This window comes from Marmota monax, unplaced genomic scaffold (assembly GCF_021218885.2).
Source record: "Marmota monax isolate L192 unplaced genomic scaffold, Marmota_monax_Labrador192_F-V1.1 WCK01_AAM20220418_F8-fsc00335, whole genome shotgun sequence".
In the NCBI taxonomy this organism is placed as follows: Eukaryota; Metazoa; Chordata; class Mammalia; order Rodentia; family Sciuridae; genus Marmota; species Marmota monax.
In genome coordinates, this window is record NW_026692368.1 from 43,389 (window position 1) to 98,137 (window position 54,749).

General features: G+C 39.3%; 1 protein-coding gene and 2 pseudogenes across 1 annotated transcript; 2 read left to right on the forward strand and 1 right to left on the reverse strand.

Annotated features, from left to right (window-relative positions):
* Positions 1–24,290: 24,290 nt before the first annotated feature.
* On the forward strand, positions 24,291–39,982 carry LOC124091426 (rho GTPase-activating protein 29-like). The gene is given in 5 exon segments (XM_046442442.1): positions 24,291–24,478; positions 24,790–25,107; positions 26,061–26,335; positions 39,130–39,449; positions 39,452–39,982. Coding segments are annotated over 5 exon segments (1,632 nt in total).
* Positions 39,983–40,784: 802 nt separating this feature from the next.
* Positions 40,785–42,768, forward strand: LOC124091427 (endoplasmic reticulum chaperone BiP-like; annotated as a pseudogene).
* A 9,514-nt stretch (positions 42,769–52,282) lies between these two features.
* On the reverse strand, positions 52,283–52,832 carry LOC124091429 (large ribosomal subunit protein eL19-like; annotated as a pseudogene).
* Positions 52,833–54,749: the final 1,917 nt, after the last annotated feature.

A 54,749-nucleotide genomic window follows, 5' to 3' on the forward strand; every position in this document is an offset into this window, starting at 1 on the left:
GTGAAGGCCGGACTGTTGTCTGACTGGATGGAGGCAGGAAGTCTGAACCTGGGAATGAGCTACTGGATGAGGGTGGAGGTGAAGGTGTTAGCAATTTCCCTGGAGGTAGGGAAGGCTTTTATCCAACCTGAAAAAGTGTCAACCAAAGTAAGTAGGTAGCGAAGCTTTTTGTGCCTCAGCATGTGAGTGAAGTTGATCTACCAGTCTTTGCCTGGCTGGTGGCTGCTCATCTGATGTGTGGGGAGTTTAGGTTTGATGCTTCCTTGTGGGGATACTGTAGAGCAGAGAGAACAAGCAGAGTGGACCTGCTGGGGAGTAGTTCTCATTCCTAGAAAGTGAAAGAGCAATTGTAAAATCTGGGAAAGGGGTTAGGGAGGGTTTTAAGTGGGGGCAGAGTCTCTGGAGCCAGAGGAGTTTGTCATGAGTTGTAGGTCTCCATCTTGGTCATCAGGGGCTGGTAGTCTTAAAGAAGTAGGTGATTGACTGACTGGTTGGTGAATTTGTATATCTGATCTTGCAAGAACTTCTGTAGGCAATTTAGTAGACATGGTCCTATTAAGAGAAACATAAAGAGGACTAATAGGGGTTCTGTGAGTGGGAGAAGCCAAGGCCATACTTGACTGAACATTCCCCATGGAGCCTGTTGACCTAGTTGCTGTTTCCTCTTTGCTAGCTCTTCTTGTCCTTCATTACTTTCAGGAATGACTGTGTTTTGTCTTAACTGTTTTTGTTAGGTGTTTAAGATCAACCTGGTCAAAATTGACTTTTTTTCTATCTATTGTTAAAGTCAGCCAAGTTCCCATAGGGTTCACTCCTGGAGGAACTTGAGATCAGCTTCTTAGTTCTGCTAGTGCCATTTGTGCTAGGATGGGTCCAGGTCTTGCTTGACCATGTGGCTTCCCTTTTGAAGCATCAGCGATGTCTCCTGTCTCCAGTGACCCTCGTATTCACAGCAAGTACACTGATTGGCTTTTCATTCTCCAGTGGTCTCATTAATCTCCCTGATCAAGAGGTTATGTGGCCCAGAGTTGTAAAGCTTTTTACAGAAATTCCCTTTTCCCTGCATTCACAATGACTCAGAGGGCCAGAGCCAAATATTGGTTTTCTTGGCCATTTTAATTTAACTTTAAGTCTTGATCTTAAACAACCAGCAAAGTCATTCTGACATGTAGTAAGATGAGAGGCAGAGCCTTATCTCTGGTAAGGCGGGGCTCTTTATAAATCTTAGGTAAAGTGTTCTAGTATTGAAGCTGATCTTTGTTTTTAAATATCATTTTATAAAGTTTACATATATTGTTGTTTGAAGTCACAATAATACTAGCTAACAAAATATGATATTACATTTATATTGTACCCAGTGTATGGAACTTTATATTTATCTTATTGATAACAGGTCCAGTTATAGAACATTAAATGATATAAATAAATCTCCAATATGTTATTTTTATGAGCCTAAAATTTCCATGCAACCTTTTGAAAACACCAGCTTGATGTAATTTTTTAAAGCTTCCCTCTTAAAGACTTATATACCTGGAAAATATGAACACATTTAATATACAAAGAAGAGTAATAGTAACACAATTACATTAATGTTTTTATATTAATCAAGTTTAGCTCTTAAAGAAATAACATAGTTCAATATTGAAAAATTACAGTTGTTGTTTAACCATAGTTGTATAATCCTTAATTCCTTCAAGATTACTTGCTCTAAAAACTTACACACATATAATCAACTTACACAGACCTTCTTTATCACTTGCTTAAACCCTCTTATTTACTTAATCATATAGACTCTCTTATCCAGAAACATATTTTTCTTCTATTAAATCCATACATAGAACCTTCTAATTTCTCTTTCCCATCTGTTAACCCCTTCTTTATTCACACTTTGAAACAATCTTTTTAAATTTCTGAATTTAGGCAAATTATTTTATTTTAATAAGAGATAGTTTTTATTTGCAGTACACAATTAATCATATCTGTTTACCATTTCATGAAAGCATAAACAATGGTTAAGTGTATAGAATTATACTGCTGTATGGACAGACAAGGCAAGGCACCTAAGATAGCACTGAAGACTGGAAACAGTTTTATTTGGTTGCAGCCAGATTCAGAGGGCACAGCTTCTGCTGTAATCAATTAATCCCCTGAACCCTGAGTTTAGGTAGTTTCAGAATTTTGAACCCAGCATGTAAGGGGAGGGGCTCAGAATTTCACAGTCTGCAGAAGTTCACAAAAAGCACTTTTTTTCTCTGTTCTGGGAAAGTTAACCCTTCAAGGACACCTGGGAAGGGGAGAGATTTTTCTTCCCTTTCTTTCCTCCTCCTGCCAGCTGTTACCATGGAGTCCTGTTGGTAATTCCCTTATCTTAGAAATGTAGTCATCACTGTGAAGCCTTAGCTCAAGGCCAGAAGCCTTGTTTACATATTTTGTGAAAAACTAGTAAGGGGGTGTCCAGCACCTAGAGTGTTGATTTTTCCAGCCAGTGACCAAGTAAAATAGGGCAACACGAAAAGAGGAAGTTTACCTACATTAAATTTTTGTAGAGATTCTTTTGCTGAAAGTCCTAAAATCAGCCATGGTGAAGATTTCTGGAGAAGGTCAGCTAATACTTTTCTATGGGCCGGGTAGGGAGGGGAAGATGGGAAGGTGGGGCTGAGAGCAGCTCTGGTGGATCTGAGTATGAGGAAGGAGATGTGAAAGAATAATGGGAAAGGGGTTTGGGATTTTCCCTAGCAAGGAAAACTTGAGCAGTAGAACAAGTAGAGCAGAGGGGAAGACAGAGAGGACAGTGAATATCCCAAAAAGCCTGTAAGGGACTTTAATTCTTAGTAACCTGTTTTCAGTGATGACAAAGCAATTTTAAAGGCCATTTTCTTCAGATCTTGGATAGGGGTCGGAGGGCTCTCCTCAGATAGTTTGAGCTTTGGGTTAGCTGGTAAGAGGACCTGTGGGCACTGCCAGGAGAAGAGAGGAGTGAGTGCGGGGAGGAATACCTCAGTACCTGCTACCGCATGCAAGGGGCCAATGGTTTGAGGAAGGGTGGTGGTTTGTGTTTTTCATCTTGTAATTGGAGGCAAGAAAGCAGGTTGTTCAGGTGGGGGTGATGGTGAAAGAGCTGGGGCAGAAGATTGAGGGTGAGGATCTATTCCAGCCAGGTGATAGGGTGGAGGTTCATCAGCAGGGTCAAAAGTAGTGGATGAGTCTGGAGGAGGAGAGGATTGGGGACCAGTGGTTGTGGGGGTTGGTCTGCAAGCTAGAAAAATTTGTAGAGGTTTTCAAGAGGTGCAGAGAGCTGAAGCAAGAAGACACAGCAGTTCTTTATCCATTTTTTCAAATGTTCCCAGTAGTTGTAGAGACCCCTTAGAGTGGAGGGATCCAGGCACCCAAAAGGAGACCATTTGTTTTGGTTACCTATAGGATAAGTAGGTCAGGCCTGGGTGCTATATTTGATAAATTTGGGGGGTTTGATGTCTGGTGTCAAGGAGAGGAATTTGAGGTTATCCAAGAGGCATTTTAGGGGAGAGTCGACCAGTAGAGAGGACTCATTACCCATGTCACAAATGCAGTATAAGGGAGAGGGAAGGGGACACAACTGTAGTATAGGGGAGAGGAAAGGACATGCAAAGATAGTATAAGGGAGAAGGAAGAAATTGATTTATTGACAAAAGGGGCATCACCTCTAGAGCCAAAAATCAGGAGTGCCTAAGTGGCAGGTACCAGCTGCAGAGACTGGTTGTCACCGAATCTTGAGAGTCGAGGCTCTTGTCCTAGACTGGGCCAGAACCATTGTACACCTTGGCCAAGGCTTTTTGTGATGCCTCCTGGAGAGGCCAGAGACTCCCAGGGCAGGAAAGAGGTGAGAGAGAGAGAGAGAGAGACAGGGCAAGAGAGAGGAAGGGGAGGGTAAGCATCTCTCTAGCAGCCTAGTCTTGAAGGTGCGAGGACTAGGACTTTATGAGAGCCACGGAGACCATGAAGGTCTGGGTGGTGAGTGATGCCTAGTTCTCTGTTACGTGTCTCCAGAGGCTACACAGTCCTTTGAGGGATAACTACAAAACCTATGCTCGTAAACCAGCAGCTGGGAAGGGAAAGGGAAATAATTTTTTTTATTGGTTGTTCAAAACATTATAAAGCTCTTGATATATCATATTTCATACATTAGATTGAAGTTGGTTATGAACTCCCAATTTTACCCCAAATACAGATTGCAGAATCACATTGGTTACACATGCACATTTTTACATAATGCCCTATTAGTAATTGTTGTATTCTGCTACCTTTCCTATCCTCTACTATCCCCCCTCCCCTCCCCTCCCATCTTCCCTCTCTACCCCATCTACTGTAATTCATTTCTCTCCTTGTTTATTTTCCCATTCCCTTCACAACCTCTTATATGTAATTTTGTGTAACAATGCGGGTCTCCCTCCATTACCATGCAATTTCCCTTTTGTCTCCCTTTCTCTCCCACCTCATGTCTCTGTTTAATGTTAATCTTTTCGTCCTGCTCTTCCTCCCTGCTCTGTTCTTAGTTGCTCTCATTATATCAAAGAAGATATTTGGTATTTGTTTTTTAGGGATTGGCTAGTTCACTAAGCATAATCTGCTCTAGTGCCATCCATTTCCCTGCAAATTCCATGATTTTGTCATTTTTTAGTGCAGAGTAATACTCCATTGTGTATAAATGCCACATTTTTTTTATCCATTCATCTATTGAAGGGCATCTGGTTTGGTTCCACAGTCTAGCAATTGTGAATTGTGCTGCTAAGAACATCGATGTGGCAGTATCCTGTAGTACGCTCTTTTAAGGTCTTCAGGGAATAGTCTGAGAAGGGCAATAGCTGGGTCAAATGGTGGTTCCATTCCCAGCTTTCCCAGGAATCTCCATACTGCTTTCCAAATTGGCCACACCAGTTTGCAGTCCCACCAGCAATGTACAAGAGTACCCTTTTCCCCACATCCTCTCCAGCACTTGTTGTTGTTTGACTTCATAATGGCTGCCAATCTTACTGGAGTGAGATGGTATCTTAGGGTGGTTTTGATTTGCATTTCTCTGACTGCTAGAGATGGTGAGCATTTTTTCATGTATTTGTTGATTGATTTGTATGTCCTCCTCTGAGAAGTGTCTGTTCAGGTCCTTGGCCCATTTGTTGATTGGGTTATTTGTTATCTTATTGTCTAATTTTTTGAGTTCTTTGTATACTCTGGATATTAGGGCTCTATCTGAAGTGTGAGGAGTAAAAATTTGTTCCCATGATGTAGGCTCCCTATTTACCTCTCTTATTGTTTCTCTTGCTGAGAAAAAACTTTTCAGTTTAAGTAAGTCCCATTTGTTGACTCTTGTTATTAACTCTTGTGCTATGGGTATCCTATTAAGGAATTTGGAGCCCGACCCCACAATATGTAGATCGGAGCCAACTTTTTCTTCTATCAGATGCAGAGTCTCTGATTTGATATCTGGCTCCTTGATCCACTTTGAGATAACTTTTGTGCGTGGCGAGAGGAGGGGATTCAGTTTCATTTTGTTGCATATGGATTTCCAGTTTTCCCAACACCATTTGTTGAAGATGCTATCCTTCCTCCATTGCATGCTTTTAGCTCCTTTATCAAATATAAGTTAGTTGTAGCTTTGTGGATAAGTCTCTGTGTCCTCTATTCTGTACCATTGGTCCACCCACCTGTTTTGGTACCAGTACCATGCTGTTTTTGTTAATATTGCTCTGTAACATAGTTTGAAATCTGGTATCGCTCTACCGCCTGATTCACACTTCCTGCTTAGAATTGCTTTTGTTATTCTGGGTCTTTTATTTTTCCATATGAATTTCATGATTGCTTTATCTATTTCTAAAAGAAATGCCATTGGGATTTTGATTGGCATTGCATTAAACCTATAGGGAACTTTTGGTAATATCACAATTTTGATGATGTTAGTTCTGCCTATCCATGAACAGGGTATATTTTTCCATTTTCTAAGATCTTCTTCTACTTATCTTTTTAGGGTTCTGTAGATTTCATTGTATAAATCTTTCACCTCTTTTTTAGGTTGATTCCCAAGTATTTTTTTTTTTTTGAGGATATTGTGAATGGAGTGTTTTTCCTCATTTCTGTTTCAGAAGTTTTGTCGCTGATATACAGAAATGCCTTTGATTTATGCGTGTTGATTTTATATCCTGCCACTTTGCTGAATTCATTTATTAGTTCTAGTAGTTTTTTTGTAGACCCTTTTGGGTCTTCTAGGTATACAATCATGTCATTCGCAAATAGTGATAATTTAAGTTCTTCTTTTCCAAATTTTATGTCTTTAATTTCTTTCATCTGTCTAATTGCTCTGGCCAGTGTTTCAAGAACTATATTGAATAGAAGTGGTGATAGAGGGCATCCCTGTCTTTTTCCAGATTTTAGAGGGAATGCCTTCAATTTTTCTCCATTCAGAATGATGCTAGCCTGAGGATTAGCATAGATAGCTTTTACAATGTTGAGGTAAGTTTCTGTTATCCCTAGTTTTTCTAATATTTTGAACATAAAGGGATGCTGTACTTTGTCGAATGCTTTTTCTGCGTCTATCGAGATGATCATATGTTTCTTATCTTTACGTCTATTGATGTGGTGAATATCATTTATTGATTTCCATATATTGAACCATCCTTGCATCCCAGGGATGAATCCTACATGATCATGGTGCACAAATTTTTTGATGTGCCTTTGTATCCGATTTGCCAGAATTTTATTGAGGATTTTTGCATCTAGGTTCATCAGAGATATTGGTCTCTAGTTTTCTTTCTTTGAGGTGTCTTTGTCTGGTTTCAGAATCAGGGTGATGTTGGCCTCATAGAATGAATTTGGCAGAGCTCCTTCTTTTTCTATTTCCTGAAATAACTTGAAAAGTATTGGTATTAATTCTTCCTTAAAGGTTTTGTAAATCTCTGCTGTATACCCATCCGGTCCTGGGCTTTTCTTGGCTGGTAGTCTTTTGATTGATATTGGTCTGTTTAAGTTTTGAGTATCCTCCTGACTCAGTCTGGGCAAATCATATGACTTAAGAAATTTATCGATGTCTTCACTATCTTCTATTTTATTGGAATATAGTTTTTCAAAATAATTTCTAATTGTCTTCTGTATTTCTGTAGCATCTGTTGTGATATTGCCTTTTTCATCCCGTATGTTAGTAATTTGAGTTTTCTCTCTTCTTGTCTTCATTAGCATGCCTAAGGGTCTGTTGATCTTATATATTTTTTCGAAGAACCAACTTTTAGTATTGTTAATTGTTTTCAATAGTTTCTTTTGTTTCAATTTTGTTGATTTCCGCTCTGATTTTAATTATTTCTTGCCTTCTGCTACATTTGCTGTTGTTTTGCTCTTCCTTTTCTAGGGCTTTGAGATGAAGTGTGAGCTCATTTATTTGTTGGTTTTTCCTTTTTTTGAGAAATGACCTCCAGGTGATGAATTTCCCTCTTAAAACTGCTTTCATTGTGTCCCATAGATTCCGATATGTTGTGTCTGTATTTTCATTTATCTCTAAGAATTTTTTTTGATTTCCTCCTTTATGTCTTCTGTAACCCATTGATCATTCAGTAAGATATTGTTCATTTTCCATGTGATGTAGGATTTTTCCTTCCTTCTTTTATCATTGATTTCCAGTTTCATTTCATTATGATCAGATAAAATGCATGGTATTATCTCCACCCCTTTATATTTACTGAGGGTTGCCCTATGGCATAATATATGGTCTATTTTTGAGAAGGATCCATGTACTGCTGAGAAAAAAGTATATCCACTTGATGATGGTTGATATATTCTATATATGTCAGTTAAGTCTAGGTTATTGATTGTGATATTGAGTTCTATAGTTTCTTTATTCAACTTTTGTTTGTAGGATCTGTCCAATGGTGAGAGAGGTGTGTTGAAGTCACCCATAATTATTGTGTTGTGGTCTATTTGATTCTTGAACTTGAGGAGAATTTGTTTTATGAACATCGCAGCACCATTATTTGGTGCATAAATATTGATAATTGTTATGTCTTGTTGGTGAATGGTTCCTTTTAACAGTATATAATGTCCTTCCTTATCCCTTTTGATTAACTTAGTCTTGAAGTCGATTTTATTCAATATGAGGATGGCCACCCCTGCTTGCTTACGAGGACCGTGTGCGTGGTATATTTTTTCCCAACCTTTCACCTTCAGCCTGTGTATGTCTTTTCCAATCAAATGTGTCTCCTGGAGGCAGCATACTGTTGGATTTGTTTTTTTAATCCATGTTAACGGCCTATGTCGCTTTATTGGAGAGTTTAAGCCATTAACATTTAGAGTTACTATTGATATATGGTTTGTATTTCCAGCCATGTTTGATTATTTATCTTCTTCTTTTTTTAAAATTTAGTTTGCTTCTCCATGATTAGCTTTCCACCCGCCCTCTGTCTTTACTGAGGCACTTCCCACTGATGGTTTTGGTTATTGTTTATCATTTCTTCCTCGTGTTGTGTTTTGCTCAAGATGCTTTGCAATGCTGGTTTTCTGACTACAAATTATTTTAGCTTTTTTTATCATGAAAGATTTTTATTTCGTTGTCGTACCTGAAGCTTAATTTTGCTGGATACAGATTTCTTGGTTGGCATCCATTGTCTTTCAGTATTTGAAATACGTTGTTCCAGGATCTTCTCTCTTTCAGTGTCTGTGATGAAAAATCCGTTGTTAACCTTTTTGGTTTACCCCTGAATGTAATCTGCCTCCTTTCTCTTGTAGCTTTTAATATTTTCTCTTTGTTCTGTATATTGGATATCTTCATAACAATGTGTCTTGGCATTGGTCTTCTGTGATTTCGTGTGCTTGGTGTCCTGTATGCATCTACAATTTATATATCGGTTTCCTTTTTTATTTCTGGAAAGTTTTCTGTAATTATTTCATTCAGCAGGTTACTCATTCCCTTGGTTTGAATCTGTGTACCTTCGTCTATCCTGATGACTTGTAAGTTTGTTTTTTTTATGTTATTCCATATCTCTTGGATGTTTTTCTAGTGATTTTTTTACCAGCCTTTCTGAGTTGGCTAGACTCTTTTCAAGATGATATATTTTGTCTTCATTATCTGACGTTCTGGCTTCTACTTGCTCCACTCTGTTAGTGATACTCTCAATTGATTTTTTAATTTGGTTTATTGTTTTCTTCATTTCTAGAATTATTGTTTGATTTTTTTTATAATCTCTATCTCCTGATAAAGATGCTTAACTTCTTCTTTTATCTGTTTATGTAATTCATTTTCAATGTGTTCTTTCACTGTTTGGATTTGCTTTCTCATATCCTCTTTAAGGTTCCATTCCATCTGTCTAAGGTATTCCTTGAGTTCTTTATATAACCATTTTTCTGATGACTCTAGGTCCTCCTGAATATTTAGGCTGTCCTTCATTGTTTGTACTCCTTTTCTTCCTTGCTTTTTTATGCTGCTCATGTTACTTCTTGTTCTGTTTGACACCACCTGCTTGCTTACGAGGACTGTGTTACTGTTTACTCTTATAAATTTATTTGATGCTTGGGAGGAAAGATATTAGAAGGGAAGGGAAAAAGTCACTAAAGAGAATGAGAGTATGCAGGTAGAATTCAAGGAAAGGGGAATAAGAAAATTGAAAAGAAATGAAAAGACAAAAGAAAAAAAATAGAAAATAAAGAAAGAAAAAAAATTTTAAATAACAATGATAATAAAAAATGAAAATAAAAATTTAAAATAATAATAATAATAATAAAATAAAATAAATTAAAAAATTAAAAACATTTAAAAAAGTTAAAGAACAACAACAACAACAAAATGAAATGAAAGAAAAAGAAAAGAAAAAAATAATAATAAATGCAATCATAGTGTTCGATCAACTTCTCTTCCAGTAGGTGGAGCTGTGTCCACTGGGCCAAGCTTCTCCTCTCAATAGGTGGGAACCAATCACCATGCAACAGCTCTTCCTCCCAGACTGGGCGGGTCTCCAATCCTGAGTGCCTAGGGCCTTCTCTTGTGTTTCCTCAAGCCAGGCCCTGCTCACCTGTGACGCTCACCACAATACTGGCTACACGCCAGGTCTGCTGCTCCTGGGAGCCCTGTTTTCATGAATGCCTGGGCACAGTCTCCCTGTTTGCCTCCCTCAGACCCTAAGTTTGTTGAGCTTGGGGCTGAGAACCCCCAGCAAATTTGCTTGCCCTCTGGTAGCCACACCCCCGGTAGCTGGTGCAAGAGACCTCAGTTGTCAGCACTGGTGGGAGCGGTAGCTGGGAGTTCCACACCGCGAGTCCTGCACCACTCCTGATTCCCTCGGTATGGCTATCGTGCTCACAGGAGAGCTGAGAGGGGTCCTTAAGTTTTCCCCCCTGTGTGGAGAGAGATGGCTAGGAGATTACACACCTGTCGCGCTGGTTTCAATGAACTTATCTCCTCCGCTCGTGACGTCAGTTCTCTGCCATGGTGGTATCCCATGCAAATGGTGACCGTTCGTTCCCTTTGCCAGGTGACCAATGCAACAGGTGGGTCCTGACTCTCTCTCCCAAGCCCCCTTTCAATCCTGTGGCCACTGCCTATGAAGGCTCGGTTGGCTTTTACCTCTGTAAGTTCAGAAGCGCTGACCAGTTATTTCAGTGGGATCCTTAGTGCTGAGTCACAAGAAGCAGGCGAACCGGAGCTTGAATGCAGCTGATCCAGGCTTTGTGTGTGTTCTGAGGGGCCAAGACTGTTCGCCTCAGATCCACATCAGCTCAGCATTGCCTAGTGATCCTGAGCAAACAGAATTTAGACAGTTTTTCAACTCCCTATGCCCGCACAGCTGAAGAGGTCAGAGACTTGATCTCTCCGCGCCCACCACCATGTTTTACATCCCAAAGGGAAATAATTTTGAACCAATAGTCTAATCTGCCTGAGGAAGGAGTCTCTGAGAGCCACCATGGCCTTGAAGGCTGTGGTGGGGTGCTTTCCTCCCCTCAGGTGGGCGAAGAGGTTTGCTGGATGATCAATGGTCAGACTCCTGACACTACCATTGGGTTTAGGGCTCCAGGAAGGGGAAACTCACCAATCGAAGGCTGGGGGTAGATGGAGTTCTGGTGGTCGAGAAAATGGATTCAGGCCTTCTGGTGAGTGGCACTTCTGAGGGAAGAGGGACCCAAAAGTGGCTCTTAACCCTCTTCCTGGATTTCGGCACCAATGAAAGGAAAGTGACCACAACACTCGGAGCGACCAAGAAACATTTATTGCAGCAGTGCAACAGAGGAGAAACAAGAGAGAGAGAAGAAAAAGAGAGCAAGAGAGACAAAAAGTTATAGAAGAAAGAGAGTAAGTGCGTGAGAGAGAGACAGAGAGAGCAAGAGATAGGGGCCCAGCAGAAGGGAGTTTTTATAGCCCAAATCTAATGGGGTCTCTGGGTCTGCAAGCTGCCTTGTTGGTACAAGGGGGTTGAGTGTTCAGCCTTGAGCAGGGGGTGAAGTGTTCAGCCTTGAGTAGGGGCTTAGGCATTTGGGCTTGAAGCAAACAGGTGATAAAGAACCAGACAGAGGGTTTGAGTGGCCAGGTCACCCTGCAGCTAACTTTATTTGGCATGCCCTGCAGACAACTTATTCAGCCTGTCCTGCACCTAACATGTTTTAAACCCTTTCAACCCAGGAAGGAAAGCATGGGGACTATAAAAGAAATAATTGCCAATGGCCTAGGAATAGGAATGCTGATCCTGCTTGCTTGCTTAATTGTTTATTTTTAGTATCGAAGATTGATTCCAGGGGAGCTATACCACTGGTTGCTAAAAGCTCAGTCTCTCTGATGCCAACCTGATAAGGAGTACACAGTTTTCAGAAAAAGAAAAAGAATGTTTGTTAATTTGCTAGCAAAAGAGGAAATGATGGAACTCCTCTTCCAAAGGCTGTGTTTCTGCTCATCAGCAGAAACAGGATTTTTAAAAGAGCTGTTCCAGAGAAAATGGCATTAGAAAGGAGAAACCAGGAAGGAGAAGATCATGGAGGAGAGGTTATGAAGAAGATTTGGAGGAAAAAAATGTAATTTTCAAAGCTACAAGATATATGTAAAAGAACATAAAGTGAGTCCCTATTACACATTGAACCAATTCCTAACCTGCTTTTTTTTTTTTTTTAATTTTGAGTCAGGGTCTCACTAACTTGCCTGGGTTGTTCTTGAACTTGCAATCCTCCTGCCTCAGCTCCTGAGTTGGTGGAATTACAGGTGTGTGCCACTGTGTCCACTACAATCTATTTTTTTAAAAAACACCTGTCCCCAAGTTTTATTCGGTAAAAAAACAAGGTAACACCAAGTCACTTTTTCTTTCTTTTTCCTTTCCTTTCTTTTTTCTTTCTTTATTTCTTTTTTTTGGTACCAGGGTGAACCCACAGACAGGCCACCACTGAACCAAATCTCCAGTCTTTTTTTCCAGTCAGTAAATATAACCTAATTGAAAAGAATTGAAGTGTAAGTGAGAAATGAGAGACAGAGACCAGACAGAGAGAGATACATAGGAGACTTTATTTGTTAGAGCTGAGAAATAAGGCAATCTCTCTATGGAGAGAGAGGCAATCAGGCTTCAGTTCTGGGACTTTTATGGGGGAGGCTCAGGAATCAGAGCCTGGTAGGTCCTAATCACCTGGTAGGTGATTATGTGTTGCTTTGGTATGAGGGGGTTGTGAGCCTTTCTCAGAAAGACCTTTGAGTGGGAAAGTGAAGCTTTTTCCTGAAATGGCAGCTTTCAGTTAAGATGGCCAACCAGGTGCTACGTAAGAACATTATATTCCCCTCATTTTTGTTTTTTGTTGGTCCCCTTCGGAAACAGGGATGTAGGTCAATCTTCTCTAACTGCTTCCTGTTGGGAAGGAGCAGTGTTTGAATAATTGGGACAATGAGGGAGGTTGAGTGGTGGTGGAATGCTGTCCCAGGTGGCCTAGTTTTGGTGAATGATTAGTATTCCTTCAGCAGAGGAGAGCTATGTTTTCCTATGTTCAAGGTCTTGATGGAGTAGTTTTATCTTGTCCTTTACTATACCAGATTGATTGACATGTTAGTAGCATTCCTTCTGTAGGTTCAGACAAATCCACCTTTCTTGGCCATAAAAAGGTCAAGGCCCCTTGGATTCTGCAGAGCCACAGCAGCTAAAGAATCAAGCTGCCATTGTATGGCTAGTATGGTTTGAGCAAGTTGCTGTAAGTCTCCTGGATATTGTAATCATAATCCCTGGTGGTGAAACCCCTGGGAGGTGAATGAGGTGAGGGAGGAGGGCAAAAATGAAAAAGGGAATGATGGCACTCATGGTTCTGCAGTGTTCTTGTGGTCCTCAGAGACCAAAGGAAGATTGGGGGTTCTGGCCTTGGAGAGATGCAGCTTGAGAGGGCCTGTGGGTCTCACTGTATAAGAGGGCAGAGAGGACTGTTTTAAATGGGGGTTAGGAATTTTGATATGGAATTCCCTCAAGGTGGGCCACCAAACAAGTGGTAAGAATGACCTGATAGGGTCCAGTCCATTTTTCAGAGAATTGAGAGGAGGAGAGGAGCTTATTGGGGGTGGTAAAAGTACCAGGTTACCAGAAGAGAGAGTGGTAGAAATAGAAGATGCAGAATTGGCTTTGCCAGAACAACATCCTTGTATTGCCAAAGAAGGATCCTAGTGTATGTAAGAAGGGGCCAGAAAAGATGAGGAGCAAGGAGTAGTGGAGAATCAGAGGGTGGTGAGCTGAGAAGGGAGGTGGGCTGTCCATATAAAAGCTCAAAGGTGAGATGCTGAGTGGCTTCTTTGGGAGGGTCTGTGACAGAGGATGAACCAAGGAAGGAGTTTAGCCCAATGTAAATGTAATTCAAGGGACAGTAGACAATGAGAGAGGCTCCCTTTACAAAAGTGAAGGCTCTGATGAGGGCAACAAGTTCAGCCTGCTGATATTGGGAGTGGAGGCTCTTACACTACCAAGGCTAGAGAGACTATTGTCTACCCTGCCCTGTGAATTCCCTCCTGAAGGAAGGGGGAGCCATCTGTGAACCAAGACTCAGAGTGAACTTGCCAAGGGGAAGGATGGGAAGGTCAAGAATCTTGGTGCTGGGCCAAGATCTAAGTTAACTTTTGGGTCTCAAGAGCAGACTTGTCTCTGCCATCTGTAGGGGGTAGACTTGTGAGGAGGAATGGAGTAGAAGAGTAGAGTCACTTCCCCAAGGGAACCAGTGTGTGGATAAAGAAGAAGATCCCTAGGTGAATGGAAGTAAGTGTGTGGTCATTGTCCTGGCCCACAGGCCAGGGTCCAAAGCAGCTTAAATCCCCAGATGGATGAGAAATGCTGCTGGGATCAAGTCTGCTCTGCAAAGAGAGGAACAACATCAGCAAGGAGGGAGAGCAGGTGTTGTGATTGGGCAGAAAATGGAGGAGGTTTTGAGACAGATGTAAATAGGCTCATGGTGTGAGGTGATAGAAGGACTGGAAATGTCCACCTAAGAAGCGCGTCATTGGAAGGCACTGGCCAACAGAATAGGGGATGGTCCTAAGGTAAGGATGAAGGTCAGAGGAGCAGCAGGTGAGTCCGCATGGAAGCATCTATGAGGGGAAAAGGAGAGCATAGCCCCCAACGTTGTGAGGATGTCCCTTCTCATAAGGGAAACAGGACACTGTGGAATGACCAAAAAGGAATGAGTAAAAATTAGAGAGCCATGAGCACAAACAAGGCTAGGTGACTGTAAGTGTTGGTAGTTGGCACCCAGAACACCTTGAGGACTGAATATGTAGCCCCAGTGTCTAGGAGGAAGGAGATGGGCCTACCTGACATATGCAGTGTTACCCTGTGTTTCCCTGGAATGATGGTAGTGGTTGGGTGATGGGGACCTGGATCTTTTCAGTCCTCTGCAGCCAGTCCTAAGAGTTGGAAAGGAGAACCTGAAGGGCCAGATGTCCAGGTAGCCCCCATGTGCTCAGGGAATGTGAACAGCTCAGTGTCCATCTTGATGACATTTAGGACAAAAATTCAGAAATTATGAGGCTGGGACATATACAAGCCCAGTGACCCATCTGACCACATTTAAAACACAGAGTGGTCCTGAGGGACCATCCCATCAGCCAGTGATACCAGGGACAGATGGCTTGAGCAAGCATCTTATATCTCAGCTTTCAGGCCTTCTTGTCTCTCTCATTATACACCTTAAAGGTCACTTCCAGGACATCAGCTTTGGGATTTAGAAGCCCCCTCTCAAAGCATGTGTCACAAGGACACAAAATTGGAATGTATGCAGTCCAGGGGGAAAAATAAAGAAAGTCCACGTGTTTCTGCCCCTTTTGGTCCTTTATTAACTCAAATTACTCAAAAAAAAATCACTCTATAGGTTCTTTTTTTAAATATTTATGTTTTAGGTGGAGATGGATACAACACCATGCCTTTATTTTTATGTGGTGCTGAGGATCGAACCCATGTCCCACCCATGCTAGGCGAGTGCTCTCCCACTGAGCCACAATCCAGCCCTCTATAGGATCTTAATCAGGAAAATGATAATCCTTAATGCTAGACACTGCAATAGACAATCAATTCACAGCAAACAATTCTAAATTAATTTTAATCACTGCAAACACACTTAATAATGACAAGCTAATGACAGACATTCCCTCTGCATACTTATTCTTCTCAAGCCTGCTTGCTGAGCCAATCCCCGCAAAACATCCATTACCTTGTAGGGGAACCAAAGAATGTTTCTCACTCCCTGTTCTCATGGGTAGGTTTTAGGAGTCTCTGCTGTTTCTCTAAAAACTCTCTTCCAATTTTTGTCTTTTCTTTTTAGTACTTATAAGGTTCTTTCTTAGCACCTGGATGGCCATCTTAAATGACAGCTGCCATTTTAAGGAAAACATTTCACTTTCCTGCCCAAGGGTGCCACAGTCCAGCTGCAGCAAAATAACCGGGGGGGGGGTGACAAACAACTTGTGTACATTGATACAGCAGGAGTGGGAGCCGTTTATTGTAGGACAGGAGGGGTATATATATATATATATATATATATATATATATATATATATATATATATATTCCACACAGCTTATCTTAATTAACATAAACTAGATACAGCAGTCAACCAATAAGAAATCTCCACACTTAATGGCTCACTTGCACCACCTCACAAACCACTCCCCCTGGCAAAATGCCAGGCGCCATCTGATTTGTTTATAGACTCTAACACAAGGTCATTTCTGAGAAAGGCTCACCACTCCCTCATACCAACCAAACCCTTAACCACCTGCATTAGAGTCCACCGAGCTCTGATTCCTGAGCTTCCCAAATAAAAGTCCCAGAACTCAAGCCTGTTCTGCATCTCTCTCCTATAGAGAGATGGCCTTCACTTGTCAAGTCTGAAAAATAAACTCATGTGTATCTCTGCTTGGTCTCCATCTTTCATTTCTTGCTTATCTGTCTTTCATTTCTTGCATTTCCTTCACCCTCATCCCGGATTTTCAGTTTCTTTGAAAAATAATCTTTAAGGACATCAATTTTACATGCCAGTGTATAGGAATTTAAAGTATAAAGTATAAATACAAATTAAAGAATGCATTTCAGTGTGTTCATATGGGCTCTTGTTCTCCTCACAGATAGACGATTTTCTTTAATTTAAAACTTCCCCCTGGAGTCACATCAATCTTGGATTTATTTAGTCATTTATTTGTTCATGTACTTTTGTGGTTCTGGGATGGAACCCAATGTCCATGGGAGGAATAGATAAATTCTAGATAGGGCAGAGGAGTGGGAGGGAAATGGAGGGGTCAGGGGATTAGCAAGGATGGTGGAATGGGATGGACATCATTATCAAAGTCATGCACCAAGACACAAATTGGTGTCAACATACTTTATATACAACCAGAGATATGAAAAATGGTGCTGTATACATGTAATAAGAATTATAATGCATTCTGCTGAAATTGGGTAGATAAATAAAAGTCAAAATGTCTTTAAAGTTACTAATGCACAGTTTTTGTTTCTGGGTGGTCCAACAGTTAATAAAATGTTAATGTCTATAAAGTGTCTAATATACATTGTCTCAAGGATTTTTCTTCAATGGGAAAAATTACAAACACTATTCAATGCACTTGTCTTATAATTTTTTAAAAAAATGTAAATTAGATCTGACCTATAAGAAATTAATCATGGATGTGTTTGTTAGAGACATCTGATGGATTTACAAAGTTTAAATGTTAATTATTAAATGCAATATCAATAATCAAACATTTTAAATTTCATAAGGTAAAATATTTAAGCACTGTTGGTGTTTTAATATATTGGTAAATTTAAAATTTTTCATATTACTTTACATTTTCCCCAAAACAAGGTTACTAAAAGTTAAAAGTCCCAGTGGGTATAATTCCATATACAAAAAGTCAAGAGGTTTCAACTGCATTTCAATTAGAGTACTGTAAATATATTTCCTCTTATTAAAATGGATTAATCTATCTAAATTCAGAAATTTATAAGGGTTATTTTAAAGTATAAACAAAAAAGAGAGATCCATGGATTAAAAATTATTAAAAGTTTCTAAATATAAAAATATATTTAGTAAAAAACATGTTTCCAGGTAAGAAAGTCTTTATGTGGTAAAATATAATTATAATACATCTAAGTAAACAATAGGGTCTAAGTAAGTAATATAAACATCTTAAATAAAGGATAAATATTAAAATGTTTCTTTATAACTAAGTTGTTTATATATGTAACACAAATAGTTAAAAGTATTCAAGGTTATTCCCTAAGAACAAATATTAATGTGCTGATATAAACCAAAGTTTAACTTACATATTAAAATGACAAACACTTCTTAAAATATTAATTACATTGTGTCTGTTAAGTTTTATTCTCTAGAGCAACTAACTGGACAAATGAAGCTTTGTACACCTCTGGTGAAACAGCAACTGTTATTTTAGAGTATTGTTCCACATTACAGAATTTAAAACTTGGTTAATACAAAAACATCAATAAAATTGTAGTACACTATGCTTCTTTACATATTAAGTGTGCTTGCTTACCTTGGCTAGACCCCCAAATCTCCCTTTTGTGGTTTTTTGGCTTAAATGTGAGGCATAACTGAACGTGGTATGATACTCTGACCATCTCACTTTTAGAGAGTAGAGTGTCTGCTGCTGGCCAGCAATAAAGGCTTAATTGGAGTGGCAATGTGTGATCTGAGAGTTATTTAATGGTCTCGGTATCAGTATAACATTCATCCAGAGGAATTTTGCAGTCTGAGGCTCTTATTCTCCTTTTAGTTATGGCACTTGCTCCCAGGTGCAATGTAATCTCTTGAGGGTTTTAAATGCTGTATGGCCAGGTACTGAGGTGCACACTTACAATCCCAGTAACTTGGGAGGCTGAGGCAGGAGGATCAGAGATTCCAAGCCAGCCTGGTCAACATAGTCAGACCCTGTCTCAAATAAAAAATATAAAAAGTTTTGGGGGTGTAGTTCAGTAATAAACTCACCCTGGTACATAATCCCTGGCACTACGGACACACACATACACACACACACACACACACAGTCCAGCAGCCTCATGCATGCCAAGTGATTGCCATCAGATTCAGACAACTCTAAGGAGACAACACTGACCATGTAATGGCTTAGAATATTCTGTGTACACAGTGTCCCTGCTGATGATGCTACTGTGAAAGACTGCTGAATCAAAATGAAATTTATGTACCAAAACCTCAGAAATGTGGAGGGCAGGGGACCATGCAGGAGAAGGTGCTTGAGCTTGATAGTTTGATAATAGACTTTCAGGAGGACTCTGCCAAAACCACAACATTACCCCCAAAATTGCTTCTAAACTCCTAACTTTCCAAAGAAGATCATAGGATTTTTATCATTGGCTCCCAAGAGATTAATAAAACACAGAATAGGACCTGCAAATTCCAAGAAACTCCAGGAGACTCTTTCTTCTGCACTTCAGTAGAGTCTATTATGGTTAATTCTCAAGCATATTTTGAAACTGGTGGGCAATGTTTCCAAAGACAATTAAAAACAGTAATGGCTTCCACGTGGAATGTTCCAGTTGAACATCTCTCAAAGAGCTCTCTTTTAAGCCAGGTGAGGTGGGCCATGCCTGCAATTCCAGATTTTCAGGAGCCTGAGAAAGGAGGATGGCAAGATTGAGACCAGACTTGGCCATTTGGCAAGCCTGTTTCAAAATAAATCAAAGAGAACTGGGCAGGTAGCTTGGTGGTAGTGTGCCCCTGGTTCAATGCTCTGTACTGGAGGAAGGGAGAGTAAGTTTTTAGGTTTCCAGTTGGTTTTATCAAGTTCTCTGATTACATGGGAAAAGGAAAACTGAATCATCTCTGTTAAAAGTTGAAGTATTATTTCATAGGACATAACTTTCTGTATTCACTTTAAATATCTTTCATCACTCTGGTTAAATGACTTATCTTTTATAATGATCTGGGACCCCAGGTTTCATTAAGTGCTTTAAACCTTTTTAGATTATTGACTAACTTCTCTATGATCAAAGTCTACATTGTCATTTGACCTTGAGCTAACATTGGGATGTTCTAGAGAAGTCCATATTTGCTCAAGGGTTTTCTAGAAGAGAGACATTAAGGAAAATAGCCTAATTTAATATGACAGGAAGTCCTATCAAATATGACATAACTTTTTCAAGTTATATTTATTTGGATATTTTATCAATATTTGCTTTAAAATGGCAAAAATTCATAAAACATCTCAGATGTTTTTAGACATAATTCTGGACACTATATTAAAATGTATGCCAGGGGCTGGGATGTGGCTCAAGTGGTAGCGCGCTTGCCTGGCATGCGTGCAGCCTGGGTTCGATCCTCAGCACCACAAACAAAGATGTTGTGTCCGCCGATAACTAAAAAAATAAATATTAAAAAATCTCTCTCTCTCTCTCTCTCTCTCTCTCTCTCTCTCTCTCTCTCCCTCTCTCACTCTCTCTTTAAAAAAAATAAAATGTATGCCAATAAAATCACCTTGTTAATAACTGGTTATCGTAAATTCCCAACAGATTTTTAACCACGATGATTCTAAATGTTTATCATCAATAGTTATCAATTGGGTGGGGATGTGCCTCAAGTGGTAGCATGCTCACTTGGCATGCATGCGGCCCTGGGTTTGATCCTCAGCATCACATACATATAAAGATGTTGTGTTCACTGAAAAATAAAAAGTAAAAATTAAAAAATTCTCTCTCTTTCTCTCTATGTCTCTCTCTCTCTCTTTAAAAAAAAGATTTGCCATTTGTATTATTGCCCTGAACATAACTAAAATCAGATTAATTGATTAAGAAGAAAAAAACTACTAACAAGCTTACTTGAACAGAGGTCTCTCATCTATCTATCTGGCTACCTACCTATCTGTGTATCTATGTATTTATTTATTCATTTCTTTATTTATTGTTGCTAGGGATCAAACTCAGGGCCTCATGCATGCTAGGCAAATGCTCTGTATTTTCAAAATTGTAATTCAAACAGGGTGTGGTGGTGAACAATTTTTATCCCATCTGCTGTGGTGTGAAGTGATAAATGCAATAAATAAGTTTGTCAGTTATGGGTTCCAGATTAGTAAAAAAAAATATACAGATGATGGATATAAAATTTTGAAAATTGAGATAAGACAATTATAAAGCAAGAACTCTTATAGGCAGGCCTGAGACACCATTTTGCTGCCTCCTATGAAAAACTGTTATAAGAGCTGTTTCTGAGAAACTGAAATGACAGCTGTTTTCTTATTTTAAAAAAATTGCATTTCTGTACTTTGTACCCCACAGATTGTACCCTAATCCGGATGCACTGGTGGTCATGGAGAGTTACATTCTGGGTTTGAATGCTATTGTGTGTCTACATGACTTTGAAGTAGATTCTCATCCCAATGACCCCCACACAAATTCAGGATGTGACTGTCTAGCACCTGCTTGAACCCAGGACCATGGTCAACTGAACTGCAAAGCTAATGTGCTGGCTTGCTGACTGGAAAATTCTGATCCTGCCTAGAGCCCAGAGGCTCCACTTACTAATGTTTTAATTTCTATGATTGGCTAGCTAACATGAGGATAAGCAAGTCACTGAGTTGTGGATTTTGTGCCTATAATGTCTTTGGATGGATCAGGAAGCTGGTGTCCTCTCACAGAGCTTGAGACTCTGTGGTGGGTGACAGTCCCTAGTCAGGTAAGTAAAGTTCTCTTTTGATTTGAAATTCAGACCATAAAACCATTCCTTCTACTGGTTCCCTAGAAATTCTCACCTTATATGGCTCATCCAAGCATTCCATCTCTTTCTGTCTCTCCTTCCTCAATTTTAGAATTTCATTTTACTCAGACTCTTGACATTTTCCTTTGCTTCTGTTCTTTTCCCAGGCTAAAGGCCTTGGAAAGTGCCTGGGGCCAAGGTTATCTGGGAGATGTTCCCTGGGGAAGTCCCTGATTCTGAAGGAAGGCTCTCTAATTGGTGGCCTCCCTGAAGTCAAGGACACCTGCTGTCCAACACTGTGTCTTTCTCTCCAACATCCCAAGATGCCCACCGCTTCCACCCTCAGTGGCTTTCAGATTTTCCCAAGTCTGATGGGGCATGGTGGCCCATGCCTGTAATCACAGCAACTCAGGAGACTTGAGGAAGGGGGATGGCATGTTTGAGGCCAGCCTCAGCAACTTAGGGAGGACCTAAGCAATTTAGTGAGACTCTGTCTCCAAATAAAAGCAAAAAACAAAAAGGGCTGGACATGTGGCTCACTGGTAGAGAGCCAATGTGATTCATCCCCAGTACAAAGAGACAGAAAAAATCTAGCCCTATGTCTAGAAGACTGATTCTACCCTCCTGTGTGCTCTACCATCCTTAGTGGGCTCAGATTTGCTACAAGTTAACTTGACACTTGTGTGACTGTTGGAAACATGGTTTCCATTCTGTAATCTTTGTGGATGACACGACTGTCTTCCAAAAGCTGTTTTCTCTCTGAAATTTTCAAACTATTTTGGAAAATTATTTTTTTCAAATAATTTTGATATGGCAAAGATCCCTGTAGAAAGGTATTTTCCAGTAATGTTTTCCTTACATTAGGGATTAAGTACTTCAATGTCTCACAGTAGAAATAGGAGGGACGCATATGGACAAAATTGAGTCCATGGTGGGGAGTGCATGGACAAAGGCATCACTGACTATCACATCTCCCCGATTCTGCGCTCTTGCATGACCATCAGATTCAATGAACTAATCCAAGGAAAAAAATCCCAGCATGATTAAGTGGGTGGAGATTGGGGAAGGAATTGGGGAAGAAATCACATACTGATTTCTGATTGGATGCTGATCAATCAGATGGAGGTGGGAGCGTGGCCAGAGAGGTCCATAAAAGCTTCTGCAGAGCAGAAGAGTAGCACAAGAGTCTTGCAGCCTAAGGAGACACAACCTGGCCTGCTGAAGCTCAGAGCACCTGCACACATGGCCAGATCCTGTAAGTCCCTCACTGGCCTAAGGACCAGCGCCTTCCCTCCTCACCTGTGTGGATTCAGGAAAAATTTTGTTCCTGTCTTTTCTCATGAACAAACTTAGGACTTTGATTTTGCCTTTCAGTGTGGTTTCACTTTATGCTGAATATTAGGATTTCCCTTTTGGTTTACTTCACTTTTAATTTTCTTTTCTTTTCTTTCTTTCTTTCTTTTTTCTTTTTTTTCTTTTGGTACCCGGTATTGAACTCAGGAGCACTCTACCACTCAGCCACATCCCCAGCCCTGTTTTGTATTTTATTTAGAGACAGGGTCTCACTGAGTTGCTTAGCACCTGCTCTTGCTGAGGCTGGCTTTGATCTGTTGATAATCCTGTGTCAGTATCCAGAGCCCCGGGGATTATAGGTGTAGGCTCACATACCCAACTTTTATTTATTAGTTTAATTTTTGTTTTTTAAGGATTATATGGACAATATAATTTATTTATTTATCTATTTATTTATTTGGTGGTATGGTGATTGAACCCAGGGCCTTGGACATGTGAGGCAAACACTCTAATAACAGAGGTATATCCCCAGGTCAACATGTATTAATTTTTATGTGCTGCTGAGAATCAAGCCCAGTTCAAGCCCAGCCACTTTCTTCACCAAGGAGATTGGATTCCTATTTCATTCTAATTGATTGCAATTCTATTTTCTGATGATGGAAATATTTATATTGTGTGCCTCTAAATTATACTCCTTTTCTGGGTGTGGTGGCACACACCAATAATCCCACCTACTCAAAAGGTTGAGGGGGCAGGAGGACTAGAGTTCAAAGCCAGCCTCAGTACACAAAATGCTCCACAAATAAATAAGACCCTGTCTCCATCTCAAATACAAAATAGGGTTAGGGAACTGGCTCAGTGGTTGAGTGTGCTAAATTCAGTCGCCAATATCAGCCCCTAAAAGAGTATACTGTATGGACTATGTGGTTTTGTATTTTTATAATTTGTTTAAATAAATTAAACCAAAAGCTACAAATGACCCCATGGAACAGTTCACAGACTCTTTTCTGATCTGTTTTTTTCTCTTCAACATTCCCCTAAGATGGCAGAATCTCACATGTGTAACAGATATCCATGAGACTCTGTTGTAATTTCCAAGTGTTTTATAATATGGCCACATGCTTTATAAATGCTCATTTAACAAAAAATAAAACTAATGTCACCCATATGAGAACAAGTCCATTTCCAGCCATATAGTTGTTGAATCTAGAAGCCTACTGTTTAGGTCACATGACACTCCAGTTCCCCTTTTAAAAGGACAAAATAATAATCCACAGCTTTCCCCCATAAGGGTGAGTTGTGCTTATAGATTTCTCAGTACCCCCTTCCCAGAGGCTGGCAATGGATGGGATAGTGGCCTTATCCCTGGACCATTTTCCAGGATCCTTCTTCTTTCAGACTCCCCAGGATGAGCATCCAGTCCCCACCCACGCTGCTGGATCTGGCAGGGCGCAGCCTACTGAGCGAGAAGTCCAGGGCTGACCTGGATCTGGAGGACCTGCCCATAGAGCTCTTCCCACCACTCTTTGTGGAGGCCTTCAGCAGGGGACACACTGAGGTCCTGAAGAAAATAGTGCAGGCCTGGCCCTTTACCAACCTGCCCTTGGGGGCCCTGATGAGGAAGCCACATCTTGAGATAATCTGAGTGGCCCTGGATGGGCTGGAAATGTTGCTTGCCCAGAAGGATAGCCCCAGGTGAGGGGGACCTAAGTGGCCTGGAAGGGAGCACCCTCGGGGCCAGGGCAGGGATGGGTATAGACAGGGAGAGTGGGTGCTGAATTGTGCACCACAGGCTTCCTGTGCTGCCAGCAAGGAGGGGTGGAGAGGCCTTGGCCATGATGAGCCCCAACTGGGAAAGGCTTCCAGATGTGGAGGTGCTTGTGGCAGCTGTGGTGACCCATGAAGGAGGCTGTAACTGCCCCTGCCTCAGTCTGTACAAGTGGGGGCACCAGACTGGATTGGAGGGAAGTGGATGGAGAAAAGGGAGACAGAAGGAAGAGGTGGAGCAGGGGGCAGCAGCTGAGAGGTGAAGGAAGGGGCCTCAGGGCTGAGACTCTGCTGTTGTCCCTGCAGGAGGTGGAAACTGCAGATGCTGGATTTGCGGAATGTTCCCCAGAACTTCTGGAGGATGTGGTCTGGAGCCCTGGTTGATGCCTGCTCACCAGAGGACATTAAGAAGAATCGAACATTGAAACTTGGTCCAGCAAAGGCAACTAAGCCACCCTTCAAGGTAGTCATAGACTTGAGCCTCAGAAAAAGACCCCTGGATAAATTCATGACCCACTTGTTCCTGTGGGTCAGATAGAGAAGGGACAGGCTGCACCTGTGTTGCAATAGGCTGAAGATCTTTGGGAAACCCACCCGTCACACCAGGAAGGCCCTGAGACTGCTGCAGCTGAACTCTGTCCAGAAGGTGGAATTGCACTGCGCCTGGGCACCCTCCTCCTTGGCTGTTTGTGCTCCTTTCTTGGGCCACATGAGGAACCTGAGGAAGCTGCTTGTCTCCCAGATCTATGTGCCTGCCTACACCTCCCAAGAGGAGCAGGAGCAGCTGCTTGCCCAGCTCACTTCACAGTTCCTCAGGATGGCCTGCCTGCAGAAGTTCTTTGCCAATGCTGTGTTGCTCCTAGAGGGCCACCTGGAACAGGTGCTGAGGTGAGTAAGAAGGGAAGGTGAGCACCCTCTGCAGAGCAGTTACAGGAAATTTGCACCTATGTGCCACTGACACGCTCATGGTTAATAAGACAAGGGAAGGCAAATAACACATCCTTTTGGTTCCTATTAAATCCTGAAGCTAGATTGCATAACATGTGTTGGAGCAGACTCCTAAATGAGGGTCCATAGTTTGGCAAGTGCCACCATGCTGGAAATCCAGGTGGGAGGCACAGGAGCTAGGAATGGGATTGATGTTCCCTCCGTGGGATGCCTGTCCAGCGACGGTGGTGGAAAGCTGGTAGAGAATAGGGCTTGGAAGGAGGGAAGCACTCACACTTACACCCATCAACAGGGAAGCTCTGTGCTCCTCAGCTGGAGCCTTTATACCCACCTGGGGAAGGCAGGTCTGAACTCCACGTAGTGATCCTGGGTGTAAGGGTCAGGAGCAGGGGTGGAAATCTTGCTGAGGATATAGGGTGTGAGCCTCTCAGAGGGTTAACCCCAGTGGATTTTGTTACATCCTGCCCAAATTTGTCCTTCATACATGACTCCCCATGACCTCCTGTTGCCAGACCTGTGACTTTCTGCTGGGCAGCGAGGAGGGGACACAGAGATGTGGACTCATCTGTTCACAGGAGATGCGATGAAAGGCTCACCCTGACATGGGGTGATGTGAATGACCAGATTCTGCAAAAGGCAGCATGCTAAGTGTGGACCATTGTCAGATCACCAGGGCGACTTTGGGGTTGGGCCAATTTGTCTTCACCCTCCTTGACATTGCTCCTCAGAACTAACTGTCTGGTTTTTCCTTAGGCACCTGAAGACTCCCTGGAGACCCTCTCAATAACCAACTGTCCGCTGTCAGATTCTGACTGGAATTATCTTTCCTGATATCCAAACGCCGGACAGCTCAGACACCTGGAACTGAGGAGCATCAAACTGACCAATTTCAGTCTGGAGCCCCTCCAAATCCTGCTGGACAGCACTGCAACCACCCTGAACAGCCTGGACCTGGAAGCTTGTGGGATCACTGACTCCCAGCTCCAGGCCCTCCTGCCTGCCCTGAGCCACTGCTCCCAGCTTGTGATCTTGAGCTTTCATGGGAACCACCTCTCTATGTCAACCCTGAGGGACCTGCTGTGCCACACTGCCAGGCTGAGCCAGTTGAGCATAGAGCTGTACCCTGCCCCTCTGGAGAGCTCTGATGCCCGGGGTACCATCCACCCAGGTAGATGTTCCCAACTCTGTGCTGAGCTGACAGCAATAGTGAGGGACTTTAGGCAGCCAAACATCCTTGTGTTCTGTACTGTCCCCTGTCATCATTGTGGCTCCAAGTTCATGCATAACCAGGGCCTCATTCACTGCTCCTGTCCAACAGCTGCCTAGTTGGGTGTGTTTCAAAAGCATACTTCTAGGCAATTGGAGGTATAACCAGGATGTAAGGTCACTTTAGATGGAACACAGAGAACACCATTTCAGACATTGCCTGAAGTGTGGATGGGGAAAGGAAAGTACAGCAGCGGGCTCCATTGGAGGGAAGCCCCAGAGGATAGGGCCTTCAGGACATGTGTCTTTATAGAGACATACATAGGGACATGGATTTCTAAAGTGGGATTCAGGCTTGATGGGCACAGGCAGAAGCTATTGTGTTTCATGGCTGGTCCATAAATAGTCAGAAATGAACAGAATCTCAAGGTTAGTTTTCTGACATCCTCTTCACTGGATTTACCTGGCTTTCCAATGAAACCTTGGGATTCTCAAGCTGCTGATGGAGAAAGAAGGCACAGGGTACTTGGTGAACAATGAGGTTCAGCCCCAGGAAGTCAAGGTATCAAACTGAAATCTGGTCATGATGTGTGGCTACTCTGTGGCTTAACACATGCAGGTTCACACAGGTTGATTGGAACATTCTACATAGACATTGAACATGAGCCATTGCAAGAAAACCTCTTCTCAGTGGACCTCAGTGCCACCCAGACATTCAATGCTGGCCCTTCCTCATGGGTATCCATGTAGACCCAGAAACATCAGGTTCTGGTCTCTGGGTGTGCTGGGCAAGGGCATGTGTGCATAAGACAGGCCCCATTGTCCCACTCCCAGTGCCTGCAGGAGGTGTCCATGCTGCACATTGATCAGAGCCTCTGGGCCTCACCCAACCTTGCCTGTCATCCACCTAGGTAGTCTGTCCTCAGTTCAACTAGTGGTGCCCCTTGAAGGTATCCAAATTCCCTTTCAGCCAAATAGTAGAATCATATAGGTAGATAACACTTGCAAATATTTCAAAATGAAACTGAATAAATTACAAGCTCTGTTGGGGCGGGGGTTGCACATAACTGTCAGATCTTCCCCTAACACTTCCCTCTGCTGAGGACTGGGCTGATGGATTTGTGCAGCGACCTTAGCAATAGTTTTGCAATCAAGGATGAGAACGAGGTCCACCCAGTCTTCATTTGAGGTATTCTAAAGGTACCTGTGGACGTGTTTTAATTATGGCTTGAATAATTCTCCACACAGAGTGAACTGGAACCCACTTTGATGTGTAAGCAGACTGCAGCTCACTCTTGGAACTGGTAGCAGGGTCTGGGCCAAGCAGAGCTGGCCTCTCTGTCACCCACAGAGTGATCTTTGTTCCTTGCTCCCTCTTAGAGTCTGTTTCTGTGGGTTCGTGTTTTCTTCTGGGATAAAGACTTAGAGCACTTCTGTTTCTCGGGCTCTAAGTATAGCTTGCACATGTGGGGCAGGTGGAAAGTTCTGAACGGCATTCATTTTGTTGGATTCTAGGATCAAATAAAGTCAAGGAAGATCTGCATAATGAGATCTGTCATCATGTGTTCTTTTAAGAATTATCATGACTAAAAAGGGACTTGAAGATATTCTGGTGCCTCCAGACCACTTGAACACTGGAAGGGTTGTGAGGGCACTTTGTTTTCTCAGATGCCTGGGGATAAAGCACTCACCTCTCTTTGAGTTCCTCATCTTTTGACTCTAGGTTGATTTGTGCTTTGAGAGAGCACACAACTGTAGGATGTCATAACAAACAGGACCTGGTTTGTAAGTTTGGCCAGGTCAGGAAGTGGGGACTGGGCTTCACTCCTTGGCCTCTGAAAGATGCAGAGTCCTGTGTGCACCTGTATCTAAAGACTCTACAGCCCCTTCTGGAACACTGTCCAATTTTACCTCCACAATCTAGAAACCAAGCACCCATGCTATTCTAGAGAAATGAGTGAACTTCATCAAAGCTAACTCAGGGAGCTGGGGACATTTCTCAGTGGTGGAGCACTTGCTAGCATGTGAAAAGGCCTGGTTCCATCCAAGGCATCACAGAAATAAGTAAACAAATAAATAAATCCAAAATTTGTGTGACCACATTGGGAAGGTTTAATTGGAATAGAGCTGTCTATCTGTTAGAAATATTCAAAAAGAAAGAACCAGAATCCATATGAAAACAATGGAAAGCATTCTTTAATTGGTCTGGACATGTGGGTCAAGTTGATGTCCTGAAAGATTTTCTTCCAAAAACAACTGGAAAAGCTGGCTTGGTGGTGCTCAGCTGTAGTTCCAGCAGCTCGGGTGGTGAGGCTGGAGGATGGTGAGTTCAAAGCAAGTCTAATTAATTTAGTTAGGTTGTAAGCAAGTTTGTGAGACCCTGTTTCAAAATCCTACCTGGGGATGGGGCTCATGGTGTTCACCCTTGTGTTCACTGCCTGGTCCCCAAAACAATAACAAGCAAGTATGAAAAGCAGGTTGCAGTGGCTCGTGCCTGGGATCCCAGCTTCTCGAGAAGCTTTAGCATTTTATTCTTTCTCCCAATTTTACTAACTGGGACATGACCCATCCTTATTTTTTCCAGTCACTTGAGATTCAATATTGGGCCATTATTCGAGATCTATTTTCCTAATGAAGGTATTTCTTGTTGAGGACATCCGAGTTAGAATTGCTTTTGTTGTATCCACAGGTTTGAATATCTTGTGTGGCCCTTTTCATTGGTCTGCAGGCATTTTACACTTTCATTTTAATTTTTATTTATTTTTCTTATTTCTCCCATACATGACAATGTTTTGATTTCTTCAATTACCCATTGGTTGTTGGGGAACACGCTGAAGAATTCCCATGCATTGTAACTGTCCAGGTGTTCCCCCTGCTATGGATTCCATTCTTATTAAATTTATGGAGATTTATTTTGAGAATAAATGGAGAACGTGTGCTGTTGAGAAGGATGTTTGTTCTGCAGTGGTTAGGTGGGATGGTCTGTGTTTACTGTGTGCAGAGATGATCTGTCCAGTGCTGAAAATGGGAGTTGAAGCCCCCACTGTTCTTACTGTGTTGTGGTCGACTTTTTCTTTTACATTCCAGTATATCTTTTTGCACGTGTGGGTGCTCATGTGTCGGCACAAGTATGTGTACAATTTCTGTCTCATGTTGCTGAATTGACCCCTTTATCATTGTGTGATCACCTTGTTTCTTTTTATTGTGTTTTAATCTGTAGTCTATTTTATCTGACAGGAGTCTAGCCATTCCTGCTCTAGGTTGGTTTTCTTCGTGTGGAATATCTTCTCCATCCCTTCACTGTCACTCTGTGTGTGTCCTGAGGTGAAGTGACTTTCTTGTAGACAGCAGGTGACTGAGTCCATTAAAAAAGAAAATCCATTCAGTCACTTTACATCTTATAATTGGGGAGTTTAATCCCTTTAAATTAAAGGTTTTTGATTGAAAGATAGAGAATTATTTCTTACTGGTCTTATTTGTTTTTAGTTTTCTTTTCTGATTTCTCTTTTCATCTTTTTCTCTGTTTTCCTCTCTTACTCTATAGTCTGTTTTTTTTGGGTTGGTGTTTTCTTCTGGGATAAGTTTGGATTTCTTTCTTTGTCATTTGTGAATATGCTGTCATTTTTGTTTTTTTCTTTGGGCTTCCTCTGGGAATTAGAAAATTTTTACAGTTACCAAAGAGTGTTTTAAGCTGAACAGAACAGAACCTCCCTCTGCTCTGATACAAGTACTCTGGATTCCGTCTTTTTCCTTGTAACTTCTGCTTTGGTTGTCTTAGTTTTCTTCTCCTGGTTTTGTGCATTCCTTAGCCTCTTACTGTGGCCATGCTTAACAATCACCATTTTGTTTTTAACTTTCCTATTAGTTATTTGAACGTTTAAATATCCCTGTTATATAAGCAAGGAACACTGCTGTATTCCTGTAATCCCTCAGGAAACTGAGGCAGGAAGATTGCAAATTGAAAGCTATCCTCAGCAACTTAGCAGGGGCCTAAACAACTTAGTGAGACCTTGTCTCAAAATAAAATATAAAAAGAGCTGACTTCCCATTAGATCCAACCCTTTCAAGAGCCTGTACTCTCACTTGTGGCCTGCACTGGATGATATGCTGTGTTCCCTTCCTGCAGAAAGCTGACTGTGAGATACACCAAGAAACCAGACAGCACCAAAAAAATTTTGAAATGCAAAGGCAGGCCAGTTCTGAGATCTTAAGAGTGCTGCTTCCACACTGGAGGGAGAGAGTGAGTGTGTGTTTTTCTTTTTCTATGGGGGATACCCAAAGGTTTTTCCATAAAATATGATTCACCAAATAAAGCAATGGGTGGGCTGTCCCAGTCCGACAGGTAACACCCAACCCCAGAGCTACAGAGCAGTCTCTACATCTCCATCATGTTCCCCTTCTCTGAACTCTCAGGAACTCTGGTGAGGGAGGCCAGCAGGACTCTTCAGGGGTAAGAGAAAAAGTTAGGGATGGTGTATACACACATATATAAAGGTAATATGTGTTAGTTTTCATTTGTAGCTGAGGTGTAGTTTAGTTGGCCTCTGAATGAAAGCCCTTCCTGTGTCAAGTAATTCCCCACCCAACATGTGGGTCTCCAAGTAAGGCAGGGTCCACCATCAGTTGATAGGTATGAAAATGTCAAATGTATTTTTCTGCCTCCTGATGTGGTTTGGGGTTAATGCCTAAGGTGTGACCTGTGCCCACAATGTGCTGTCACTTGGCAGCAGGTCCTAATCAGGATGTCTCTGGGGGCTCCAAGCTGTGGTCCAGGCTAGCTGTAAGGATGACCTTTAACATAAAAATGGCCTAAACCTATGTATTTCCAGTTGAAAATTAACCTGAAAGTCTACCACACACAGCCTCCATAGCCCTCTAGTATGAATCAGGCAAGCCTGATAAAGACAAGTCTCTGTCTACAACCCAGTGGAAACTCAGAGTGAAGTCATGGTCATTTGCCTTCACCATGATGGGAGTCAGAGGTGAGAGGTCAGGGCAGAAATTTTCAAACCAGAGGTCGTGACCAGGGAATGTAAGATGTCACTAAGAAACACAGTAATAGCTGATAGGGACTGAAAAGGTGAGCAGAGCCCCAACATTTAGTAGAAATGATGGAGCAAGTGAACAGACATTCAGCCAGCTGTACTCATGGCCACATGCTGGAGAGCCTGATGAGGTCCTGCACTAATATCCCAACTCTTGTCATTATCTGCCTGATTTTCTGCATCATCCTGAACACTTTCAAACTCTACAGCCACATCTCAACCCTGGTGAGAATGGTGACTTCCTCTTAAGACTGTCTCCTCAACCAGCTGTCATATCCAGCCCAGGAGAAGCCTCCATCTTTTCCTGACTTGATCACTGTGGTCTGAGTGAGTGAGCATCCACTGGACCACTTAGACTTGAGACTCTAAACCTGGCACTTGAGCTGAGCATGCAGAGGGAATGTCTGTAATGAGTCTGGCATTATTAAGTGTTTTCTGGGCTCAGAGTTAACTTAGAACTTTTAGTTTTGAATTGATTATGTGTATTGCAATGCCCAGCATTAAGGATTATCATATTCTTGATGAAGAACATATACAATGAAATTGTATTGAGTGATTTATGTGAATAAAGCATTGAAAAAAGCACTAGTGTGTGAATATGACTTATTTCTCCTCTCCACTGCAAATGCAACAAGTTTGCCCATCACAACATTAGCCAGCTTCCTTTGGTCTCCGCCCACTTCCACAGCATTGTCCTAAATTTGCCAATAATCTTGTGGGCTTTACCATATGCTTACTTTACATTCTCTCTTCTTAAATGTACCTGGGTTAGTTTTTGATACTAAGAGCCATGTTTGCCAGTCACAGTGGCACATGCTTGTAATCCCAGTGGCTTAGGAGGCTGATATAGGAGGATCATGGGTTCAAGCCCAGCCTCAGCAGTGGCAAGGCACTAAGATCATCAGGGAGATCCTGTCTCTAAAATATATTCACCATTGTGCAGGGGATGTGGCTAAGTGGTCGAGTGTCCCTGAGTTCAATCCCTGGTACCCACCACAAAACCAATGATTGTTGATTTGTGAAAATATTTAGGGTTCAAGTGACCTAGAGAGTAAACTCATATGTGAAAATTATACTCCCTAGCCCACGACCAAGTACAGGCTTCACTCAGTAACCAAAGTGATTTGATTCCAGGACCCCCCCTCCTTTGTATAGCAAACTGTGCACATGTTCAATGTCCACGTATAAATTATGCAGTTTTACATATAACCTATGCACATCTTCCAGTGTGCTTTAAGCCATCTTGAGCTTCCTTATAACACAGCATTCAATGGGAACATTATACAGCAGTTTACACTCTGCTATTTAGAGAATAATGACAAGAAAAAAGACTCTGCACATTCAGTACAGATGAACTTATTTTCAACCATGTTCAATCCAAGGTTGATTGAGTCCAAAGATACAGAGCCTACAGCCTCAGAGCCCGGATGAGATATGCAATAGCACAGAAGTGTGAGCAGAGGTAGAAGCAAACAGAGACACCAGTTAGAGAAGATGATCAAAGAACCAGGAAGAGCAGTCTTGACATTTAGAAGCACTGCAGCTCTGAAATCTGCTTGGTGTTGGCACAAAGAGACCTACACCCCTAGGGCCACCAAGGGAATTTCTGAGAGACAAATAATACTAGCAAAATGAAACTGGTAAATTTCATTCAGTGCCTACATTTTAATAATGTAGGGAATTGTGTCTCTATTAATTTTTCAATGAAACAGTACAATGTTTCATCTTATCTCAAAGCAATAAGCTTCAGAAATCAGGAACTGAACTAATAGGAAAGGCCTATCTGCCCTACATGTTGTATAATTGAACTACTCATTTCCTATAACTTGTATTTACTGAGTTTTAAAAAATTCTAGAACTGTGGCTCAGTGGTTTAGTGTCCTTGCGTTCTACTTCTGGTACCAGTGGGGGGAAAAAGAAAAGAAAAAGAAAATGTGACTTGGGTACCTTGTTCTTTTGCTGAATAAAATTTTGGGGGTGGGAGTTTTTAAAAATATGGATTGTAGTGGACACAGTAGAACAACCTCTAATTCCACCAACTCAGGTGCTGAGGCAAAAGGATTGCAAGTTCATGGAAATCCTGAGCAAGTTAGTGATAACCCCAATCAAAATAAAAAATAAACTGTACTAGGGATGTGGCTCAGTGTTAAAGTACCCCTGGGTTCAATCCCCAGTTCCTCCAAAAGAGGGCGAGTTTGGGATGTGGTTCGTGTGTAACAGGGGTTTGCTTGATGCTTTCACTAAATCCCTTGTGGCTTTGAATCTTACATATTCTTTTTCTTTCCCCCAAGACTTCTCCCTAACTTCCTCCTCCCTGATCTTCTTGTCACTGATGATCTCCTTCCTGGTTTCTTCGCTCTAATGTAATTTTCTCAGAAACACCTCTTTAAAAACAATCTGTTCATCACTAATCTCTAGGGTATATAAAGAACTCAAAAAGCTAAGCACAAAAAAATCACGTAATCCAATCAACAAGGACCTGAACAGACACTTCTCAGAAGCATATATAGAATCAATCAACAAACATATGAAAATATGTTCATCATCTCTAGCAATCAGAGAAATGCAAATCAAAACTATTCTAACATATCATCTCACTCCAGTCAGAATGGCAGCTCTTATGAAGACAAACAACAATAAGTGTTGACAAGGATGTGGAAAAAGGCACACTTACATATTGCTGGTGGGACTTCAAATTGGTGCAGCCAATAAAGAAAGCAGTGTGGAGATTCCTTGGAAATCTGGGAATGGAATTACCATTTGACAAAGCTATTACTCTCCTCAGACTATACCCAAAGGACTTAAAAACTGCATCCTGCAGGGACATAGCCACATCAAAGTTTATAGCAGCACAATTCACAATAGCTAAACTGTGGAGCCAACCTAGATGCCCTTCAGTGGATGAATGTCTAAAAAATTGTGACATATATAAAAAATGGAATTTTACTCAGCATTAAAAGAGAATAAAATCATGGCATTTACAGGTAAATGCATGGCATTGGAGAAGATAATGCTAAATGAAGTTAGAAAATCCCCCCAAAACAAATGCCAAATATTTTCTCAGCTTTAAGGAGGCTGACTCATACTGGGGTAGGAAGGGGGACAATGGGAGGAATAGATGAATTTTAGATATGGCAGAGGAGTGGGAGGGAAAAGAATGAAGTAGGAGATTAAAAGGATGATGGAATGTGATGGACACCATTATACAAATACATGCATGAAGACAAGAATTGGAGTCAACATACTTTATATACAACCAGAGGTATAAAAAATTGTGCTGTATACATGTAATAAGAATTGTAATACATTCTGCTGTAATTTATTTTCTAAAAAATCAAGTAAAATAAATAACAATGAAACAGAAAAAGAGGAAACCCTTCCAAACTCATTCTGTGAAGCTAGTATCACCCTGATACCCAAACCAGCCAGAGACACATCAAGGAAAGAAAATTTCAGACCCATATCCCCAAAAAACATAGATGCAAAAATTCTCAATAAAATTCTGGCAAATCACATACAAAAACATATGAAAAACAAACAAACAGAAAACAACAACAACAACAACAAAAAAAAAATGCACCATGATCAAGTTGTGTACTCCAGGGATGCAAGGTTGGTTCGACATACAGAAATCAATAAATGTAATTCATCACATCAATAAACTTAAAGAGAAGAATCCTATGATTACATCAATTGATTCAGAGAAAGCATTTGACAAAATACAGTACCTTTTCATGTTCAAAACATTAGAAAAAACTAGGGGTAGTAGGAATATACCTCAACATAGTAAAAGGTCTCTATGCTAACCCTAATGCTAACATCATTCTAAATGAAGAAAAATTGGAAGCATTCCATCTAAAAATTGTTCAACATAATCCTTGCCACTCTAGCCATAGCAATTAGATGAAAGAAATTCAAGGGAATACAAATAGGAAAAGAAGAACTCAAATTATCATTCTTTGCCAACAACATAATTTTACACTTGGAGGATCCAAAAAACTCCACCAGAAAACTTCTAGAATAATAAATGAATTTGGCAAAGTAGCAGGATATAAAATTAATACCCATAAATCAAATGCATTTCTATACATCAGTGATGAATACTCTGAAAGACAAATAGCAAAACTACCCCATTCACTGTATATATATATATATATATATCACAGCTTTTTTACTCATAGATGAATCTAGTATCATCCTGATAGTTAAACCAGGCAGAGAAAGATTTCCTTGGATAGTCATAGAAATAACAATCTGAGAGTGTTTGAAGTAAAACCAAAACATTGATAGTGGCAATAGAATAGAGAGATGTTCAGGAGAGAGAATTATCTAAGCTAGAAAACTAGCTGTGGCAGCTGGAAGTGTGGCTAGTGGTAGAACACTTGCCTAGCACATGTGAGACACTGTGTTTGATATTCAGCACTGCATAAAAATAAATAAATAAAATAAAGGTATTGTGTCCATGTCTAGGTAAAAATTATTAAAAAAAAAAAAAACTAACTGGGCAGTGAAAGAGAAATTGACAGTGATGTTTCACTTTCCAGTATAAGAAATGGGGAGTATATCCCACATACAAAGATGGAGCAATATTCAGTGGTGTTTTTTTTTTTTTCCTTCTGCTACTGAGTTCAGTAGTTCCTTCTACTTACATGCATTTTATCCTAATATAGTACTCTGAAACTAAGTTTGATGTGTGGTAATTATCATAATGAAACAAAGGATTCTTTCCCTAGACCCACCATCTTGACCCTTGACAAAAGTTTTGTAGTATTCTATAGCCTGAGGTTTCTCCACGCTTGTCAAGTCATAGTAAACTAACATTAAGGACATCTATTAGGAAAATCTCATACACTTTATGTGTTCTTCCTTTCAGGATAGTAGACCATTCTGAAAAAAACCTGATGAACTCAAAAACTTGGGGTGGTATTTGGACCCTGTCTCATGAGGACCAGGCCTACAACCACTCCTGGTACCATCTCTTCCTCCCTTTCTGCATATGCCAATCAGGCCCTGTTGGAAGAGTTCCTCATTACCAATGCACAGATGATCTTTGATGGGTCCCTAGAGCCACAAAATGTTTCATGTATTACTTATGTTGTTGCACCTCGAGTGGATGAAAGCCCTCCTTCCTAACCCATAATAGCAACAAAACATTCCACAAAGTCACAATATTTTTCTTCAAAGCAATTGAGTTTTGATCATTATAGAATTGCATTAAATTTGTGATGTTTATGTTAACAAGTTAATAGTCTTTGAACTTTTGGTTTTGAGATGTGTATTGCTTTTAGTTTAAAATTTTTCTTGTATCAATAGAATAGCCACACTGTAGATATTGAAATTGAAAATTTTGATTTGGCTACATCATTTGAGGAATCAGAATGCAAGCAAAATGCATTGCAAAAATGGGGTGCATGTCTCATTGGTGAGTGGTCATGTAACATATATGTTTGCATATTTCAAACCTTGCCAAGAAGTCATGATTAAAAACCAAGGTGAGAGCTGGGCTTGTAGCTCAGTGGTAAATCGATGCCTTGGCTTGTGTGAGGCCATGCGTTGGATCCTCAGTACAATATAAAAATAAATAAATGAAGATAAAAATATTGTGTCTGTCTACAATTCTCATTCTTTAAGAAAAAGGTGAATTAAGTTGAGATAAGTTCAAACTTCAAGGTTTTATTAGTTAACTTTGCTAGCCATTGAGAAAGTTTAATGAATGTCATTTAAATGAATATCATGCTTTGTTTCTTTCTTGTAAAGAGATATCTTGAAATTCATAAATTATTTTTGTTCTCTTTCTGAAATTTTTTTTTCACTTTTACTTCCTTGTCATCAATTAAATTCAAAACAGAAAAAAGCTGGACTCCTGAAACTTCAAAAAATAGACTCCTAAAGATTTTTGATGTCCCTTTACCTGTGTCCTAACTTTAGCACATTAAGCACACATGTCTTCCATTTTCTTGGCTCCAGTTTTTTTGTTCACTGTTTTTTGATCATTTTATTTCGGTGAATGGTTTCTGGTAAGGGGGTTGAAAACCTTCCATTCATTACTGCTTTAGTAGGGCTAACTCCGAATTTTTCAACATATAGCCATTTATGTTAAATTTGATAAATAAAATTAATGAAATATCAATGAGTGTAGACTGAGAAAGTCTGAACACAAAGACAGTCCATTACCTCTCTGCAAAGAAAAGCACTGGACTCACTGATTCCATTTATATGATTTGATCTTATTAGCAATTCTGTGCTATGAAACTTGGCCTCATTTAAGCCATAGCTAACACTCTGAGGAAGGTGAATAATACCAAGGGTCATGTCCCTAAATTATCATTGATTCAGGATTTGAATCTCATCCTGTCTCATTCCTAAATGTAACTTTGTTTCCCTGTCCAATGAAATTGGATTCCCAGGTAGGTATAGTAATAACAATAAAGAAATTTAAAATATTTGAAGTTTTCATTACATACAAGGTAATTCTGAGATTTTTCTATAGTAGATCATGAACACCACATACCAGTTTCCACATAGGAGTCTGTCTTGACAGAAGAAGGCCGGTAGGGCTAGTGCACTAGATTTGCCAGGGAAGAACTGGAGCAGGAGCTGATCCAGCACCGAGGAAGCTAGAAGTGGTGCTAGAAGTTCTGCAGGACTATAAATATGTTCTGGTGGTTGCCATCCAACCACAATGGCTCAGCTCCCTTCTATCAATGTGGAGAAGGGTCCAAGACAGCAAATCACATGAGCACTGCCTGGGAACCAGGGAAGAGAAGCCAGCAGCCTCAGTTGAAGAAGGAAGTCAGATGAGATGATGACCTGCAAGTGATGCTGTTGTGCATCTGTCTGCAAACCACTGCCCAAGGATATGGGAGAAGGACAAGGTGACAGGGATGAGGACTGTGGGCTATGAACAAGCTGTTGGAAAGCCATCAGACCAGTGGTAAGGCACAAAGTTTTCTGATGTTTCTCAGCAGGGAGAGGAGGATCATGACCAGAGGGCTGCACCTTTCTAGCAACAGCAGCTTCTGGGGTACATGCAGCAAAGGCAAAGTGTGAGGTGCTAGGGTTCTAGATGAGAAAACAGGGAACTTGGTACCAGACTAGAGGAGAAAGAGAAGGAGGTAAATCTGGAGTCTCCAGGACCAGTAGCACAATGGCAATTTTGACAGCTCTTCAACCATCCTTTCACCAGAGGATGCTGGCATGTATTAGTGGATCAGCTGGGAGAGCATCCAAGTCCTCTCTGGTGTGTTGCCCTTAGTATGGACAGAATGTAGCTGGAAAGCAGATTAAGTGACAGGCAAAGTCCTTGGGATTCAGGACACAGACTTTGTTAGTGTACCGAACACTGGAACAATGTTACTATTCTAGAGTTACCATTGTCTGCCTGTTGAAATCAGGAAAATCCTAACCCAGAAAATACTCATTTATGGGTAGTATATTAAAAATAAGTTACTTCAGGAAGTGATTTTTATAATTTTATGTGCTTTGTGATTATTTGTTCTTTTAAGATAAATTTTAAAAAGTAATGCTTTAATTAAGAATGTGCCTTTAATATTGTATGGATTTTTAATTCCTCTGCATAGATGACTGAGAAAATAATGTTGGAAAAAATATGTAAGCCTGTGTTGTTTGAGAGAATGCCTATTCATAAATAACCACACTTCCTTATTAACCACGCTCCATGAAGTTAAAAAAAAAATCTCTTCTTTTTCAGATAACAAAGAACTTGAATTATCATCACAAAAGATGGACAATATGTGTAAAACCACAAAACCAGTTAGTCTGAAATATGATGTGACAACAAATGATACACAGAGGCCTATGCCAAGCACAAAGATCAGATGTTTCTGTTTTCCTGTAGATAGGTTTTATCTTGCAAGCTCTCCTAACGAGAAAAACAGCAGAAATGTGGGAAATGTCAACTCAGACAAATTTAGCCAGAATCTTACCTTTGAAGGGCTTAATAGAAAAGATACCCCTTCTACTGTTGGCTCCCAATTTAATGGTTTTAATCAGCAGATTCCAAAAAAAATCCTCAGGGATAGCAATGTGAACCAAAGAACTTAACTGGCATGAGTATAGTGATTGTGCCAAGTACACTCCAGGAAAAGGGGACAATGAGCATCAAGGTTAGTGGTGACCATTCTAGCAGTTCCACACAGCCCAACATGCCAGCCAGATCAGCAAGAGAGGCACCAGTGAGACTGTCCTCTCATTCTCACCATCTTGCTCCTGCAAGAGTATCCAGAATACTGCAACCCCATCTCGGGACAACATTTTACAAACAACCTACCCCAACCAGCAAAGTCAGGGGGATTGAGGAGAGACCAGCTTCACCTTCAGCAACAGTGCCTCCTAGCACAGCTCTTACTCCCCTGAGTCATGTGGAGAAATCAGTTCCAGAGGCAGACAGCACATCAGCTTATGCTTTGAAGCCAGCTGCTAAGCCTAAAGAGAACTCTGAGGAGCTTGGCCTACCTGACATAAATCCAATGTGCCAGGGACTCAGGCTAAAACAAATGGAAGAATTACAAGACCTTGAATTTGAAATGCCACAGTTTGTGTAGTGTTGTCAAAATTCAAGAAAAATCTTTTTCTTGTTTCATTTTTATGTATTGTGTTTATTTATGAAAGAATGTGGTAACAGAATCTCTTTTGTATAGGATGGCCAAAGTGTGTATTTTGCCTTTTGGCCTTGTATTGTGTTTGCTAGTCATATAGAATGGTAGTGTTTTAGTCATATAGAATGACAGTGCCTCACTGGTATTATCTTTAAATCCTGTGTTTTTGAAGTTATGCATAAAATAAGTATTATAATTTTAAATTTCAAATAATTTTCTCTATAAAATGATCCATGTAAATGCATCCTTAATGTATAATATTGTTCTCAACAAATAGGGGCAGTAGGGGAAAATGAGCTTTATTTTGGAGCATACATGGTGCTGATTCATAAAATGCTTCTGAAGGCAAGTGCCTGAAAAATCTTTACTGGGTATGAATATATTTTTCCCACATAATGTTCTAGTGCATCTTTGACCACTTGTGTTGTTATAGCATGTGTAGAAGCATTGGCAATTCACTTAACTTTTTAATATTTACATAGTGGCCAAAAAGCTTGTGAATCTGTGTTTACTAGCATTCTACTTGTCAATTTTTACATATGCTAATTAATACAATTGTAGAAAGAAAATGCACTTCAATACTAAAAAGTTTGAGACATTGGCAGAGACAACGCAGACGGACAGAGTTGAGGCATCTCAAGTGTGAGAGAACTGTAACCTCACTCCTCTCAGCTGCGACCTGTTGCTGGATTGCCTGCGACTTCTGGCTGTCTGCTGAGGAAAGCAAGTGGCCAACAGCTAGGGCAAGATGAAGCTCTATCTGGTGGCCACGGTTCTGCTGCTGCTCTGTGCAGCATGGTGGAAAATGAGGACAAGAAAAGGATGAGGGTATCGTGGTCGGCATCGACCTGGGGACCACTTACTGCTGCATCAGGGTGTTCAAGAATGGCCACTGGAGATCATCTCCAATGATCAGGGCAACCATATCACGCTGTTTCATGTGGCCTTCGCCCCTGAAGAGGAATACAGTCAAGAATCAGCCAGCGATACAGTCAAGAATCAGCTCACCTCCAATCCTGAGAACACAATCTTCAATGCCAAGCACCTCATTGGCAGCACTGGGAATGACCCTTCTGTGCAGCCAGACATCAAGTTCTTGTCTTTCAAAGTGTTGAAGAGAAACCTAAACCATACATTCAGGTTGATATTGGAGGTGGGCAAACTAAGATATTTGCTCCAGAAGAAATCTCTGCTATGATTCTCACTAAAATGAAAGAGACTCCTGAGGCTTATTTGGGAAAGAAGGTTACCTATGCAGTTGTTACTGTACCAGCCTATTTTTATTATGCCCAGTGGCAAGCAACCAAAGATGCTGGAACTATTTCCGGTCTGAATGTTATGAGGATCATCAATGAGCCTACAGCAGCTGCTATTGCTTATGGCCTGGATAAGAGGGAAGGAGAGAGGAACATTGTGGTGTTTGATCTCTGTGGAGAAACCTTCCGTGTGTCTCTTCTCCCCATTGACAATTTGATGTCTTCGAAGTCATGGCCACTAAAAGAGATACTCATCAGGGTGGAGAAGACGTTGACCAGCATGTTATGGGACACTTCATCAAGCTGTACAAAAAGAAGATGTTAGGAAAGACAGCAGAGCTGTGCAGAAACTCCAGTGTGAAGTAGAAAAGGCCAAGCGAGCCCTGTCTTCTCAACATCAGGCAAGAATTGAAATTGAGTCCTTCTATGAAGGAGAAGACTTTTCTGAAACCCTGACTTGGGTGAAATTTGAAGAGCTAAACAAGAACTTGTTCTAGTCTACCATGAACCCTGTTCAGAAAATACTGGAGGATTCTGACTTGAAGAAGTCTCATATTGATTAGGTTGTTCTTTTGGTGGCTCTACTCAAATTCCAAAGATTCAGCAACTTGTTCAAGAGTTCTTCAATGGCAAGGAGCCATACTGTGGCATAAACCCAGATAAGGTGGTTGGATATGGTGCTGCTGTCCAGGCTGGTGTACTCTCAGGTGACCAAGATACAGGTGACCTAGTACTGCTTGATGTATGTCCCCTGACACTTGGTATTGAAACTGTGGGAGGCATCATGACCAAATTGATACCAAGGAACACTGTGGTACCCACCAAGAAGTCTCAGATCTTTTCTACAGCTTCTGATAATCAACCTACTGTTTCAATCAAGGTCTATTAAGGTAAATAACCCCTGACAAAAGACAACCACCTTCTGGGTACATTTGATCTCACTGGAATTCCTCCTGTGGGGTCCCCCAGATTGAAGTCACTTTTGAGATACATGTGAATGGTATTCTTTGGGTGACAGCTGAAGACAAAGGTACAGAGAACAAAAATAAGATTACAATTACCAATGACAAAAATTGCCTGACACCTGAAGAAATTGAAAGGATGGTTAATGATACTGAGAAGTTTGCTGAAGAAGACAAAAGACTCAAGGAGTGCATTGATACTAGGAATGAGTTGGAAAGCTACATTACTCTCTAAATTATCAAATTGGAGATAAAGAAAAGTTGGGAGGCAAACTTTCCTCTGAAGATAAGGAGACCATGGACAAAGCTGTAGAAAAATAGATTGAATGGCTGGAAAGCCGCCAAGATGCTGACATTGAAGACTTCAAAACTAAAAAGAAGGAACTAGAAGAAACTGTTCAGCCAATTATCAGCAAACTCTATGGAAGTGCAGGCCCTCCCCTAACTGGTGAAGAGGATACAGCAGAAAGAGATGAGTTGAAGACACTGATCTGCTAGTGCTGTAATATTTTAAATACTGACTCAGGAACTTTCATTAGGAGAAAAATGAGAGAACTTAAGTCTCTAATTTAATTGGAATCTTCACCTTAGATTGGAGTTGAAAATGCTATAGACCAAGTGGCTGTTTATTGCTTTCCATTAGCAGTTGCTCACATGTTTTGGGGTGGAGAGAGAGGAGGAATTGGCTACCTTAAAAAACTGGATATAAAAATGTGGGTGAGGATGTGTGTTCACCTCAGAAACGTTCTATTTAATGAGTGTGTCATGTGCTTCTGGTGTAGGAACTTTATTTTACCATAAGTGACACCAATAAATGTTTGTTATTAAAAAAGTACTAAAAAGTTTGGAAGTGTCATAAAATAAAAATTTATACAGATAAAGCTAAGAGCTAAAACACTATCAGAAGCAGTATAACCATCTAAAGCCAAATAACTAAAATATAAAATTTAAATTAGTATGTATTTATATATTATATATTATGTATTATATATTATATACTACATATTATAGAATTACATATCTATATGATATATTATAAGTCATTTATATATAATTATAATATAATCCATATATTTTATATATGATATTAATATAAATTATACTAATATAATAATTGTATTATTATCTTATTAATAATAGAAATTATATTATTATATAATTAATTACAAGGATATGTAATATTATATAAATTAATATAGATCTAAATATATTATATGATATATAATACATATGTTATATATAATAAAATAATAATTATATATTTAATTTATATATTATTTTATCATATGTGTATATAATATATATGTATTTAATATATTATATATGATTTATATTAAATATATATAAAACATATATTTTTATATATAATATATAATTTATATAATATATATTTTATATATATTTACATTAATATATAATTTATATAAGAATATATAAATATATTATATAAATATATTATATAATTCATATATCAAATGAACAATACGTTACTGAATGATCAATGGGTTACAGAAGACATAAAGGAAGAAATCAAAAAATTCTTAGAGATAAATGAAAATACAGACACAACATATCGGAATCTATGGGACACAATGAAAACAGTTTTAAGAGGGAAATTCATCGATTGGAGGTCATTCCTCAAAAAAAGGAAAAACCAACAAATAAATGAGCTCATACTTCATCTCAAAGCCCTAGAAAAGGAAGAGCAAAACAACAGCAAATGTAGCAGAAGGCAAGAAATAATTAAAATCAGAGTGGAAATCAACGAAATTGAAACAAAAGAAACTATTGAAAAAATTAACAAAACTAAAAGTTGGTTCTTTGAAAAAATAAATAAGATCCACAGACCCTTAGCCATGCTAACGAAGAGAAGAAGAGAGAGAACTCAAATCACTAACATACGGGATGAAAAAGGCAATATCACAACAGACACTACAGAAATACAGAAGACAATTAGAAATTATTTTGAAAACCTATATTCCAATAAAATAGAAGATAGTGAAGACATCGATAAATTCCTTAAGTCATATGATTTTCCCAGACTGAGTCAGGAGGATACTCACAACTTAAACAGACCAATAACAATAGATGAAATAGAAGAAGCAATCAAAAGACTTCCAACCAAGAAAAGCCCAGGACCGGATGGGTATACAGCGGAGTTTTAAAAAACCTTTAAGGAAGAATTAATACCAATACTTTTCAAGTTATTTCAGGAAATAGAAAAAGTAGGAGCTCTGCCAAATTCATTCTATGAGGCCAACATCACCCTGATTCCTAAACCAGACAAAGACACCTCAAAGAAAGAAAACTACAGACCAATATCTCTGATGAACCTAGATGCAAAAATCCTCAATAAAATTCTGGCAAATCGGATACAAAGGCACATCAAAAAAATTGTGCACCATGATCAAGTAGGATTCATCCCTGGGATGCAAGGATGGTTCAATATATGGAAATCAATAAATGTTATTCACCACATCAATAGACTTAAAAATAAGAACCATATGATCATCTCAATACATGCAGAAAAAGCATTCGACAAAGTACAGCATCCCTTTATGTTCAAAACATTAGAAAAACTAGGGATAACAGGAATTTACCTCGACATTGTAAAAGCTATCTATGCTAAGCCTCAGGCTAGCATCATTCTCAATGGAGAAAAACTGAAGGCATTCCCCCTAAAATCTGGAACAAGACAGGGATGCCCTCTATCATCACTTCTATTCAATATAGTTCTCGAAACACTGGCCAGAGCAATTAGAGAGATGAAAGAAATTAAAGGCATAAAAATAGGAAAGGAAGAACTTAAATTATCACTATTTGCAGATGACATGATTCTATACCTAGAAGACCCAAAAGGGTCTACAAAAAAAACTACTAGAACTAATAAATGAATTCAGCAAAGTGGCAGGATATAAAATCAACACGCATAAATCAAAGGCATTTCTGTATATCAGCAACAAAACTTCTGAAACGGAAATGAGGAAAAACACTCCATTCACAATATCCTCAAAAAAAAAAATACTTGGGAATCAACCTAACAAAAGAGGTGAAAGATTTATATAATGAAAACTACAAAACCCTAAAAAGAGAAGTAGAAGAAGATCTTAGAAGATGGAAAAATATACCCTGTTCATGGATAGGCAGAACTAACATCATCAAAATGGGGATATTACCAAAAGTTCTCTATAGGTTTAATGCAATGCCAATCAAAATCCCAATGGCATTTCTTTTAGAAATAGATAAAGCAATCATGAAATTCACATGGAAAAATAAAAGACCCAGAATAGCAAAAGCAATTCTAAGCAGGAAGTACGAATCAGGCGGTATAGCAATACCAGACTTAAAACTATATTACAGAGCAATAGTAACAAAAACAGCATGGTACTGGTACCAAAACAGGAGGGTGGACCAGTGGTACAGAATAGAGGACACAGAGACTAATCCACAAAGCTACAACTATCTTATATTTGATAAAGGAGCTAAAAGCATGCAATGGAGGGAGGATAACATCTTCAACAAATGGTGCTGGGAAAACTGGAAATCCATATGCAACAAAATGAAACTGAATCCCCTCCTCTCGCCATGCACAAAAGTTAACTCAAAGTGGATCAAGGAGCTAGATATCAAATCAGAGACTCTGCGTCTGATAGAAGGAAATGTTGGCTCCGATCTACATATTGTAGGGTCGGGCTCCAAATTCCTTAATAGGACACCCATAGCACAAAAGCTGATAACAAAAATCAACAAATGGGACTTACTTAAACTGAAAAGTTTTCTCTCAGCAAGAGAAACAATAAAAGAGGTAAATAGGGAGCCTACATCATGGGAATAAATTTTTACTCCTCACACTTCAGATAGAGCCCTAATATCCAGAGTATACAAAGAACTCAAAAAATTAAACAATAAGAAAACAAATAACCCAATCAACAAATGGGCCAAAGACCTGAACAGACACTTCTCAGAGGAGGACATACAATCAATCAACAAGTACATGAAAAAATGCTCACCATCTCTAGCAGTCAGAGAAATGCAAATCAAAACCACCCTAAGATACCATCTCACTCCAGTAAGATTGGCAGCCATTATGAAATCAAACAACAACAAGTGCTGGAGAGGATGTGGGGAAAAGGGTACTCTTGTACATTGCTGGTGGGACTGCAAACTGGTGCGGCCAATCTGGAAAGCAGTATGGAGATTCCTGGGAAAGCTGGGAATGGAACCACCATTTGACCAAGATATTGCCCTTCTTGGACTTTTCCCTGAAGACCTTAAAAGAGCGTACTACAGGGATACTGCTACATCGATGTTCATAGCAGCACAATTCACAATTGCTAGACTGTGGAACCAACCCAGATGCCCTTCAATAGATGAATGGATAAAAAAAATGTGGCATTTATACACCATGGAGTATTACGCAGCACTAAAAAATGACAAAATCATGGAATTTGCAGGGAAATGGATGGCACTAGAGCAGATTATGCTTAGTGAAGCTAGCCAATCCCTAAAAAACAAATACCAAATATCTTCTTTGATATAATGAGAGCAACTAAGAACAGAGCAGGGAGGAAGAGCAGGAAGAAAAGATTAACATTAAACAGATACATGAGGTGGGATGGAAAGGGAGAGAAAAGGGAAATTGCATGGTAATGGAGGGAGACCCTCATTGTTATACAAAATTACATGTAAGAGGTTGTGAGGGGAATGGGAAAATAAACAAGGAGAGATATGAATTACAGTGGATGGGGTAGAGAGAGAAGATGGGAGGGGAGGGAGGGGGATGGTAGAGGATAGGAAAGGTAGCAGAATACAACAGTTACTAATAGGGCATTATGTAAAAATGTGGATGTGTAACCGATGTGATTCTGCAATCTGTATTTGGGGTAAAATTGGGAGTTCATAACCAACTTCAATCTAATGTATGAAATATGATATGTCAAGAGCTTTATAATGTTTTGAACAACCAATAAAAATATATATATATTTACATTAATATATAATTTATATAAGAATATATAAATATATTATATAAATATGTTATATAATTCATATATCAATATATAATATATGATTATACAAATATATAATATTATGTGAATACATAATATATTTATATATTAATATACATAACATTTTAATATATTTTGAATATGTATATATAATCAAAAAAATATATCATATAGAATATAATATAAACGAGAATGTTATATAAATGTATCATATTTAATTTATATTATATATGCTATTCTATAATATGTAATATATTTATATAATACTATGATTTAAATTATATAGATAATTATGTCTTTTTTGACTTTAGATGATTTTAATATTTTTGATAGTTTTTAACCCCTTAACTTTATCTGTATAAATTTTTATTTTATGACTTTTTAACCTTTTTTATATTTTTTATAAAGGTTTTTAAAAATGTGTACTTCAGATATTTTTAATTTCAATGCATTTTCTCTTGACATTATGAGGGTTTGGTTAAAACCATTCCTTTTGGATATATGCTTGTAATCCCAGTAGCTTGGGAGGCTGAGACAGGTGGATCTCAAGTATAAAGCCAGCCTTAGCAATGGCAAAGCTCTTAGCAACCCTGTCTCTAAATAAAATTCAGAATAGGGCTGGGGATGCAGCTCAATGGTTGAGTGTCCCTTGGTTTAATTTCCAGTACCCCTCCAAAAAATCCTTTTGTATGAAATGTTTTGACTTATAAATCACTTTACATACTTTTTCTACCTGTACTACCAACCAGTGAAAACTTATATGTCATTAGAATTGAGCAATAATTTATTTAATTTCATTTTGAGAGTATAGTGTGTCTCTTTGTCCCTTTTGCTGCTGTCATAATGGTGATTGTCACAACATATACATTTGGGGAGAACACATTCAGACCATAGCAACTATGTTTAAGTACACTGTAAAGAGAAATCCTTCTGGGAAATAATGTTGGTTTAAATCACGTGGAAAATTCTTTCTAACTCTGAACCTAAGACTGTAGGGTAAATAGACCTTGATTCTAGTTGGGCTGTTTCCAAACATGTGTCCATACACATGTCAGTGCCCTATGCTGATGCAGCTTGCATTCTGCGGTTTCAGCTACCAGCCAGGGATTACTGCACTGTGGCCCTGGTCCCCATCTCTATCTTGCTACTGACATGAGCTGATGTCACTATTGGATTGTAGGATTTAAGGACTGTTGTGTAGTTTAAAGATTTAGGTTGTTGATATTTAATTATAATAATTAAACATTTAATGACAATGTACTATATACTGTCACTATGCTAGATAACAGAGACAAAACAATCTTTTAAAACACTTACTGGGCTGGAATAAAACTCACAGTTAAGTGCTAACCTAAAATGTGTGAGGCTCTGGGTTCAATTTCCAGTACTAAAATCAAACAAAAAACCTTTCTGTATTTGTGGAACTTACAATTAAACACTATCAGGAATTGGCAGCTAACTCTGAGTAGATTCTATTTTAACATTTGAAAAAGTCAGATTTGTTCAAATACCATGTTTTTCCAGAAAACAAAATAGCAGAATGCCCTCTCAATAAAGTCTGAGAATAGGAGAAAAAATTTAAATTGAATCTAAAATTATGTAACTTGTATTATTTAAAAAATGTTATTCACATTTGTAAAATTTTTATCTTCCCCTTAGTACTGGGGAGTGAACCCTGGGGAGCTTAACCACTGAGGCACTTTCAGAGATCTTATTTTTTGAGACAGGATCTCACTAATTTATTGAGTCTGGCTTTGAACTTATGATTCTCTAGTCTCACACTCCCAAGCCAATGAGATTAAAGGCATGGACCTCCCATTTCTAAAATTGTAGTTATCATATTTGTGCACCCAGCTTTCTTTCAGGAGACTTTAATTGAAAACTCTCCTGGAGGCTGGGATGTGTTTCAGTGGTAGAGCACTTTCCTTGCATGCTGAGGCCCTGGGATTGAGCTCCAGTGCTAGAGAGAAGGAAGGAAGGAAGGAAGGAAGGAAGGAAGGAAGGAAGGAAGGAAGGAAGGAAGGAGTGAAGAGAGAGAAATTGAGAAAGAGAGAAAGGGACGACTGGAGGGATAGAGGGAGGAAGGAAGGAATAAAGGAAGGAGGAGGGAAGAGAGAGAAAGGGAGAGAGAGAAAAGAGGGAGAGAGGGGGAGGAAGAAAGGAAGGAAGGAAGGAAGGAAGGAAGGAAGGGAGGAAGGGAGGGAGGAAGGGAGGGAGGGAAAGGAAGGAAGAAGAAAAGAAGGAAGGAAGGAATGAAGGAAGGAAGGGGGAAGAGAGAGAAAGAGTGGGATGGAGAAAAGAAGAAAGGAAGGGAAGAAAGGAAGGGAAGGAAAACGATTAGGAAAAGAAAATTATAATGAACACCAATTAAAATGTCTTTTGCTAACCTTCATATTAGTCATTCATTACAGGAACAAAAACCCTTGTATCACTATTTAAATTAATTAAAATCCTTCAAAATCAAATTTCAGTTCTTCAGTCCCACAAGTTATTTCAAGAGCTCAATAACCACATGGGCTGGTAGCTATCATACCTGAGAGTGCAGGGCAGATACCATACATTTCTGTCATGTCAGAAAGGTCTATTGGACAACACTGACAAAGAGGAAGCATCACATCAAGGTACTGGTATTGTGGATGTGTTAAAGGATATTCAATAAAATTCAACACCATGCATGTTAAAAAAAAATAAAATAAAAACACTTAGCAAATTGTAACCTACAAGAGGATATCCTGAAACCAAATGAGGACTTTCTTAACAAGCCAGTCAATTTGGCAGCATCTCATTCATGATGTTGACAAAATAACATCATTTGGAAATAGCCTCTTTGCTGTGTATATACAAAAAAAGCATCATAATGTCTTTAAAAGTCTCAACTCTTGTATACAAATCTGTGTTGATTATCAATTGAATGTTACAAGTAGAAAACCAATCAGGAAAACCAGTTCATGTGATGCATAATAGCACAGCACTAAAATAACAGACTGGAAATTCTTCCATGAAACAAAGCCAAGCTAGGGGTGTGTTAACACAGTGAAAGTTCTTTGTTGACTAACTGCTCAACAGGGGTCAAATTACACTTCTGAAATTCATAGGAATTTTCTAAATTTTTTTTGACTGTGGTCTGCCTTTAGTGAATATGCTTTTTAAGTATATTTCATTCACTTTTTTCTAATATATTTTTGTTGCAAGAGTTCATAAACACTGATTTTAAAAGATACTTGTTTCTACTGCAGTTCTAGATACTAGTAGAGCTAAATTCCAATTGATATATGAAAATATGGTCCTACATGATAACTTTGATCTGCAATCTGGTATCAGAAATCATAAGGTCTAAAAACCACTCCACTGAAGTTTAGTAAATCCTATTTATTACATGCCAGGTATTATACAAAGGGCTTAATTTCATTTATCTTATTTACTTCTGTAACAACTGTGTGTTATGAAGTAGGTAGTATTAATCCTATAGCCTAACAGGTTGATCTTAGTTTAATAATGTGCTCATTATGAGTAGTTCAGTCAGAATTTGAACCCAGCTAGCTTCCATTACTTTTACTATCCCAAGATCTAGAGCTCCTAATGAGGAACTCAAAGGAACTCCTAGTTGATCTATAAGGTTTTTCATCTATGAACTCAAACTTGGCCATTTAATTAAGTGCCATTCAAGTTTGATTTATTTAAAAAAATGACACACACCAGGTACAGTGACACACATTTTTAATCCCAGTGAAGTACGGAATCTCAAGTTCAAGGGCAGTATGCACAATTTAGGGAGAACCCAAAATAAAAACGTCTGGGGATGTAGCTCTGTGGTAAAGCACACCTGGGTTCAGTTCCTAGTACCCCCCCCAAAAGAAAGAAGGAAAGGAAGGAAGGGAGGAAGAAAGAAAGAAAGAAATAAAGAAAGAAAGAAAGAAAGGAAGAAAGAAAGAAAGAAAGAAAGGCACTTGTCCCTTTTGTTAGGAAACATTAAGTTCTTGCCCTTGAGCCAAGGTGCTCTTGAAAAAAAGAATTCAGTAGATGTCTAGATCTTGCTCAGCTTCAAATTATTTAACTGCTTTCTGAGTGCAGAAAATATTGTGGCCCAAACAGGCCATGATGTTCTCTAAGCCTCCTGAGCTCATTATGCACATCACTACATTTTGTGTTTTGGAACTTATAAAGATAGTGTGATGACTTAAAGGTCCATTGATTTATCATTCCCATAATGAAAAAGTAGTCTCTTTTAGTTCATCTTCAACCATATACAGTTGTCAAACTGATAGAATTAGCCAGAAGAAACTTTATTTTATAGACTGGAGCTAAGTGATTAAGTATAGAAGTAGTATTTCTAACTACAATGTTTAAAATAAAATCTTTACCATATGAATTATATGGTTGTAAAAAAGAGCTTGGCTTTTTTTTAAATAGTTGTCCTCTGTTAATCATAGCTTCTATTTTCCAAATGACAATTAACAGCTTTACTTTCTAATATTTTCCATATCAGCCAAAGATTGCCAACTACATTTACATATTCTTGTACTAAGATTTTTGGTTTTGCCAGCTTTTACCAGTGACCATAATTGGGATGCACTTAGAATTCTTTCTGAATAATATGGTTTAGTTACATTTCAGTATTTAGCTTTTTAAATATGTCCATAGTCTTTCAGGACATGGGTTTCAACAAGAAAATTATACATTTCCAATAAAATTCAATTTGAACATTTTATATAATGGTGAAAGAAGTTCAGAACTGTGTTGAAGATTTAAAAAATTAAAGTATGTGCAACAGAGCAGAAATATTTGGAGAATGTTGATCTATTATTGGTTTTAAAACAAGTAATATGGCTTCTTTAAACCTCACAATTCAAAGACCAAATTAACTGTATTTCTTTTATTGTAAAAAAGGAAGATTTATAAAACTGTTAACTTCTAAAATTGTGGTACAATACAGTTTTTTAATAGATAAAGTTTGTTTTTATTTCAAGGAGTATCATTGTAATCATCAAGACCTCTATGTACAGACATAAGAGGGGAGTTTTATTTCTTGTTCTCTTCCTCCTTTGACAGAGTCTTTATGTCCTCCTCCTTGGCATGGAGTGCTCCTCATAGAGCTTGTGTTCCTTCTTGGTCTCAGCCTGGTCAGCCAGAAGATCCTTGTTTGCCTTATCTGCCTTCAGCTTGTGGATATGTTCCATGAGAATCTACTTGTTTTTGAACACATTGCCCTTGGCCTTCAGGTAGAGGCTGTGATACATGTGGTGGTCAATCTTAGATTCACGGTATCTCTGAGCAGCCTAAACAGCATCCGTATCCTCTGCACCCAGGTGACCTCCTCCTGCATTGGAGCAATAGCTGTACTCTTCTGCTTAAAACATGCTTATGCCTCTGGCAAGCCACGTATTTTTCTGGCATGGAACCCCAAATTAGACAGTCACTGGTTTGTGGATGGTCAGCCCATCTTTGATCAGCTTCCATATCTGCTGATGAGAGTTGCCATTGGAGATTTCATTGGTCTCATTGGGGTCCAACCAAACTTCTTTTGCCATAGTGGAGGACACTAGAGACATCTCTTCTGAAGCCTGAGCATCCTCCTGGCTGCTCCTGTAGCTGTGGAAGGAAAGAGCCCAAACTATATGTTTGAAGCTTTTCATAATATATGTAAGATTTAAACATTAAATATTTGTAACATGTTACATGTATAAAATGTACCCCTATATTCACACAATTGTCTTCATTTGTTAACAGTGCACAAATGGTTACATAGTCCAGAGATCATATTTACTTAAGCTTGTTAGCTTGCTTCTGAAGAGTTCAGTGAATCATGTTAGTTTTTTCTTTCACATTTGACCAAAACATCCTGAATGTAATGAATGACTCTCTCCATTTATATAATGTATATAATATTTATAAATAATATATGTACATTATTTAAATATAAAGTATTTATATATAGTATAATGTAATATATATTATTTAAATATAAAATATTTAAATAACTATAATACAAAACACACAGGCCAAATCTGGCCTGCCACTTGTTGTTTTTTTCCAGCAGGGGACACTGGGGATTAAATGTAGGGGCACTGGACTACTGAGCCACATCCCCAGCCCTATTTTGTATTTTGTTTAAAGTCAGGGTCTCAGTGAGTTGCTTAGCACTTTGCTTTTGCTGAAGCTGGCTTTGAGGATCATGAGATCCTCCTGCCTTAGGCTCACAAGCCAATGTAAATAAGATTGTATTGTAACATAATCATTCTCATTTATTTTATAAGTTGTCTGTAATTGCTTTCCTACTACAACACCAGAGTTGAGTAGCTGGGACAGAGACCTGCTGGCCTGCAAAGCCTAAAGGATTTACTATCTTATTACCAAAAAAAAAAATGTGTGCTTACCCATGGGCTTGATGAATGTGTCATACTGTGAGTTAAATATTTCACTTATTATTCCAATAAGTGTCTGTTTTATGTTTAGAAATTTCCTCTTCTGTGTTTTGACTAATGTGTTTAAAATAGAATACAATATGAACAAAAATAGCATAAATGTCTATATTAGTATATGCACATTATATTCACTAGTACTGAATATTGTTTGCATGACCATTTTATACCTGATTTTATATATATAATGTATATATGTGTGTGCGTGTATGAGTATATATATATATATATATATATATATATATATATATATATATGTATTTTGTAATGTATACTTTTTGTAAACAATCCATTTTAAGGACTCATGTCTCCTCTGAATCTGTGGTCACTTAGACTTTATTCAAGTCCAAGAGCCATACACTTTTCAACATTCTGAATCACACCTCCCTTGGCTTTGAGCTAAAATGTATTTTATAAGAATTTGTATTATAGTTCTTAACATCATTAAAAACTACAGGGATGTAAATAGCTCTTTTCGTTGCCCCAGGCCTTGGATTTCCTCAGCCACCCCCTTTGTGTGAAATGTAAAAGAATCAGATTACTTATAGAAACCTAAAGAGAAAATAATGGTAGCTGACATTTATTGAGCTTCCATGGTACTTCTATGTACATTTTCTCATTTCTTCCACACAAGAACCTTAAGAAGGAGAGTGGGGTATAATTGTGGCTTTACAAATGTGAAAACAAATGCTTAATTACTACTCTGGCCCAAAATCACACAACTCATAACTGACAGAGCTGGAGAGCACACGTAGAGCTGTTAGATTATCAAAGCAAGGCTCTTAACCACTATGTCACAATAAGAGGAGTGAGTATTTATACACTTTGAAATACCTTCACACAAGGTGACAGATGTTAATTATCTTGATTTAATTATTTATAAATCATCAACATCACTTTATACCCCAACATAGATATAAATTCAATTTAGGTATAATTTTATCATAAGAGTTTCTAAATAAAAAATACCTTCACCTGTCTTTAAACATGGTAAGATATCCAGGCTAGAGAATATTATGGAGTTTCCTGGTAAACTGGTATCTTCATTTTCTTCACTGGCAGACCAC